Source organism: Lates calcarifer, linkage group LG6, assembly GCF_001640805.2.
Source record: "Lates calcarifer isolate ASB-BC8 linkage group LG6, TLL_Latcal_v3, whole genome shotgun sequence".
NCBI classification, from domain to species: domain Eukaryota; kingdom Metazoa; phylum Chordata; class Actinopteri; family Centropomidae; genus Lates; species Lates calcarifer.
In genome coordinates, this window is record NC_066838.1 from 16,237,083 (window position 1) to 16,298,030 (window position 60,948).

The following is a 60,948-nucleotide window of genomic DNA, read 5'->3' on the forward strand; positions in this document are numbered from 1 at the left end:
ACACAGTAGTTGCATCTGCATGTAGTGTTTCTGCTCATATGTTGGAGCTATTTTAAATTTTCTAAAGTGGTTGATGTGCACGCGCCCCCATTTGTTTATTTTTACACCACTAAGTTTGCATCAGCAAAGTTCCCTCTAATGATTTACGTAGTCCATACACTGCATATGTCGACAAATAGTTTTTAAGCCGCTGTGAGTGTGATGAGGCAAGAACAGGGCAAAATTTTCACTGATGTTATCCTAAGGTCTTTTAGAACTGGTTGAGTCCAGATTGCACCAAGCCATCCTCTTCCTGCTGTTTATTTATAATCTGGTCACTCTACTGACCCCTCATCCAGCTCTCTTTTCCTCTTCTTTCCTTCACTCATCGTGCTATTAATGCTTGGTCATTCTTTCCATTTGTTCACACGCTTTTTTTCCCCCCCTGTTCTGGTTCTGACAGCGTGACTGCTAACCCTGTCCTATCCTGCGAGAGTCGGCTGGAACAAAAGTGCTGAGTGAATTTCTCTAAATTTTTCCACTGAAACCATGATGTGAGGGCATGAAGTTTCGATGTTGTAATATTCGTTAACTGTCCCCAAAGTGAGTCAGGGTCAGAATGAGGAAGAGGTTAGCAGGAGAGATGAAAAGGAAGACGAATAGAGGCAGCAGACATGGTCCTCCCTCCTTTCAGTTCCGATAAATGGTAACTTGGTGTGTGTCATGCTCCCGGTTGCAGGTTAACCGTTCCTTTGATTCATAACAGAACGCATGATATAAAGCCACAACACAAGATGATGATAAGGAAATGGGAATTTAACATAACATGAAATATTACATTTGTTGTGCAAGCAAGTAGATAGGAAAAAGACAGAATTATCACTGTCACAGCAAACAACAGTACCTGTGTGTATTGTTAGAAACTCAAAATGTTTAAATTTGGGAATACACCCAAAAATTATTCACAAAAAACTTTATTTGAAATGCACCAACTTTGTAAAAAACGTTTGTATGCAGTTATTGTTTCAGTCTTAGTGGCCTTTAATGGTTTATATCTGACATGAATAGAATTCATTTCAAATCCTCAATAGTTAGCTCTCAGTAGTATGTGTGTGTCTGTATTTAAATTTATGCATTTGCGAGTGTGCAGGACCCAGTGCGCTCATGCCTGCATGACCACGTTTGGCAGAGTTTAATCTCATAAAATGAAGGATTAGACTCCTTTATGCTCTCTCACATGTAGCACAGTGCATACAACTACTTGTAAAAGACTTATCAGAGTGTTGGTGTGTGTACTGCGCTGATATCTGTGATGATATCACCTCTCAGCACCAGAGGGACAGGAAATCTGTGTGGTGTATTATTACCTCACTAGCTCCCTTATCATCTGTATGATTGCTACTGCCAAGATTACACTTTGAATATAAGAGTGCCTGACTGAGTAATTCACATTTCAGACATCATGGCTTTTGATCTATTTATTATTTGTTAAACATAAATGTGCATAAAGTAGAACCTTTCAGGAATTAAGCCTGTTTAGAGATTTGATGTTGTTTTTCATCACAAAATCCACACATTAAAGTTACATTCTTTAAGATTTTTATGAAATCAAACTCTTAACTACCATTGTACATAGTAGCTTTGACTGTTTGTGCAAAACACTGAGTCCAACAGTGTTATGGGAGTGCAATGCTAAATCAATGGAAAGCGCTTTTAAGTTACTACTAACTGAAACTGACCTTTTCCTGCTGCCATTAATTCATGTTAAAAACATTCTAATGGCAAAACATAGGGGGGGTTTCTATTGTGAAGCACTCACAGGAAACACAGAGGTTAATAAAACAAGACCTGCATTTTCAATGAATTCATTTTTAAAATATAGAGCAGTCAAGGTGAGATGACAAATGAAAAGCTACTGGTACAACTCTTGCCATTGTGTCTTCTTGTGGCAGAAACTACTTGCCCAGTGTGCAGGATGACTTAAGATCACAGTTAGTTATCGAATCTCTTCTTTATTAAAACAACTTGAGTTTGTTTGGCTGCACTGTAAACAGATGTACCAGTTGTTCTGACAAAGTAGCTGCTTAAGAGGTGTTTCCTTTGGTATAAAACAGCACTTGTTGTTAGAATGGTGTCTCAAAATCAACAAGGAGTGAAATCTTAAGGATTATAACCTTTAATACTGATAATACATGTTCTGTACATAGATCTGAGATGCTGTAATAGCCCTTGTGAAATTATATTTTCTGTCTGATATGTGGATGTCAGCAAACACCCTTCACTTCATGGTGAGCATCAGCACTATAGTATCCTAGACTTTTGCTTAGTCACAATCTAAGGGAGTGCACGTGTACAGTAGCTTTTCCACTGTGTAATGCTTTCAATGTGCTGAATCAATCCAATGTTAACAGTTGTGTTTCCAGCTTTCCCCTTTTTTAAGTTATTTAGCACTAAACTGAGCCAAGTCATAGTCACGTTGTTTTTGGAAAGTTCATCAACAGGATGCAGCCGATGCAGAAGTCAAGAAGGAGGGTGTTTCACAACCCCTCAGATTGTTGGAGCCACTGGGCAACTTCCCATTTGAGTGCAAGACAGCTGGAGAGAAGAGTTTGTAAAGAGGCTGCAGAAGAGTCAACTATAGTCAAAAATACAGATCTTTTTTCAATTATATTGAATTAAGATCTATTTTGTACTCTCTCCTCTCATTTTCAATAAGTCTGTCCTTCCTGTCTTTCTCTCTCTCTTTCTGTCCCTCTCTCTGTCTTCCTGAGAATAAAGTACAGCAGAGGGTGGGTAATTACTTTGCGCTCCAGCCCTAAAATAACACGACTGGCCCAATTACAGTCTAGGCCTCATTACACAGCCTCGCAGAACAGAGGGAGAAATACTAGACCAATCAAAACAAAGAGGGAAAGTGGAGATGTAAGGGAGGACAACATTTAGACGGCAGGTGTTGATTTAACATGTCTGTGAGGGGAGTGTCCAGGTGGCGCAGTGGAGCAGGGTACATGCCATGTCCTGTCCTGTCCTGGCAGTGTTATGGGTTCAGACTGGCATCTCTCCGTTCTCTGTTCTCTCTGTCTCTCCATTTTGCTACAGACTTTTATCCAGTATGAAACAGAAGCGCCACTGGCTGACACTCATCTTGTCACACATTCAAATATTATCCCAGAAACATCACTCTCACACACACATACATACACTTTTCCTTTCAACCCATGACCTCTGGTGTGGTCAGGGGTTGGGTAAGGTTGGATACGTGCCAGAGAAGCCTGTTTACGCAAGACTCTTCAAAGAGAGCCTGTGAAAGAGCACACTGTATAAGGGAAGGGAAGTGTAAATACCAAGCTGGTGTTGGCATAACACATGCTTGCACTGTACATCAATTACATATGGATTGCACAAAATCCAACAAATACACATATATATTTCAACATACAGACAAAGAAAACAAAGACGTTCGCGATTTTGAAATGTGGCTAAACTTACATGGGTAAAACCATGCTCACATTCAGTCTCCGTCTCAAACCCAGTCATGAACCCTACATTCCTAGAAACCCAGAGTGTTCTGGTGTAGATGTGATGTTGTTTGACTTGCTGTTATGGTTGGGCACTGTATCCCAAATTAGACTTACCCTCCTTTTTCTCCCTACTGACCACGGCTTGACAGGAAAAGCCTGCCAGTGCTTTCTGTGTATATGTATGTTTGCATATCTGCCCCTACGTGTACGTTGGTTGATATGTGAACATGCATGAGTGTATTTATATACAAACATGTAAGTGTAGACTTTATTGCTAGATACCAGATAAATGTTTTCTTTTTTTAATTTTTTCTTGCAACCATTTTATAGCCGCAAATGGAGTCATGTGGCAGTGAAAGAGGAGGTTTGACAGCACTGTTGATCAAACAAGACAGAACATGGTCCTCACACTTACTCACACACGCACCTGACTAACCGACTGGGATCTGGCAGCGAGCCAAAGGAAATTTCTTGGGGAACTTTTGAAAATGCGTCATAACATAATTTTATATGTGTGTTTTTGTGTCGACCCATTGACCCCACTCTCAGATGAAGTTGGGATAGAAGTAGGCCAAAAACTTGGAGAAGAAACAAGATCTGAGAAGTTGTGTTTGAAAGGAGAGGAAAACAGAGCAGAGGGGGTGTTGTTTGAAGGAGTAGGATAGCAGAGAAGGGGGCGGTGGTTGAAAGGAGAGGGGGCGCTGTGTGTCTGTTTCAGTGCCTGGCACAGCTTGGCCTGGTTAGGCTCCAGGCCTCTCTGGGGGAGCCAAGTCTTCTCCCCAGGCGCTGCCAACTCCCTGTGGTGGTGTAGCTACATGTTCAATTATGCTCTGGAGCCTGCCTGTCTTTACCTATGCCTCATAGGAAAACACTCCTAGCCTCTGTGTATGTGTGTCAGTGTTTGTGTGTGGGTTTTTTAAGCATAGGAGAAATCATGTGAGTTCAGCTCTCATCTCAATTCAAAACTATCCTTGATTGCAGTGGCCCCTGCTATTTTGTTTCAGTACAAACAATTTCTGTTCCTATGGACTGTATGAAATTTTAGAAAGTTTATGTTGATTTAGTCACTGGATACAGCATGGCATTATAAGAAAAAAGTTGTTCCTATGTTGTCATAGTTTCCAGCAAATTTTCATATAACATGGCAGTGCAGTATCCAGTATACTTGTGTGTGAGTCCTGCATCAATCTTGTTCTTCCATAATCTGAAAAATGATCTTTTTAAGAAAAACTTCATGTCCTTCTCTCATATATCTGTCGCAGTTTGTTATGGAAAGAATCACAAATCTCAAGGGATGCACATGTGGAAATTTTCATTAAACCGGGACGCCTGTGTCTGCGTTTGTATGTGTGCGAGCACATGCCTGCAGTAGTGTGGATGCATTCCTGTGGGTATGTAAGTGTGTGCATGTGTGTGCTGGCTTGCTCGCCTGCGTATCTGGAAGCATCCTTAAGAGGAGGGGGAGCAATTATCACTGCCAATAAAATAACAACAAACAAACAATCATTGTTCTGGGCCTCACCTTGTTGTACCACACCCCTCCATAAACCTTATTTCACCGGGATGACTGACACAGAGAATTTGCTGTGCTGTGCTGCCTAAGCACTCTCCCTAAATAGCATTTATGTAGTCGGCATGCTGCTCACACGTGTACCTGTGGGTGTGCTCATATCAATTACGTACATGCAGAGGCATCCATGTAAAAGCACATGCATGTACTGTATACACACACCCACACACATCCCCCCTTCAATAATCACCGCAGGGGTAACTTTGCCATTTATACATCTTGTCTTCTGGTCTCAGCACAAAAAGACACAGGGTGCATTAAGTATTGATTTTGGGAAAGTGTGTAACCCTGTGTGTGTATAAGTGATGCAACTAGCACATCCATTGTCACCTGACAGAGAACAGAAATGAATACATTTGTGTGTTCTGTGCTCTGTGACTGAAGTTTAGCTAAATTTCCATTAAATAAAATGTTAATCCATGTAACCAGGTGTTAAAGTATATGTTTAGTGTCTCATTGGCCTGGTATAGCTGTCTCTTAGCTATGATTTGCTAAGCCAATGATCCAATCCTCATTCATAACAAAATTGCATTGCTATGCTCTTCAAAATTTGTGTAAAAATAAGCCTACAATCTTCTGAATTCCAGCCTTGTTAACTCCTTGATATAACTTAAGGCTGGGATATTCTCGTAGTCTCGTAGTTTGTACAATATGTCATCCAACTGTGTCAGAGGGCAAAAATGTTTGTAGCTGCCACATTTGAAGGTGGAGCAAGACTTTTAGACCATCTCTCATGGAAGGCATTTGTAATGCTGCATTCATTTTTACACACGAAAGGGTAAAAATTGTTGTATAAAAATAGTTGTGAAAAGAATGAAAAAAGGAGAGCTTGAGAGAGAAGTTCTTTCTTGCGTCCCTACACCTCGCCAATCTGCGCGTGAAGTGGGTGTGAATGTCAGATTGTTGGTTTCGGAAAATTACAGAAACAGTCCAAAGCAGCCCTCCCAATTGTGATGCTAGAAAGGTGCGGGCAGGAAGTTTCAGACTTCTGATGATGCATACTGGTGACTTTACACCAAATCTGCCCGCTCAAACACTGATCGTCCTCCTCTTCAAATTTCCAGTGATAACATTACCAAAGCCGGTACTGGTAATTAATGAATCGGCTAAAATCCAGATTACTGCCGCCCTCTTGTTCCTTCATTTTAACTTCCATCTGTCTTTTAATTCCTCCTCTGACTTCCTTCATTTTCCAATTTAGCTAAACTTCAAGTGTGATCCCAGGAGACTACAAATGTGCACCCTGGCGTGGTTTTGTTTAAGCTGCATCATGGCAAAATGTCCCTTCGGAGTGGAGTGTGTAGTGTTTTGGGAATTTCTGGTTTAGTTTGACTGTGGTAGTGGAGAAAGCCAGGAAAGGTAGGGGAGAGAGAAGGGATGATGTGTAGCTAAGGGCCTAGGCTGGATTCAAATCCAGGCCTCTGCGGCTGTGTGTGTTTTTGAAACATGTGAATAATGTTATGTGTGCGGCATGCGTGCATTTCGGGCCTTAAATACATGCAAGCGTTTTAGCGTGTATGCATGGGTGTTAGATTTGTGAAATATCCCTGCAGACTGCTGTTTTGTTTATGTCTTAATACTTCAGTAAGCTCAGCCACTTGGGAGCTACATTTGTAAACATAATGCCTGGAGAGGCCTGCATCGTGTGTGTGTGTGTGTGTGTGTGTGTGTGTGTGAGTATGTCTGTGTCTGGAGGTGTACATGTGTGTGTTTGTGTGTACATGTTTAAATGAGAAATCTCAAGAGGTAATTTCACTGTGTGGTTTTTCCTCTTTAACAACATATACAAGTAACATATGTGCACGTGTTTTAGAGAAAGTGTATATTTTGACTACCTTCAGGCTAAATGTTTAGAGAATAAACAAATATATTGAAAATATTACATCAGATGTGATTTTTATGCAGCAGAAAAGATGAAACATCATTAAAGCCCTTCTGGGACCTGTGATACGAGTGTTCAGTGAAACATGCAAAATAGGTCCTAAAAGGTTTATTGATGCCTTCTAATAATTTAAATCAACACTTTAACTTCTAATATGATGTTAGAGATAAATGGGAACATTCTCAGGGTATAGTTACTGTAAATCACCCCAGATCAGTCATAAATTGGTGTAAATCAGTTGATTTACACCGATTTATGACATGCACCAGCTTGTGTCTGTGAGTTTTTCTGTCTTTGCGTGCTCAAAGTGTTGAACTGGGCTCCTGACGGTTTGTTTGGAGCTGTCCAATCAGGCGTGTGGGATATGGACACACACTGACATCAAAGACATGACACTGCCACCATTCAGAGTCATGGCCTACTTATCTCCCTCTCTGTTTCTCTCTGTCTCTCTTTTATTGTTCATACAAAATTGCAGTGAGGGTTAAATGCAGCTAAATTCACTTCACAAAGTGTTATAAGCATGATTTACAGTATATAAGGTGGAATACAATCATCCCACAGTCCAAATCTGATGGGAAAAATATCTTCACAGACTTAATATGAAGGTTTTTTTTTTTTTTCAATAAAAACTTTGTCTCTGAAGGAATTTTTCCTTCATTAAGTTTTAGGGCCTTATGTGTAAGTAACCTAATGAAACACTGTCTGATGTTAAAACCTAATGAAGGAAACTGGGCAGACTTTGGGAAAAAGAGCAAAAACATTTTCCACTGATAAATAGGTTCAGTTTGAGAGGTTAAATATTTTCTTCAAATTCAGTATTCTCAACTGCTTTCTTCCAACTCACCTGGCTTACAAAGCTATCAGTTCAGACACTTGTCAGATTTAAATGTTCAGAGCAAGTTGGAATATTATAGCCCTCCTCACTGGCCCAGTATAGCACACTCTAACTGGTGCCACACTGTAATCATACTGTATGCATTTCCACTGCACCCCCACAGCAGGGAACAACCCTGCTGACCTGAAATATTATGGTTCTGCTTGAGAGCAAGGCCAGACGGCGTCAGTCTCCACCCATTACTGTGCTGCGTCGTTGCACTGAACTGATGTGGTCAGGACACTAGAGAGAAATTATTATTATTATCACTGTGTTTAACTTTCCTACATAATATAAACTATTTGATTTTCAAGTGTTTATAATCAGTATTTAATTGTGATAACAGGAAAGAGGTTGCTGGTAGTGATGAATCTACAGACTACCCGAATTTATCTGGTTTATCTAGATCTTTGGCTTTACAGAGCGTTACAGCAAGTTTCGGCTCATTGTTTAGCTGCCTGGCTCACAACTTAATTATTTTGGTTCACTCTCACTGCTGTAGTGTTGTTTTCAGCTGCAGTTGGCAGCTGTTTTCAGATAAAAACCCTTCTTTGTAAGCTGACTGCAAAAGGGCAGACAGACAAAGTTAGCGACTAGCTAGTCACCATAGTTGAGCATTTAGCATCTAAATAACTCAATATTTCCTTCAGGGGTTGGTGGAGACTAAAAACTGAGCTTAAAGAGAGTGAATATTGAACTTACATTGACCAGGTGTCCCCAAACAAGGCTGCAAATGAATGATAATGTTGCCTCTTGGCTGCTCTCTCTTTGCTGACAAGTTTGTGTATAAACTTAAATCTTGTGTTCATAACTTGTTATAGCTGTTTCCAAGTGGCCAAATCAGTTATTGCAGGTTTAACTTCTTGCTTGTACTTTCATTTAAAAAATAACCTCACTGTTCCCTGATCTGTTTGATGGATATTTTTTACACTTATCTTGTGATCTGATATTATATTTCAGTGGTTAAAAAATAATTTTTAAAAAAAAGATAGCCACAGTCAGCTATTTGGATGAAGTGCTGCAGGTGACAGGTTCTTATTGCAGTTTGCATGTTTTTTCTGTGTTGACATATGTAAAACATCTTGTTCCATTCCAACATCACAGGTTGTGATAACAGTTGGTCACATTATGGCATGATCCGGGTGTTACATATTCACACGTTGTAAAAAGTAAAAAACATCACAGGAGATGAGAAAGGACAAAATGGTCATATCAAAACTGAAGGAGAAAGCAGAGATTAGAGTTTCTGTCATTTGCTTGGATCATCGTTCCTCTGTCATCTGTGGGACTGTGAAGAAGGGAAACTGGGCCAGAAATAGTTAATGACTTTCACAAGGGTGAGCAACTGATCTGTCTCACCCTCTCCTCTCCCTTACTGCCTGTCTCTCCCTGTCTGTCTGTGTCTATCAGCCCACAAAGGAGTCATGCAGTTTGCAGGCCGTGACACTCTGACCAGCATTAGTGCAGAGGTGTGCAGAGCAGCACACACACTCCCAGATCCCCCTGACTGTTCCCACAGCAGGGCAGACACCAGGCTGTTTATTTAACCATTAGCCTGGGGGAGGGGAGCCCAGAGCTGGGTGAGCAGAGGGGGAACGCATTACTTTTAGTAAAACAGCATTGTATACACATGGACTTACACGTACCACCCCTCCACCCCCAGTGTTTTAAAAGTATTAAAAAGTTTGTTGCCAATGTGTTGTGATATTTCCTTTTTCCCTCAGTGTAGTTTTACATTTTTGGGAATTTCATAAGCATCATTTCTTAAGGAATGTTAATAACTTCAGATTACTGCACTGGGAACAAGAAAATGATACCAGTGGGAATAATACAAGACTAATACTGATAAGTTGATTTGCTTTGGAGATGGTTAAAATAATTAAATTCTATTAGCAAATGTTTTATTTGTTTTTAAAAACTTTTGCAAGTACTTAAAGTACTCTAAGTACAAATACTTAAACCCGCAATAACTGGTGCCTTATGGGTTGCAGAAACAAGTTGGGAACACAGTATTAAACTCATTGACTTTGAGGGTGCTATGATTAACCTTTTAGCAAACAGTTGCCTAAGCCCTTTTCAGATATAGAATACATAACAGCACTGGTTTCACCTGTCTGTTGAAGTGACGGCTTTTGGTCATTCAGATGTAGGAGACTGCTACAATAATAGCTTCACTTAGACATGACAGTATATTAACAGAAAAACCCATGTTCTTGTGCGATATTGTGTGCGATAAGGAAGAAAACTGTTTTCTGTGACCACTTTTGCCCCGTTTGCACTGCAAGGGTAAGATTTTTATATCTGTGTGATCTGACAAGATCTATCTCCTCAACAGCTTAAAACTAGCTTCTTTATTTAACTGTTTATGTTGTGCACAAGAGATTATTCAGATGATAAATGTGTTACTGTGATCTTAGATGTGCATTTCTCTCTCTCTCAATGCTTAACCTTGTGCTGTTACACTTTTATGTTAATCTGACAGCATTCAATTTAGACTTGTGTTGAAAGTGATAAAGCGCTTAAATCTCACAGGTCTGACCCAGTAAGATTGCCACTGTGACTTTTACATAAAAGTGACCAGACTTATTCAGACATGAGGCCGACATGTTGTGTTGCCATCAGATTAACGTAAAGCAGATCATGTCATGAGAGGGAGTTTATTTACACATTCAACAGTTCCGGAGCAACATTATCATTCGTTTGTCTGTTTTCTGGCCTCCTGGTGAATAGATATCTTAAGAATGAGGTGAATCACAATGAGCTGATAATCCTCTGTAGGTTCATCATTATGAGTGACTGCTTTCACACTGTCACGTTGTTTTAAGTGGTCATTTGTTACAATAACAATTATAGCCACTTTAAGAAAATGTTTTATATCAGCACTTAATAATGTACTCAGTGGTGGAATAAATACTCAAGATTTCACATTTTAACGAGGCATAAACAGTTTCTCATACATGTACATAAACAATTAGGTTGCACAATTTGCATTTACGGTAGCTGGTGCCTCGCTCAAGAGTGACTCTCAATGAATTCTGCAGTGGAATAAACATGAATTTTATGCTATCAGCAACACAGCTACCCACACCACAGCTTCTCTGTGGAGATATGTGTGTACTTTAAACACACAACTTATTGACCCTTTGAATTTATTTGTTATCTAAGTGACATCACTGTACCAAACATTAATATGAATCTCCTAAAAGTACTATACAGTACTAGTGTTGTTCACAAGAAATTTAAATAAAGAGAGAAGTTCCTGTAGGAGTGGAAGAGAGCTTCGATGAGATTCAGGTGGGAGAGAGGGATGTTTTTTTTTATTTATTTATTTTTTAGTCTGTTTAGTTTAAGATAGTATGAGGTGAGAGTGGGGTGACTGATGGGGTGGGAACATCATTTTATTCCATCTTTCCAGCCCACCTCCCATCACACAAGCTCACATGCACACACGTGCACAAACACATGGAGAAACAATGAAAAAGTAAAGACTGTTTTATATGTGATGCATACACAAACACCTATGCACACATTTAGGTATGCATTCACTGTAATGCTTTCTGTCTTTCATTCTTTCTCTCTCTCTCACGCACACACGCATACAGAGGGAATGAGAGTGCCAGACACAAAGGGAAAACTGTACTTACCGGAGCTCCTCCACCCTGTAATCCTTTCAAACCAAACCAAGCCTGAACACCTGCAGTGAGAGCTATGACAAGTGCTCTGGCTGAGCAGTCCATCCAGCATGGTTCAGACGTCACAAACACTCGTAATGTGGCCCTGCTTATAAGTGTTCCCAGGTTAGGTCATGATCTCTTTTCAAGAGTCACAAATCTCACTTCTGGCCAGCGTATGTGCTATGGATCCCATCTGAGGCCAGAACTGAAAAAAACTGCTCCTCAGTGATGTATGTGTAGAGGTGTGTATAGGTGCATAATGTTTTTGTGTTTTTGCAAAAGCGAGAGAGTGGAACTAACATCTCTTGGTAAGACGACCCTTGGTTTCTGTGGGCTTTTGAGTAGGAGGATGAGGAGAACAGAAAATGGAAGGAGAGGAGCGTATGGTGTATAATCGCACTGGATGACACTGAAAAGCCTCAGGCCAACACTGACAAACACAGCTGCTTACTGACACAGTAAATCTACTGGATGACTCTCTGCCCTTCTCAGCCTGCCTTCAAACACACAATTGTACAAGCACACACACACACACTTGAAACTGAGCATGTTTGAGGGTTTGAGTGCCACTGGGCTGTCTCAGGTTGGATAATAACTCTTGGCCTGTCAGAGCAGAGTGCGAGCTGTCCAAAAAGCTGTCAACATCCCACTTACCCTAAAACCAGCGCGACTGTGGCCTGCGCTTACGGGATCTTTTCAGGCAGTCTTCCCGACACACTTTAGCTGACACACACTGTTAAAGCTCCTTGAGTCGCACGCAGCCTTTCTTTACTGTAACTGAAGGTACAAAACATAGTTTGCACAATTGTTTTTGTGAAAGTTCATTGAGATCAGTGGAACTGGTGCGGTTCAGTGTAAGCACAATTTTCTGATATAGATTTTTCCAAGTATTCATGGAGAGCGGATTGTTAGGAAAATGTTATCACTCAGACTGGAGATAACAGGGACATATGGATTGTAGTATCCCTTTTTGACCTAATAGTTCCAGGAACCATGGAACTGGGGAAGCGAAACTAGAAACTAAAAGCCCCTGTTGAGCATTTGCATTTCCATCAAATCTGAACTGTGAAGATTTGGCAAATTACTTCAAGTACGGATGAAAGAAACAATGGCGGTGTTTGAGATGTAATTTTCACACACAAGGAAACAACACACGGTCATCCTGATTTTCTTTGCATTTATTGCTGTATGACTGATCTGCTGAGTGTTTCCCTAGTATTTATTTCTGTTTTAGAATGTAACTGCGATGAATCAATTAGCAAATAATGTTTTATTTATGCATTTCTCTCATTCACTCAATTTGCTCTCATCGCCGCTCCCTGAGGCGTTTAGCTCTCTCTTTCTCCCTCCCTCTCTTGTTCGCTTTTGCTCTCAACTTGTTCGCTCACTCTCTTTATCTTGTTCTTTTTCAAGCTAGAAAAGCAAGAACAAGGCCTAACTTTGTTGTTAACATTAATAAATATCAAGAAGTGTCCACCCCTCATCTCTCCTCCTCTCTAATATTAATGCCAAATGTACAGCATCCAGCTGAGCTCCGTCATGGCTCAGTTGCAGTTTTAATGTCCACTGGAAATGTTTCAGAAAGGAGCGTCTGGTCTTCAGCAGCCACATTTATAATATATACATGCACAGTGGCTAGAATAGCAGTGGATTGTCTCCGGCAGTTGCAATGTAGCAGGAACGTGATGCAGCTTGATTCTATGTTTGCTCGCTATAATACCAGTTGTGCCTAGTGCTTCTTTGTTTTTTGAGAGGCTGTACACAAGTCATAGTTACGACATTCTGCCCTCTGAACTCAGCTGCAATGGCTCCTTAACCATCAGAAAGTAAAACCCCCAGAGCAGGGATGTTTTTTTATGCTTGGAACTATTGAAAAGGAACTAAATGTAGGTGTCGTTCAGAAGGCTCTTGGTCCCCTGTACCTCACTGTAAACAAAAGTTACATTTAAATTCAGTGTCACTCACCAAAACACATTGCATGTATCCTTGAGGTCAAGTGTTTTTCCGTCCTATTTTAAATATAGTGTTGTTTACATCCATGTTTACTAGGCTGCAGTCGTCTTCTTCCCTGTCTTTATTGGGGCATTGTAGCGTATCTTGGCACATTACCACCACACACTGATCAGTAGACCGGCTGTAGCACAACCATTGGTAGGGCTGTGTATCACGACACCCAGGTGTCCATGTGCAGCTGTGTCCTTGTGTGCGTGCACAAAACAAACAAAACAAGGACCCACTCATAGAAAAACAGACCCATAGCCCAACCAGTTGGCTAAACCTTCACAAGGAACCTTTAACTAAGACCAGTTTTTGCTCCAGAGTAGGTGTTATCAGTCCAGTGATGTGGCAATGAAAAGGTAAAAGAGAGGAGTAGAACTCCACACTCTTCTTCCCTCATCCATCTGTTCATCTTTTCACTACTTCATCACAGAGGACGGAGGTGTGCGCTTGGAACACGTAACTGTGTGAAAACATCTCTCACTTTTCATATAAAGTAACTTAGCTGCCTAATGATTGTAAGGACTCATGATTACTGTAGTTGCTATGTGTGTGTATTCACTTGTGCGCAGGTGAGTTGAAGTCATTAAATGATGGTAACAACATTAAGTCTTTTCCAAGCCTGCCCCCTCTCTCTCTATTTTTTTCTCCATTCACTGCCCTCCCTCCGGCCATAGTCGGGCCCAAATGAAAATATGAACTCGGTGAGAGAAGTTAATCTCCCACACAAATGCAGAGTGGAGGCTGTAACGCAAAAACAGCCTGCTTTGTGGGAGGCCAACTTGTCCTCATCTTGGAGAATTAATACAAGTTGTCCACTTATGAGGAATGAGATTAAAATGTAGTTGGCTCTTATTAAACCCCAGAATGAACAAAGAGGCATAAAGGATCTCTGTGTGCAAGGGTTAGAAGGTGTAAGTGTGTGTGTGTGCGTGTGTGTGTGTGGTGTACATTAGGCACAGTGTGTGTGCAGGGCGGGGGCTTGAGATTCCCAAGAAGGCCTTATTGGAGATGATTACTCTCATAAAACCTCTGCTCTCTAAATTGCCCCCCACCCTCCTCCTCCTCCCTCCATCTGCAGCCTAAACACACTTAATCAAGTGCAGGTGTGTCCTGATGCATTTACAGACGCCTCGCTGACCGACTATCTTCTGCAGCAAAACGAGAAGAGAGGAGGAAGGAGACGTCTGGCCATCTTTTCATCTTTACTTTGTGGGTGAAGGAAGTGGCTGGCAGATATGAATGAAAATATGAATGAGAACAAATGTATCACATATTGATTCTCTTCTCTTCTCTTCTCTTCTCTTCACCCTTCTCTTCACTCTTCCCTTCTCTTTCTCTCCCTCAGTCCTGTGTCTTAATTCACCGCTGGATCAGCCACTGTTGGGGATCTGTGGGTTAATATGGTTACCGGGATAACAATCTCCCCCTGCATCGCTCCATGATAGATGGCCACCGTGTGTGTATGTGTTGAGTGATTGAGCAAGTGGGTGAGTGAGTGAGAGATAAAGTAAGCGGTGGCTGTGTGAAAATGTGTGTGTGCGGTCCGCAAGCGAGAGTGTGGAAGCGGAGGGGGCCGCGGTATCCGTCAGAGGAGAACAATGGCTTTTAAATGAATCTGGGAGCTCGTAAATCACACAAAGAGAGAGCCCAAATGCAGCACTGATTGCCTGGATGTCAGAGTCAGCGGACGACAGGAAGGAACGAATGAACGAGAGAATGAACGAGAGCCCCAGCGAGACACCTTGTTAACGCCTGAACAAAACGCCTCCATTAGGAACCAATGGCCTACTTATGCAAATGAGTCCACATACGCACACTTTCTCTCCTCAAAGTTCTGTCCTTGGGAGGCACATGCAGTCAGTCAGTCAGGACAAATGTAAATAAATCAAAGGACAAACCCTTTTCCAGTACATATTTGTCGGCCTGAGGTAAAGCTCACAGAGAACTTATAGCGGGCCTTTGCAGTTCTACCTGGGCCGGCATACCACTGTTGCCTAATGCTGCTGATCTCTTCAAATATTTAAAACTGTCGAACTCTGTAAACATTTAAGACAAAGATCTTGCCTAACTTACCAGTCGTTGAATATATGTTTTTCTCATTCTCATGTAATTCGAATTGGCTTGATAAAGATATAATTTCACTGTCACCGGTAATGTCTGTAGCTGTTAGTGTATGTGTTAATGCTAAGCAGTTGTAAATCATTAGAGCCAGGCTTCATTATGGTTAGCACAAGCGTTGCCTCAGAGAGAGAGATGAGTGGTAGGCAGAGTGTAATTACAGGTATGTGGGGAGAAAACATGCAATTAGAGATGTAGAGGAGGCATTTTGCACACTTTTTAGCTCGTGTGTTGTGGAGGCTTGTTTACCTCTCCTCTCCCCAGTGATGGAAAGTATCCAAGTACATTTACTTAAGTGCTGTACTGATATGTAATTTTGAGGTACCTGGCCTTTATTTGAGAATTACTCTTTTACAGTTCAAGGGGAAATGTACTTTTTACAACACTGCAGTTATTTGACTTTTTAGATTAATAATTTACATTTAAAAACAATTTATTGTTCAAGATTAAACTAGTGGTTCCCAGCAATTTTGTCTTATCATGATGTGTAATTGGAGGCCTTTTTCAAGTTTTTGAGTTGTTATCAGTTCTATCAAAGTGTTTGAGGCAGAGAGGTAAAATTATTAAATATTTCACAAAAAAATCAGAGATCAGAGAAAGGTGTGAACACTAAATATAAATTTGTGTAGCAGAGATTTATTTTTTCTTCTTTACTGCTACATTAATCATCTCACATACAGCTGGATTTATCTTGCGACACTTTCATTCCTAAAACAGCCCGGTGTTAAAACAGCATATGGGGCTGTATTGGTGGGGTTGTGCTGTTTAAGGCACCAGTGAAACAGTGATGTGCAGCGTTTTCCTTAATGATGTCACGTTGCGGTGCAACAAAAGTAGAGTCAGGCTCAACATTTTTTTGACAGGGTCTCCTGCGTTGGCACCTCTGCTGCACGGACAGATGAGTTTCATTCAAATGAATGAGAGGGACTTTTTTCACATTTATTTCAAGTCAGTGTGAACATGGTGTTTCAGGAAGCCTTACCTGCAGATTTGGAACCATGGAACCACATGTTTTATTGTACTGTATATAAAGTAGTTACAGCTGCAGTAGTAAAATGTTGCATTCTCGTTGATGCACCAGTAGTAACACTGTAATAATATCACACATAATTAATGTGAGGGTCCAAATTATCTGCATCCTGAGGTACTTATACTTTTGATATTTCAAGTAGTTTTTTAATTTAGTTTAATTTTAGTTTTTTAAGTACAGTATGATTTTTAACACATTTTCATTTTAATTTTTAATGACTTTTAATTTTACATGAATGGTACTTTACTTAAGTAAGGGATCTATATATTTCTTTCACCACTCCTCACCTCTCTTTTTCTCAGGCTCAGTGTGTACTGTTGCAGGCAAATAACAACTGTCAGTGACCTGGGGTCACTGTTAGGGTTGAGGTCAGGCCAACTCACTTGGCCACCCAGAGCAACCCAGCTGATGATCCAAGGTTAGCAATGAGAGGTCAAGGGTCAGGGCTTCCTGCTTGGCTCTTCTGCTCTCACCTGTCTGTTCACAGGGAAAGGGAACAACAGAAATAGAGGAGCGAAAAGGAGTGTGAGAAAGTGAAGACACAAAAGTAAACAGGTGTCTGAAATAATGGTCTATTTCCTTTCTGTCTAGTTGTAATAAGACAAGTGAAAAAAATCTAACAAAACTAACAACTGTGCAACAATTACAGCAACTTAATTCTCTTTCTTTCTGTCTGTCTTGATCTTTCTCTTGCTCTCGCTCTCCTGCTCTCCCTCCCTTGCTGTAACCACAATAGTGTGTAATGTGCTGGCTGATTAGGACTTTGACGGCGAGGTTCAGACCAGCCACCCAGACACTGAGGTTAGTTAGTCTGGGTTTTGTGGCCAGACTGTTTGGCTGGGAATACCCTTCTGTTAGTTAAACCTAGCTTTGCCGCAAGTCACATTCCCACACATGTACGCTGTATGGACACACACCTGCTTCAAATAAACAACGACTCAACAAGGTTACAGAAGAAACAGTAACATGCACTTCTAAATTGTTACTTCTTTTGAGAATAATCAAGTATTTTAATTGTGTATTTTTAAATTTTTTTAGGTCTTGCTTAACGGTGGGAGGTCCTACGAGAGTGGGACACAGAAGACGAACTAGAAAACAAAAGGACTGGCTCATCAATGGCAAGTGTGACCTCTGAAACAGAGGTAGGTGACAGCTGCTCTTTTCCTGCCGGGACTGAAGAGAAAGAAAAGTACAAGGTTATAAAAGAGACAGTGCTCCAGGTCAATATGAGCGTAAAAAAAAAGACAGGTGGGCACCTGCAATTAGGTTTGTCATTGTACAGTGGGGAATGAAAACGGTTGGGAGAACATTCGGAGCAGTTGGTTCCCGCACAGTTGACATTCTCTGTATTTTTCTCTGACGCACGCGGCGCACATAAACATACAGACTCGACAGAGAGACACGCAAACACACAAACACACAGACGCACAGACAATATTTACAATACTTAGAGTATTTGGTGACGGGTTAGAGGAGGCGTGACTGACCCCCTCAGTCATAATTAAGAGCCTTGGAGAGCAGAGCCTTTAGGCCTTTAGGCCAACCGGGGGCCCTGCCCAGACACACTCCCTCAGACTGCACTGTTTATGTTTCATTAGAGCGCAATTATATGTTGCATCCCTCTCTCTCACTGCCTCACACTCTCTCTGACTTTCTCTGATTCTTTCATGTGTGTCTTGTGTGAGCATGCATGCATTTGCACTTTTTGCACTCCGCAGGATCAGAACAGAATAGTGTGTGCCTTGGTCCACTGAGCAACAATATTTGTCTCTCCCCCCCCCAATCCTTATCATAGGTCAAACAAGCTGCTGAGAGGCCCTACACTTTGCTATACATACAGAGACTAGCTGGGGAGGGGGGGTTGACTAGAGGGAAAGGGTGTAGAATATGGGGGAAAAAAAATATTATGGAAAAGTTATAGATGAAAGAATGTGGCAGAGGCTGTTAGAGGAGGTTGTACTGTTTGACAGGGTGAAAGGAGGAGGAGGGGGAGGAGGAGTGCCTTCCAGTAAGAGGTGGATAGCTCAAAGGAAATGACTACACATAACAAGGAATAGAGGTAAAGAGACAGTGCCTGAGAGAGGAAAAGGGGAGGGGTGGAACAGGTGGAAAGGTAGAAGAGTCTTGCTCAGGTCCAGTTTTACAACCTTACACCTATCCCGAGGTACTTACCTGTTTAAAGTGTTGTATTTTAAATTAAACACTCTTAATCACACTTTTAGAAAACATGTTTGATTTGCTCATAAAGATTAAGCTTGGCCTTAAACTTTTTCATTTCACTCAGATTCCACTTGCATCTAATTTATATTTATATAGACACATAGACTAAAATGTTTACAAACAGTTGAATGCATTCTGACCCACAGCAGGACTCTGTGACATGGAGAAGAGTGAAGAGAGTGTGCTGTTGCTACTTCATCAGTCAACTGGGTGGTCAAGTGACCAAAGAACTGCAAATGCAAAAAATATCTTGGTGTAAAATAACACTAAAGCTGCTGATATGCTTCTTCAGAAATGCTTGTCGGGTGGTCAAGTAGCTTCGGAAACTCCCCTCGCCTTTTAAACGTTGGATTGGGTGGGCTGTGTCTGACCACGTCTGTGACTTACCAGAAATTGACACATTTACATTTACACCCACTTAATGGCATGATTAGTCAGCTATAGAGGTGAGAGAGCAAACAGGATTGAATTATTTACACAACTATTTTTGTTGCTTTTCATGAGAACATGACTTCCAGGAAAGTCTGAAAACTCCAACCCCTTTATGATGGGTGGCTTTTCGCTCTGCCTGCCAGTGGGGCCGTTTTGAACAGGTATAACCACTTTTGATTGCCAGCATGGTTGGACAACATTTAGGTCAAACTAACACAACACTAACTGTCTTATTGGAGGAGTCAGCTCTTCATTCACCCAACAATAATTGGCCAGGTTCTAATGGATGCTACTCCTTGGGAAAGGTGGGGAAACTGATGGCAAAATCAAAGAATGAGGGGAAACAAGAGGGCATGAGGAGGTCAGAAAAGCTAGTTTTTCACTCTTGCAGTCTTAACCTGAGGATACTGAGGAGTAATTAGCAGGTTTGAATCAATATTAAGTGATTCATGGCTGTTTACTTCCTTCCACTACCACCACCACCATCAAACACGTACATGGACACACACATTTTGAGTCATCTGGTCTAGACAGCCTGCCATGGCAGACACACTGTTAACCCCCGTCCATGACCAGAAGGCACAAACTACACACCACAGACCCACCCGACATGACCACACTGGCACTGCAACAAGAAAACACACACATCATAGGTAAATCATTTACATCCACTCAAAGCTGTGTGTTGGTTTGATTTAAAAAAATAATAGTGTGAAAAGTTGAGACATCTGCTACGAAGAGGCCACAGTCCACACTGAGCTTTAGCCTGTGAGTCAACAACCACAGGTGGCAAAGCTGAAATGCAAAACACAACATTGCTGTTATAATACCCTGCAGGTTTGCATAACAGTCTAATCTGTGATCTAACCTGCCACAGGAAGTGTGTGTGAAAGAGGCAGCGGAGGTGAGGAGACCGTGATTCCCAGTCTTTCGTTCGCTGTCTTGTGGCTTATCTGTACAACGGGGCAGATGTTTACATGAGCCCCTATGACCTTTTCTTTGCTGCTGTCTGTCTGTCTCCTTCTCCTCCTTCTCCTGGTCTCTTTCTCATATGATTTGGCTTGTTGTCTCATTTATTTTCATCTTGCTTACGCCTCTCCTGCTCCTGGTTTCCCCCTCTTTTACCATTTCCTGTGAGAACAGGAAAGCCCCTTCAGACAAACAGCCTTGGTCTGTCCATCCAATACAGTCTCTCTCCCTTGCTCTCTCTCTCTCTCCCTCTCCCTCTCTTTCTGTCTTGGTTCAGCAGACTATGTAAACACATTGGGTGGACTACAGCTGCCGTAGAAGGGGAGCAGTGGGACATAGTGTGTGTCTGTGTGTGCGTAGGTGTGTACATATTTATGTTGAAGCATGCAGGCGTATGTGTGGTAGAATTAGGAGTGACGAGACATTGGCCAAATGAAGGAATTATGTGTGTGTGAGTGTATCTGGAGTGGGGGTGTTAAAGGAATGAGATACCGAGGGACTTGGACACTGGAGTCTGGAGCTTGTGGGGGTATTGAATGGCTCATTAAATTGGTTAGTGTGCGTGTGCATGTGCGTGTGTTCATATGGCTGTGGACGGCAGACTCATTGCTGCACAGGAAAAGAGGAGTTGGCCTGCAGACCTACCCAATCAAAGAATGCGTTAAATCAAAGTTGTACTGTTGACCACTGCTGTGTATTTTTAGCATAATATGCTGGGTTTTATGTATATGTGTGAGTGTCTGCACGCCTCTGCTGTACAGTCCCACAAATTTTGTGTTTGCAGAAGGAAATACCTTGACAGGTTTTTGGAACCCCCTCCTCATCTCCCGCTTTCCTCCCCCTCTTTTTTTCTCCATCTCCTCTCTTCCTTTGGTGTAGTTTTTGGTGTTATTTTACACTCACACACCCTTCCCCTGGCTTAGAGCAACACACCCTCACTCTCCATCACTAGTGTTGTGTAACTGCCATTTGGTGATCAGAAAACACAACATTTGGAAGATGAAGTGAGAAATGATTGTAAATCTCATTGTGTGATACTACTGATGCTCTTATGTCATTGGTTATGTCACTATCACATCCTGAAATAAATAAATTTCTGATGTTTCCTAGAGATATACCTGTAGCAATTTTTGGCATCATTAGTGGTATTAATTTTGACTTTGGCTCTTAATGTGGTTATTTATAAAATGTGACCTTATCACTTTGTATACTCATTGCTCTACCCACACCCTTTTTTCTCACTTTTCTCACTTTTACTCCTACCTCTATTCTTCCTTTTTTCACACAATAAGCATTGACAGTTTAACAGTGCAGAGAAATGCTCTCACATTTTTTGACAACAGATGTGTCAATGTCCCATAATGATGAGAGGTGGCATTCCACAGAACTCTCAGAGACAGGAAGGCCAGAGGAAACAGGAAGCAACCAAGGATGAGCTGTACAAGTCACTTACGGTTACTGATGAGGAGACTTTAGGAAGTTGTCAGAAGATGAGGTGTGAGGGGATAAGCAAATGCAGAAGTGAAAGGGAAAGAGAAAATACAGATTATAATTGTGGGCAAGATGAAGGCAGGGAGTATGTGTTGACAAGCAGCACAACGGGCGAGAAGAAGGAAGAGCTGAGAGTGAGTCTGTAACTAGTTTTGTGCGGAAAGGTCAAAGTCAGGCCTCGGATTTGAAATTGAAATGAAGTGTTGGTTTGGCATCGTTCCCACCTCAGGACTCTATGGGAAGAGAGTGTTTTGCGTGTGTATGTATGTGTGTGTCCACCACCTGTGTACACATCTATCCCTGATCCCCACTGTTTTATATTGTGTGTATTTTGATTTGTTATGCAAGTATTTGGCATAAAAACAGTGGATTTATATATTTTAAGAGTAGTATATAGGTTAGGATGGTGTTTCTTTTGCTATCATAGGATTGCAGCGCTGTGGCCTCTTCATCACGAATGTGTTAAGACAACTGGATACTGTGTTCTTATGTGTCTTGTCATCCATTCCTGTGAACACTGCTCATGGGGCGCATTCTCAAAAAACAGTCCTCAGGCTTCTGCATTTTTGAGCATTCATGTTACACAAGTCTCTCTCCGGGAAAGTGGATTGACCCCTTCACATATGAATGACCTGAAAATGATATACTGATATGGCTCTTCAGGTCTTTTTCATTTTTATTGAACCTAATGTTTAATTTTTGGAATTTTTGTGATGCTCAGACTTTATCTTTTTATAGCTGTTTCTTTTAGATAATAAATTTGGTACATGGTATGCAAGTGTGTGGGTGCTTTGATCTTTTTTAATTGTAGTTTATTTTGCATTCAGCAGCACATTCTTCTTGTTTTGTGGTAGTGTGTGGTAGTTGCAGTAGTAATGGGGGAAGAGTCAGAAATGTGTCATGCATTTCTGTTCATTAGCAAAGCAAGAATTGTTTGAAACATACTGAACATACAGATCAACAGCGGATAAGTGGAATATGCTTCAGGAGGCAGTTTAAGAAGTTTTTGTTCGTAATTTTTGTTTTGACACTTATTTATTCACTCATCTTTTGTCATGACTGCACTTGGAATTCATTGTACCAGCAGCTGACTACACCTGCTCTCCTCTACAAAGGAGCAAAACTTTTCAAAGTCACCTTTTAAGCTTAGATGTGGTGAGGATTTGATATTTAAATCAATCAAAATCAATACTTAACAAACAGAGAGTAAATGTGGAGTGATTTTAATTGAATACAATTTTAAATCTATAGTCGGTAAGTTATTCATGATATATGCTCAATTTTATCATCTTGTTATTATAGAAATGCAATGTAAACTGTTTTTTCCAAAAGCTACTTTTTCTGAAAAGCTAATGCTGACATCGTAATGACACTGAGTATAAGACATTAGGTAGCCATTTGTCACTGAAAAAGCCTTTTTAATGCACTACATTTGATGAATGACAAGCTGGAAATGGTTACACAACATTTTTTAGGACAGCATTTGTAAATGAAGGATCAGTGGATGTATAAAGTCTGACAGACTTGGGAAGGGGATATTCACATAAGAACTGCTAAGTCATGTGAATGTGATATGTCAAATAACTGATGATGAAGCTAATGTAAATATCATTCACCATTAACAAGCATTTCCCCAGGGAATTAGTTACTTAGGATCATAAGCAGAGGTAATACAGTTCAGCTCAGAGGTAATAGGTGAGATGGCCCATGTTAATTGAAAGGCAGCTGCAGTCTTCTTCCAGAAGTCATGATTGGTATGTGTTATTTGTGAGTAGTTGACAATTTCTGTTATGGAAATCCATAAAATGTTCTTGTGTAAATGATCGCTTTTTGTTGACATTATCCTCAGTTTGATGCAATGATATGTTGTTTCTCTGCTTGCATGAATCACACAGCATTACCAAGGAGAACTCCACCCTGTGAAGGATGAGGCAGCTGACAACTCTGGGACTGACAGAGAGGGACAGCTGAGGGAAGCTAAGGTGCTGTTGAGCAGTGGATGGATATCACAGGGTGAAACAGGGAAGCAAGGGAATGGCTGCTTGCCAGAGAACCAGAGCCAGGTGCAGAATGTAGGGTAGAGAAGTGTCCTTCCTCTGCTCCCCCGTGGAGGGCACCAGCCCATACTGAACATCCACTGTCCCAGTACCCTTTACTGCTGCGAGGCCACTTCTCCTCTTCTCTCACCTCTCAGCTGTTTTCTCGAAATCGCGCCCTCAATTGCTCCTTGTTTCCCTCCCAGTAGAAAACAACTCTGCGCCAAACAGAAGAAGGAGATTGTGTCAATTAAATGGTATGTGCTGCACGCCACAAATCACACACACATGTTCCATGCTTGCAAGCTAACCCCTCTCTCTTTTTCGCTCTCTTTCCCCTCTATATGTTGGACAGGGCCGCAGAGTTTTATGGCTCATGCGTGTTGTGACAGTGTGAAAGGCACAGGAAGGAAAGGCCGTGCTTCCTCTGATGCTCCTGCTGCTGTGGACCAGAGGAGATAAGAACGCCAACACACACATGGATGCACACATGACTCCATGAACAAACAATCACAACACAGATCCATGCTGCCTATGCTAACACCCCCTCCCCTCTGCACCTCCCCTGCGGATCAGCTTCCACGTGGTTTGGCCTTAATCAACCCCCCCCACTCACCCCACCCTACTTCCAATCCCACCTCACACATTTTGGTTTGTTCTCATCTCCAACTCAAAGTGTTTGAATTGGCAGTGCTAGACGAACACTGGAGGCTGTTAGTTTCAAATAGGCAAATAATCACTGCTCAAATTAACACTGAACTATTCGGGTTAGTGATACAAAGCAATCATCCTGGCTGCGCTGCCATAACATACCAGCTGTAATAGCTGAGTGTGTTTTTCTCTGTCTTTTCATTGATTTAAGTAATGTGCATGTATGGAAGAAAGGCACTTCCCTCAGAAATAAGAAAAGAACTTCCTAGAAAGTGTGTACTGTACGCTGTGCTATCCAGGGTGAGACTGCTGCTGAGAGTGTGTGTCTGTGTTATTTTCTGTGTGTGAGTGTGTATGTGTGTGTGCCCGCTGACGTAAGCCCCTCTATCTGATGATGCCCTTCTAATCCCCACAGTGATGTGTCATGAATATGGAGTTTAAGACTCAAATCCCCAGGGATACACAGGCTATAGATAGCTTGCTCCTTCCACGTACACACACACACACGCGCGCAAGACACACACCCTCAGCAGCAGTCCCACTCAGGCACACACACAATGAACACACCACTGCTGACCCTTGTGACGTTGAAGGGGCAGAGCAGGGAGAAACCAGAAAAAGGTGATTAAGATGAAAGTAACAGAGTCAGAAAAATGTCAGTGGATGTAGGAAATAACTGAGGAATGCAGAAAATAAAGAATGTGCTTATGGAACTGCTGCTGATTAGCCGTTAAATTTAAAGGATAACTCCAGGTTATTACAACTTGAGTCTTAACTTTGTCCATTGGGAATAATAGCATTGTAGTCACCAAGTTAATAGCTGAGATCTGGGAATACTAACCCTGTCTCCCAGGAATTATATTTATATATTACTAAATTGTTTTCCCAATTATGTTGTGATAAAAAAAAAAAAAACAGTAATCACTGCCTGGCCTATGTTCAGAGGCAGCATTGCATTTTGAGGGAATGAAGCACCACATTAATGTACCACACCAGAGTTGCGGAGAGGTGATCGGAGTGGATTGCGAGCATACAAAGCGCAGGAATTTGACCCCAGAGACCCTGGTTCACATCCAGACTTCTGAATGTGGTTAGTGTGAGGGAACAAAAGCACACTTTCCCTACGGTTAGGGAAAGTTCGTGGTTTTGGTGCTGACTTTTTTTTTTTTTTTATTAAAGCAGACCACAGTCTTTTCCTAACCATAACCAAGTGCTGCTGTGCCTGAAGATAACCATAAAACGATTAATGTTACACAGTTACTGTGTTGCAAGATCTGATATTTTAGGGGAATTAACATTTTAATGATACGTTCAGTTTTTTGCTACTTGCCAGATACATTAATAAACATCATTTCCTCATTATATTCACAGAAAATGTCATCCTTTGTGCATTAAGTTTCCTTCAAAACGTATTTACTGTTCCAAATTAGTTGTATATGTCGTTGTAATGTTATTTCTGACAGACAGGGTTAGGAGGCATGGCAACATTGATAAAAAGAAATCCAACAGGGACGACAAGTACAGGCAGTAAAATGAACATACAGTTTTTTGAACAAATCCCCAACTTGGATGAGGAAACAAAGGTGGACAGTAAAATTCTAATTGAAACTGTCCATTGTAAGTATCTTACCAGATTCAGATTCAACTTTTATTGGCCAATTGTTTTAACATATAGAGGGCATTTGGCTCTGGTTCTCAGTAACTCTCACTCTACTAACATATTTAGAGGCCAAACTTAAACTTAAAGCAGCAGGATAACTATCTATATACAGGTGAGATTGTTACTACATATTATACTATACTTGTACATCCTTACAGAAAAATTATTATTGACTTTTTAGGTGCACTTGCTTTGGGTTTTACTCCCACATAAAGTGGTTTAGTTAATCTGGCTAAACTATGTGCTTGTGTCCCATCTGATCATCTGACCAAATGTGTGTTTTTGCCTTGTTGGATTTTGTTGTAGCATTGTTTCTGTGTTCCCACAGCTCAGCAATTACTTTTGTGAGTACAAAGTTATCACGGACAACATCAACTATGCAAATCCAAGATCCAAGTTGCAATAAACCTGAATTGTCCCTTAATATCAAATGGAGTCGTATAAAACACACTGCATGGACCCATACCAGCATGTGATTACAATTAAGTTGCAATTAAACCATTTATATCACAAATAGCTGAAATTACCAGCTTGTGTAAATTTGCTTGTGTGTGCATGTGAGTAAATGTGTGGTATGTATTGGTATGTAGGAGGTACTGGAAGCTCTTTATGTTTTATTGAAAGCAGTAATCTGAAAGTGTGGTTCCTCAGGTTATTGTGGCCTGGAACACACACAGATGTACTGTAGGTGATAAAAAACATAATGTAAGTTTAATCACACTTTCTGCCTTACCCTGATAGACACACACACACAGATGCACACACACGCACACACACACACACTCAAATGTATTCCACCACGCCCCAAAAGCTTGCCAACCCATATGGCTTGGGGATAATAAACTGAACAGCCAGCAACACGTCTCTTGCGCTCCCGAGCCAGGCAAGCCAAAGGAATGCACATCCCTCCAGTTCACTCCCTCTCTTTATCTGCTTCTTTTCTCTTTTTTTCCTCCCTCTGTCTGTTTGTCATTCTCTGTCTTTTCCTGCTCTACTCTAAGGCATTGAGTGAAGGACCCTCTGTTTAAGTGAGGAGGTATGTGCCTGAGTGTATGTTGGCACCCGAGTGTGTGTTTGTGTGTTCGAGGTGTGCCAAAGAAACCAGTCTGACGAGTCCGCGAAGAGCTTGCCCTTGGGATGGAGGGAAGAGGGGAAGGGAAGAGAGGGGAAGTGGGATGGAAAAAGGGAGGGAGTGTGAGGATGAAATGAAAGGGAAAATAAACAGTTTTGTGAAGGAGAGAGAGAAAAGGGGAAAGATTATTGGGAAGGAGAGGGAGCTGGATTTAGTAAAAAAAACTTTTGCCCAGTGGAGTCTGCAGCATCTCCCTCCTAATCTCACTGTCTGAAACACTAAACGTGAATGTGACCAAATACACCTCCCATGTTTCTTCCTATGTCATCCCCCCTTTGCTCTTCTCTTCCCAGGCCTCCCACCTCCTTGTCTCTCTGTGGTGCAGTGGGACAGCCAGCGAGGCCTGCGGCAGGAGTGCTAAGCCCAGGCCTGGATTTGGAGCACGCCTGCTCTTGGTTGAGTGGGATCCAGGCCCCCTGAGGGCTGAGAGGTGGGAGCGGAGGGTGGAGGGTAGAGGGGTGATGGAGGAAGGGAGGTAGGCAGGAGAGCAGTGGCGGCAGCAGAGGCAGCGAGCAGTACAGTTCTGGATCACCTTCAAAGAGCTCCAATCCCAACGGAGAGACTGGATTCCTCTGCGGAGAGAGGGAGAGAAAAGGGGGAGGGTATGGAGGGAGAGAGAGAGGGAAAGACATGGGAGACAAGAGACAAGGGGAAAGTGTGAAAAGAGAAAGGAAAGAAGTGGTTTGGGTTGTAACTTCTTTCCCACTCTTTTTCTCCCTCCCCTTTTTTTTCTCTCGCAGCGGCATGCATGCACTTGCCCTTCATACAGCAGGCTATACCGAGATGATCTATCTGTGTGCTGGAGCAGGGAGACATGGGAAATCTGGCCCGCACAAAGGCGTCGTTGTGCCTCCCTGGAGCTTCCTTTAGGGGCCGGCATGTGTGTATGTATGCCTGTGTTTGTGTGTGACAAGGATGAGTAGGAGTTTACCTTCTCAGGCCCCACACCCTCCAGAAGGTCCTCCTGTCGCAGACATACACACACATTCCCAAATGTACCTCCAAAATTCCAAGGACATTGCAGAGTGCCACCCAGGCGTCCCATTCCTGTGTGTGTGGTGGATGACTTTGAAGCTCTGCACCTATAAGCCTCTTATACAACTTAAAAAACCTGTATGGCCATTTAGGAAACCTCAGATGTGTTCAGCTGGAGTTGTGTGTATTCACTTTTTGTGAATTGGGGGGGGGGGGGGGGCAATTGTACATTTTACGGTTTGTGTACAAGTGTGTGTTTCTGAGTGTGCATCATTGACAGACCTTCATCCTGAGTCTGGGTCAGCAGTTTGTTTAGCATCAATTAGAGTCTCTGTGTTCCTCAACGCAAGCGTGAAGGGAGAATTAACGTGCAGTGGCACATTCCCACCAGCGTATTATTACACACAGCACCTCAGCTGGAACAGTCCGAGCACGTTTGTGCATGTGGATATCTTTGTGTGCCTGTGCGCGTGCATACGTGTTCATAGGTAAATGATTCAAATTCAAAAAGTGCTTTACTTTTCTTCCCCCCCGTCTTCTTCTCCTTGCTTTGCGCTCCTCTCCTCTTTCAAGGACTATGGTCTGACCACAGCCATTTCCCTTAGCCCCCGGCTTTGCCTAGCAACACACAGCACACAGTTTCCATAGAACATGCATTTAATGGGAGGGAAGATATATAGATACTGGAGAAAGTCTCTTGTAAAGACAACAGCGTCTAAAGATTTCCCGTTCTGCTCACACACAAAGTCTGAAAAACACATGTTCACTGGTTTTAGTGCAGGCTTTTCTCTTAAAGGCATCAAGTAAAGGACTACACATGGAATGCAGACTAAAATGGGGCTAATATCATTTTGACAACAGCATTAAATACAGGGCATGGCCATTATAAACTAAACACCAATATAACTGCTTTGCTTTGTGGTGGTGAATTGTACTTTTATTATCATAGTTTTGGTCCAGCTTTTACAAAAAGAATGATCAGTGTTAAACAGAATGATTCAAAGTGATCATAATATGAACCCTCCATCTTTCTGAAGCTAGTAAAACAGTTTATGCCAAACACTGCATTGGCATTAATTCAGGCCAGAGCCTGGCCTGACAGCTGAAAAAAAAACCTTTGTTCAGCCTGAAGCCAATATTTTAAAGTCAACCAAAAAGTCAATTCACTGTGATGCGAGAAAAACACAACAAAAAGACTGATTTTATACTCTCTATAACTCTCTGCCCAAAACAGTCAAACTTACCAAGTGAGCAAGTTGCAACCTGTTTACTTGCCGTCACTTTTGGTGTGTGTGTGTGTGTGATGAGATGAAGACAAAATTGTCAGTATGCACCTTATTCAGCTTATCATTGTAGTTTTACTGCTGTAGTGGTATTATTTAGATTTTAGATCTGAACCTGAAAATAAGTCTGAACTCGGCTCACATATCCTCAGGTTCTGTTGGCCTTGGGCCAAGCTGCAGACTTTAAATACCTTCATGTACTTTATGTTTAAATAAGATCATATGGTGGTATTATATCATTATGTTAATAATAACTCTGTCTAAGAACAGTCAGTGTCATGCCCCCCAAATCATTCTGAAGCACCAGCACATCCAGACATGTTAACAGAGCCATTATTTTCTTTAAAAACCTGCTTCCAAGAAAGATATGCATCATTCATGATCATTCAACATTATTATGCTAGAAGTGATTAGAACATGCCTAACCCTTTTAAGGATTATTGGATTGAGATCATGCCAGGAAATGTACCACACACAGGCACAACATTGCCAGAATCCCTCAGTTTGGCAGTATTTATGTTGCTTTTCTCCTTACTTTGATTACATGCTCTGCATAAATATGGAATATAGTTTCATCTCTTTTGTGTCCTTATTGTGTTCTTTGATGGGGGTTGGGATGTCAGTGGGCCTTTGCCAGGAGAAAGGCTTCCTGGCTTTGCCAAGGTATGCCCTCCTCCCTCTGTCTCATGTGGAGCGAGGCTCTACTCGCTTGTAAATAGTGAGATAAGTGTGGTTTACCCGTAGCTGGGGTGTAAGGTGCACTCAGCACCGCCCTGACATGTCTGTGCCAAAGCCCAACAGGGGTGTAATTACCTGAGACTGGGTCAGCACTTTATCCTGGGTAAAAATACCTGCCTACTTATAGAAGGGGAATAGAGAGGGCAGCTCCATGCAAAGGGAAGCCTGTCTTCACACATCCAGCCAACTGCTCCTCTATGTTGGGTAATGCTCTGGTAGTTTCTCCACTACTCCTTCAGAGGAGTCATATAGCATTACTTAACAATCTGTCAAGAGGACTTCCAGACAAAACCTTTTCCATCTTCTTCTTCTGCTTTACATGGCTGCGACAGTCTGACCTACAAAACACTTTTACACTCGTCCAATATTCCACTCTCTACCTCTTAAGGTGCTGGGCTGAACGCCACAGCAGACTTTCAGCCCAGTACCTTTCCACACTCGCTGTGTTCCCCTACTCCGCCCCTTTCACACCACATCTGTCTCTCTGACCTCCGAGTCAAGGACAGCGAGGGCCAAGAAGACATGCAGAGGACGGCTCTGCACCAATCAGGAGACAGAGGGAGCTTGTGTCAATTAAATGGTATGTGCTTATGCCGCAAATCACAGACACATGTTCCCTTCTCCCCTCCTACCCTGTGGCTGTTGCCTCTCTTCTCCACCACCTAATGCAGCATAATCATCCTCATTACCTAATGAGACCCTACTGTACACACAAACTCTCTCCTCTCTCTCAAACCCCCCCAAACCCCCCCCCCCACACACACACACACATGTATAAAGACAAGCAACATGCTCACACAAATTTGGTACACTGAATGCAGTACACAATTGTCTGAACCCCTACCACTCTATCAACTGCGTGGCTGTCACTGCCACAACACTGTAAAGCCTCTAATGCCACAGTAATACTATTGTAGTGTGTATTATCAACAGGACAGTGAGCACTGAATTAGGCTGGCAGCTGGGTAGGGGAGAAACCCCTCATTAGCTCCCTTCAATGTATCTACTTCCCCTAATCGCTTACAATAACATAATCTCTTTAAAAGTGCTGCAGCTTAAGTCCAATCTGCCTAAAACCTGACACGTGATGGAGGTCAATCCCCAGTAAAGCCCAAACTGTGGGGTCTCAAGAACTCCACACTCCTCCTCTACCGCTCAAAGCTAGAGTACAGTATGTGCAGGTATTACATTCATGTTTTGCACCGAGCAGAATGTGACACAGCCACAAGGCATATACTGAGAGATATGCATGTCTTTCCCTGACTCAGACACTTAACAGTATCTCTTTCCACTGCCAGACTTACATTTTCAGTCAGTCAGAGCCTGGCCCATCCTTTTCACAGCCTCTGTTCTATCTAACCCTGGTAGTGGAGTGCCGTTCTGCTCTTTTTATTTTTTGATGTTTTTCCATAGTGTCTCTTGCCTCCAAACCACTTACAGATGTTGGCAGCGGGGAGCGTTGTGGCAACTCCAAACGAGGAAATCTAAATAGAGATCAGGCTGTAAAATAAAAAAGAAGGCCGGGAGAAAGAGAAAACAAGGGGAAAGCAAGAGAGCAAATGCGAGAAATGGGGTGAATGAGTGAGAGAGAAAGTAGAAAGCAGTGAGTGAGCATTAGTATAGAATTAGTAGAGATAAAAAAAACACTTACTGGGCATGTAAGAGTAGTGATGTGATTTGAGGGCTGTTTTTTTGATTTGTCGGTGGAACTTGGATTCAAACTCTTTATTCTGTGTTTCGTCCCAGAATCACATTTTCTGATTTGTTTCCCAAACAGCAGACAAACACAGGCAGAAATTAATACAAAAGTCTGGTTCAGTGTCAGTATTCTTCACCCAAAAAGGTATCTAATGGGAAACATATTTTCAGAAAAATACAGCAGTTTTTCAATAGCCGATAATGAATCGTCTTAAAATTGTATATGGTTCAAAACCACAACTTCATATTCGCCTTTCCACTTACAGCTCCCTTGGCTGGTTTTTATATTAAACACCAGCTGTAGCATATAGGAATAACACTCACCAGTTGTAATCTACCTACTGGAAAACTGTTGGCTGGGTTGAAGGTAGACTTGGCCTGGCACAGTGGTGGTAGCTCCATGTTACCTCCCTCCACCTGTTTTACAGGAAGTAGCCTTGTCCCAGTGGATCAGAGAGGAAATGTGTTGAAATGCCACATCCTGCTCCGAGCTCAGAGTTGGAGTTCACTAGAGCTAATGCTTATTATGTCCAGACACCTCCTAGAGAAAAAAAGGAGCGCAGAGAGAGGGAGAAGTGGCATTGTGTTTGCAGTCATGCCACTCCCTGAGCAGTGATTGTAAAGATGAGTGACTTGTCTAACCCATCTCTCCTTCTCCTTCTCTTCCCCTGCACTTTATTTATTAATGGATCCATTCAATTATTTACCTCACATCTTAGGGCGACAACAGGCCAGAGTACAGTACACAGGGTGGAGATGATATAGTACACATGCACAAAGCATACAAACCGCGCTCATTCAAGGCAGTCCAAGTACTCAATGTAGTTCACTGAGTGGTAGGTTATCCATGTACATCGTACCAGATCATACAAAACAATCGTTATAGACATTTTAATCAAGATAATTGGCTTTGAAATTTGATGTACATTGAATTTGAATTCACTTTTTTATTAACGGTTATTGTTAGAAACTGGGTTGTCCAGGTTAGTGAAAAGGTGCGTCACTGTTCCTGAGAGTCCACAATGACGTCCTCAGATAGTTTGTTTTATCTGAACATCAGTATCAAAGCTATTTAATTAACTATGATATAAAAAAGACTAATGCATATTCTATTTTTTTGTATTTTTATATTACAATATTGTTGTTTTTTTTGGTTCAGTAAAGGATCTGAATTCTTCCTTCACCATGTTTCCAGTGAAAGTCAGCATTGCTTTAACAGCAGCAAGCGCCTTTCATGTGTCCTGATGAAATATGGTCTGTATACCTTTAAAAGTCACCATAGCGTCCTGTTTGCAGTAGAGGTTGATGGTTCAAACGTATCATTGACCGCTCTGTGTCTGCTCTTATCTTGTCCCTCTGGCCTTATCCCCGCAGTGGCCAGACATGGATCAATCCCACCCGGAATTGGGTTTCATATCCCGGAAGCAGAGACGTACACATGGGTCACTTTCATCGACTCACTGCGGCCATGGCCATAGGTATCCATCATACAGACCATTGACTGGTTGTGACCATGAAGGTACAAATTCATCACAAAGAGAGGCTGTGGTGGATGAGGTCAGCGGAAAGGAGCGACTACTTCTCGTCTCCAGCCATGTGGAAATGGAGCTTTTTGAGATATTATCACTTATGTTGATGTAATTATAGTATAACATGAACATACAGTCATAAAAAGTTATAGAGTTACTGTCGAGCCTTGAGCACGCATATGTGTAAAATGATATTTTCTGCCAGTTGCAATTTCCCACATCAAAATTTGGCATGCAAAATAAGAAGTAACCACAAGTTTTAGTGTGCCTGCTGCGCATGTTTTTGTTTATATGCATGTGTGTTTCTTTATATAGCAACATGTAATGGGCACACACTGTAAGAAAGTATATTTATATCCACCTGTTTGTTCCAGTCTGTGCCTCGTTAGTCAAAAGAGTGATGAGATTATTTGTGTGTAATTATTTAAGAGTGTCTGTTTTCACATTTGTGTAACAGGCTAAAGATGAATACGAGACGCTGCAACGCTGTCATGATCTGAACTCCAGACAGGACCAGGCTCAGCTGAGGATTGAAGGAGAGAAGATGAAGGGAAGGATGGAGAGTGAGGGATGAGGGATAGATGAGGAGAAGAAGATGGTGAAGATTGATTGCTGCTGACTCCAGTCCAGCGCACTGAAAACTGTGAGATTCCAACAGCTAGTCTGAAACACACGCACACTTGCACACATGCCTATGTGATACGATGAGCACTTGGAAAACACAAGGAAACATTTTCAAGGCCAAGTAGAGCCTGACAACGCTCAATAGCACAAATAAAAACACAAACAGACAAAAGCTAATTAGAACAACATATTTCTTACATCCCCTATTCTCTTTGTATTGGTAGGTGAACACACATCCACATGCACACGCTGAAAAACCCTCCCTATGACTGGTTAATGCTCTCTAGTGTGTGTCTCCTGGGAAAAGCCTGCTTTAATTCCCCAGGAAATCATTGTGATTTAGAGTAGCAGGGAAGTCACTTCCAATGAAAGTCAATGGACTGCTGGTGTGGCAGTGGGCTGGACCGCTAGTGTGTGTTTGTGCATGTATGTGTGTATCTGTGTGTATGTGTAACACAGCTAAATGGAATTTTATCTAAAAGTAACTAATTCAATCAAGACGATAGCACAGAAGGAGTTCAAACCATACAGACGCCGCTGGTAATTAAAATAACCATAACCAGTGAAGCAAATATGGTAAAATTAGCAAAAAGATAAACTCACTTTCTTTTTACGAATTATGCAATATGCAAATGCGTTCATGGCATTTCAGGTCTGAATGTACAGAGCAGGCAGAAATGTGCGCACACAGGCTTTGAAATACCTACAGCAGGGCCGAGTCTAATGCTTGGAGAGTTTCTAAAAACCACTGGCCTGCTGTAGCGGACTTGAGCTTAAAAGGGTTTTGAGGTCCAGGGCAATGAACAGAAGCAGGCCAGGTTTGGGGCTATCGTCCCTGGGCCCTTCAGTGCTGCTGCTGCTGCTGCTGATACAAGGAGCTGGAGGTGGAGGCTGGCAGAACAGGCTGAATGCAGATAGGATCTCTGTGGGGGGGCGTGAATGTGTGATCGGAGACTAAAATCATTACAGGTACGCCTGGTCACTGTGTCCTTGGCTCTTCCGCTGAGCTGAGGCTGATGCTTTCCTCTACTTTCCCCATCTGCCTCTTCCTCCCCTACTTTCGCTTTCCTTTTCCTTTCACAATTTTCCGCCATACATTTCTCCATGAAGCACTACACGTCATTGGCTCTCAACAAAAACACACTCTTCTTTTTACAAACTTTTAAACACTTCCTTTAGGTAAGAATCTGACCTCTCTGCACCATAATAATTGTGGACAAATGATTCACAAGTCAGCAATGACACAATTGGTAATAATGCAGCAAAATCTAACAGATACACTTTAGTCGATCCACTTGTGTGTGTTCATTTATAGATCACAGTCACAACATTATTAGGATTGACTTTTTTCAAATGGTCAATCATAAATTTGTTGCTTTCAGAAATTCATCATAAAGGAGGTGCACAGAGAATTTAAGCCTCCCTAATGAAATTGTTGGCAGCTAAAGACATTTAATGGAACTAATTGTTTAGTGATTTGTTTCATTTCTCTGTGAGGCTCTTTCCCTTTCATTTCTCTGCATCCAGCTAAGCGTCAGCATGTGTTGAGTTCTGAAATCATGATAGACCATATGATACTGTACATAATGCACAAAGGCAGTTTTCCTCCTCTGTGTGTCTGACTCAGTCACCCACACAGCAGCTTCTATATAAAATCTGCAGAAGAGGAAGGTGAAAGGGACCTTCTATAGACAACTAACCACTTGTTTTTGTTATTTTTGGGTTATTATCATAACTGTAAATACATGGGCCTCTTTCTCCTGGTTCACCCCAGCTGCACTCATGCCCCCAGGCTGCAGTGGCTGTCCAGAGAGAGAGAGAGAGAGAGAGAGAGAGAGAGAGAGAGAGAATGTAAACTAGAGTCGCCTTCCTTTGGTCTCATTGGTTGATTCTCTGCCTAGCGGTTTTGTCCTTGAGAATGTGCAGACACGGGGCAGATAATGTTCTGACACCAGAAACTCTAGACCGGGACCAGATCAACGCTTACTCCTTTCTTCTTCTCCCACCTCTCTGCTTCTACTGTCATACTATCCGGACATACAGATTAAAGAACGACAGTGTTTGTTGATATATTTGTGCGTAGAAATCACGGAGGTTTTTTTATTCTTAACGCTGCGCGGTTATTTGTTGAGCAAAGCAGCAAAAAAAAAAAAAAAAAAAAAAAAAAAAAAAAAAAAAAGAACTTGATTTTTTATGCGCATATCTGCATGCAGCAGTGATTAGAGGGAATGCAGACTTGCAGATGAAGATATCGCCACTGTGTTGACACATGGCGATCATAAATTCCATTAATGTTAACGATAAAAATATCACACCCGCAGGCGCGCGCAGAGGATTATTTTGAAGCTGAGGTCTGGCTCAGCGCATTAGGCGACATGGGTCAGACTTTTTTTAAAGACTCAAATTGTGTAACAACCCGGATTGAGCCTTTAAGTGTATTCAAAGACATGCACGCCGAAAACCAAAAAAATATTTTACCACATAATGTAAATCTGAGGTTTTCATCTCTTCCCCGGTATGTTGCAAGGTCAAAGATCTCCTTTTACCGTGCGCTCCTGTGACGGCGGGGTTTCTGCAGAAGTCAGCATGCCAGCAGAGGCCAGCAGCATGTACAGGAATCTCCCTGCAGCGCCTCATAAACGGCCAGACCCTGTGATCTAATCACAGTGGGCCAGTAGGCTTTGATCCAAAGTTTCCACGTCATTCTTATGCCTGAAAATAAAATAAACGCCAAGGATGAATGAAATACAACCAATTCAAAGGTCGACGCAAATGAGTTCTTAAATCAGAGAAAATAATTTTTCCAAAGCTCTGCAGAGCAACAGTCATTTCTTTTTTTTTTTTTAAATTTTCTGGCATCAAGTGAGTGTGCCCTGGCGCTACTGTCAGTACAGTGTGTGGGGTTATTAATTACTAGTTATATGTTGTTAATATGACTCAGTCTACGCCTGATGTTGTCATCATATCGCAGATCTTTTCCTAAGACGGCAGTGAAAAAAAGGTCTGAGAGGTAATAATTGCCATTTGAATGACTTTAATAAGCAAAATAGGAAACCATTTCTTCCAAAAACAACCAAAAAATAAGACACAACAGAAACCAGCCTGAATGAAACAGTTCAAATTTAAGTGTTTAACTATTATTTATATAAACAGGATTGAAAATTGATCCCCATCATCGCAAAGTTACATGGAATCAGTGAAAACATGACAACAACCCGCTGCTGCAGTTTCAGTTCGATTTCAACACAGTTGAATCAGTAACAAACCAAAAGATTGTTAAATGCGTGACTTTTCAACAATAGTTTTCAAATGCAAGCACCATGCTTATTCGATATGATCTGACAGTTTGTTAATTTAAATCATTAAAATAAAAACTTTTAACTATGCATCTGGCCAGCAGAACCAGAATCATCAAATAATAATAAAACAGACAAAAACATATTACATAACGTACATATTGTTTTCATTTTGAGAATTTGCACAACCTGAATCCCCTTTTTTACTGACCGGCAGAAAAAAAATCAGGAAAACATAGAGTATTAATAGTCAAACTTTGTATGAAAACGCTTGCGTTATCTAAATATTGACTTTACATAAAACCCCTGACAAGTAAGTTGTTGCACCTTTTTTTCCAAGTACTGTTAAAAATATAAATCCTTGATATTAGGCCCAGTGAAAATATGCTACAGGTGGCCGCCAATTGGAATGAGAGGAAAAGGTTAAGTTTGGGTTTGATGTGGTTTGTTTAAGAGTTAATGGAAAGGCAGACAATACTTTTCTGAATTAGTGGCACAAAAGCCACGTTGAATTAAAATGACAGAGAGCACTAACCCTCACTGTGTGTGTGTGTGTGTTAAACGCTATGTAGAAAACTTGTAACCTCGCCTTGGTGCGCAATAGCCTTCCTCTGTGCAGTCTGGGTCTAATAATATCGTGGCCACATGTTTGTCTCCTCAGCTTCACACATGTGTCCAGATATTGCTCCAAAACGTTGCACACAGGCCTGTCTTGAATAATATTACGATATAATATCATAGTATGTCTTCCTGGAGGGAGGTCTGCACAAAATTCAAAATGAAAACTTGCAAATCGTTATCCAAAAAGTGCACTCGACACACAAAGTTTGTTGTATGTAAATGCAACTGAAAAATGCACTCTTCTCTCAATCAAAACCCCCAAATGATAAAAAAAAAAAAAAATCATAAAAAATAAATGAAATAAAAACACAACACAAAGAAAGAAAGAAGTTCAAACCAGCCTCCTCAATCTTGTTGTGCAGTTTTGCGGTTGCATAATATTTACAAGCTCAAAAAGAAAACCCACACCATATGATACTGCACCGGCAGTCCTGCTGTTCTGTCCCCGCTGCATTTCTCTAACCCCCCAAAAAACTATGGAGAAGCGCAGATCAACAACATGCTCTTAATATACACGAGAAGATGAAAGTACAAAATAGAAATTATTACCGTACATGTCCAGCATGCAGGATTAATATTTAATGCAGATTTTTTGTTTTCAATATATATTCGAATATAACCAAGCAGGCAATAAATCAATGAGATGTTGCATAAAATGTCCCCCCCCCCTCCCGTGACGGGTTAGTAGACAGAAGTTAAATTTGCATAAAAGTGGAGTCTTGCTTTTGGAGATTTTCTCAGATTACGGGCCCACTTGTCGGATGTGAGTCTCATGAGTTGCAGGCTGCGGGGCCAGGCCTACTTGTTGTTGTTGTTTCATAACAATGTCATCATTTTAGAGAACAAAATTACAAGACAACTGCCTCGATGCCATCCCACACTACTTACAGATTATTTAAAAGCTGTAGCCTCAAAGGAGAGAGAGAGCGAGAAAAAAAAGTTCATCATCAGCCGATCCTCTTCTTTGAAGAAGAAAAAAAGTCTCTTCACTACAAGCAACTAATCTACAAAGATGCTGCGACTGATCAGACACTCTACATTGCTCTTTGTATCTCAGTTGACACGTGGATGGAGAGATGATTATATATGAGAATACTATTTGATGGATTATTCTTCTAATATGAATATAATTGTTACCGTTATTCGTATAATCATAAACAGTATGGGAGGTGTGGATTATTATCGTTTGCTCATCAGCCAGTCAGTCATTTGTGGAGAAAGGAAAGGTGGGGGTGGAAGGGAAAAGTTTGTTGTGAAGGGGGTTCACAAGAAAAGGCTATGACAACTCACATGAAAAACTCTGGTGATGAAGGGTTGTCACTGGTTGAGCCAGCCTCGCGGAACCCATTATTGGCCCCTGACCCCGTCAGTTTCTCACACTTGAGTTTGTAGGCGTCCCTCTCCCTCGCCAGGCGGCTGATCTCCGCCTTCAGCTGCTCCACCTGGTTCATCAGCTGCGTCTTCTCGTTCTCCAGCACGTGCTTCTGCTGCACCCGCTTGAACCGACAGGACTGCGCGTAGCCCCGGTTCTTCAGGGTCCTCCTCTTCTGCTTGAGGCGGATGACCTCGTCCTTGGTGAAGCCCCGTAGGTGTCTGTTGAGCTCCCTCACCGACATGGACACCAGCTGCTCGTCGGAGAAGCGGTCCTCCACGCTGAGTCCACCCCCGGAGCTGTGGTGCGCCGCTGATTGGCTCAGATGGCCGTGCGGATGGTGGTGATGGTGGTGGCGGTGGTGATGGAGCGGCTGGTGGGAGTCTGGGGAGACCGGGGACGGGCTGTCAGGGTCCTGGCTGTGGTGATGGTGATGCTGGCTGTGTGGGTGGTTGTGTCCGCCCGGGTGCCCGGACAGTTCCTCGGCGTGGTGCGGGATGCCCCCCGCATATGGATGATGGTGCTGCTGGCCGTGGCCGTGGTGGCTGTGGTGGTGATGCGGACCCCTGTAGCCCTCGAAAGCGCCTTGCTGCTGCAGCTGCTGTTGGACGTGCGGAGGCGGAGGGTGGCCGTGAGCTGTGGCTCCAATCAGGGCCTCCACCGCGTCCTCTGGGGTCAGGCTTAGCGTCTGCGGGTCTATCTGCTGATGGTACCCGCCGTTCGGCATCCAGTACAGCTCCTCTAGGTGGTTTTTCTGCTCTGTGGGGCTGAAGCTGGGTGAAGAGGGCACCGAGCTGCAGGGTGTACTGATGGGGGTGGAGGACACAGAGCCTTGGGGTTGGAGGCGGTTACACTGGCGCACCCCGTTGCGCTCCAGCCCGGCCAGGCCTTCCTTCTTCACGTCAAACTTCATCAGGTCAAAATCATTGACATATTCCAGAGCCAGAGGGCTGCTGGGTAGCTCCGGACCCATGCTCAGCTCTGCACTCATGTTGCTGTCGCGACTCTTTTGCAGATATGCAAAGGTATTTGCAAGCGTCGCAAAAACTGACTTATTAATCAGCGTCTCTTCTCTCCTTTCTTGTTTCATACAATAGTTCTTTTGGCTCCTCCACCGCTGTGCGCTGACTTGCTGTAGCATGAAACACCGTGTGATTGGTGGAGAAAAAAAAGGAAAAAGAAAAAAGTAGTGGAGGAAAAACTTTCAGACTAATGCTCTGCACACGGTTTGCGTCATGTAGCCTACTTCTGCTGGGATAATCTGGCAGAGAGACCAGGCAGGAGGTAGAAAGCAATGCGTCTCAGTGCAAAAGTAAAAACCTCAGTCCCTTCAGTAGAAGTATGTTCACAAAAAATCAGCATAAATAATAATAATAAAAGAAATACCACGTTTGCTCGCTGAGACGGGCACCAGTCCTCGTTGCAACTTCTTGGTTGTAAGTCCCTTTTTTTTCTCCAGGAAAATAACAGGAGCAAATAAGCAGAGTAAATAGGGCGTCTGATTTTCGCTGAGAAGCAGCTTTTCCAGCTCTGCACCGCAGAGATTCAAAGGCTCGCCTCTCTTACTCCCTCCCACTCTCTGGTATCCAGCAGACTGCGCTTGGAGCCAGCCAGCGCTTTATCCTTATAGCGCACCGTGACGTCGAGCCGATAGGCAGGATCCTCGGCGCTCGGCTCTCCAATGGGAGCGGGGCTCTGCTGCTGAAATAGAGGAAGAGGGAGGAGGAGGAGAACGGGGGAGAGGAGGGCTCGCAGTACGGTCTTGACAGCTTCAGACAGTCAGCTGACCGACTTCCCTAAAAGCAGAAGGTGGGGAGGAAAGTAGAGGGAGAGGGAGAAAGACAAATGCCTTCACTTCATGGACGTTATACCCGCGGTTCTTTCGCGACACATTCAGATCTCAGTGAGAGAAATGTGAGTGTTGAAGGCTCCATTCCCGAGAGCTCAATGAAAATTGTCTAATAGCACAACAAGCCCTTAGAAAACATACTCAGTTTATAAAAAAGACAGCGTGGAAATTTTTGATGATAAAAACTGTTCCACTTGTTCCCAAATGCACTTTGTATCATTTTCCAGAAAACATGTGTCACTATAGAAACAAAAGCAAAGGATACCATACCCTTAGTTTTGCCACAACGTAGTTGGTGATCAAAGTGCATGAAACAGCTTGATTTGTCCTGGACATAAACTGATCTCCCCTAATTATTTTTACGATTTAAATATAATAGAATATACTTATTTGTCAAATTAAATTACTTTTACACCTGGTGGTCCTGTAAATTTACATTAAAATATCACAAGATCTCCAGTCACCAGTAAGACTGGATTTGCCAAGAACAAAAAAGGTCGACAACAAAGTGATACTGTTTGTCAAATTTTAACAGTGTTGAAAAGTTGAGTCTTGACCTTTCTTACCAACAAGGACATATAACTTTGTGATATCCCGCTGTTCGTGTTGCAGACACAAACGCACTTGGCTCACAGTCAGATTTTTTAGTCATCAATCCTAATAAAACCTATATAATTCTTATGTTTGTGACCCTCAGTGGTGACAATATGGTGACGTTGCTGCTGCTGAATTTCATGTATTTTTCTTCTTTCTTTCTTTAATAACTTTTTAGTATATTATGACCACAGCACTCCTGAGTGTATTTGTGTGAGCTTGTGTTAGAATCATAATGGCTAAAGTGTAGTTCTGTCTGGTGAAAGGAAAGTTGACTTTGTTCAGAGCCTGTTATTACTCCCAGGTTCCCACATCAGGCTCCTCTTGGCTCGGACAGTTTGTTTTACACCGTGCAGCATCTCACAACAGGGGATTCACCAGAAAACAGGCTCAAGGCTGCCCCTGCGTGGGCAACACATGAACCGGTGTGAAGCTGCTGAGATACACATACACATTTCCTCTCCATTTCATTTGGTACTTTTTTTAATCTCCGACGCCTATTGCTCGTTTTAAAGGTCACATCCTGCAATTATGACTGACAGCAATTAATCTGTGTCATTTGAGTCTCACAAACACACAGCGTCACATGTTTAATCACCTCACTGACACTGTCTAACAGGTAGTTTGGCCAAAATATCAAAACATCCTCCAGTATGTGTGTGTGTGCGTGTTCTCATTGATTTGATCTGTATTTTAATTGTCTGACGAGACAAAAAAAAAAGGGAGAAGTGGTGTTAGCAAATGTCTCGCTTCCCTGCAAAAAGAAACTGCTTGTAAATGAGTCAATTTGAGAGATCGATCGGATTATCATTTCGTTTCCACCTCATATCCACGGTTGAGTACAGCCGCGACCAGAGCCTATTGATCAGGCTGGATGTAAGAGGAGGCTGCCAAAGATGAGATCCGATAATGAAGGACTCATTTGTTTAGTTTAAATTCTTCATCAGTCTGAGCTGTGCAGCAGTGTATCAATAGATGAACTCTGAATCTAACTCATGTCATAAATCATAACCCATGCTCACCAAGCCCAGTGTCGTAACATCCTGGTTTATACTTTTAATTCCAAGCCATAGTTTGGATAATTTAAGCACACGTGTGTGTGTGTCCACTGTAATATTTACCTGAATCGTTACACACACCCATGGAAGTTTTTAAAAATCTAAAATCATAAAATTAAACACTGTCAATGAAGATTTTACGAACAATATTAATAGCTTTATGAGAAACACGTTCAATCAAACTGCAGACAACTTTACAGAGACAGCAGAATGATTTAAGACTATAACTTACCTATTTGTCACTGCGTGTTATTTTTATTATTAATAGTATTAGTATTATTTATTAGTCTATTTTTTTACACGATTTTAAGCCCCAATGTTATTTTGAACCAAACCTACATTATAATAATTGGCTGTTTTGATGCGAGGTTAATTAAAGTCCATTTTATGTCCAGTCTGGACTGTATTTGTTCCTCATATCATTTTTAGTTTTTAAGAGAGATCCTGAATCTTTCTAATATCTTAATCCTATTTAGACACTAGACATTTTTTCTTCTTCAGCCTCAGAACGCCTGCGAATCACCCTAATACACCCAAATTCATTTTTTTTCTTTCTTTTTCTCTGTTTTTTTTCCCCCACATTCAGAAAAGTGCAGGTAGCGTTCAATTTAGAGTCGTCCTCTGATTTTTTTTTTTTTTTTTTTTAATTCCCTGAACCTGCAGGCGAGCTTCTCAGTTCTCGGCTCCAACTTCCAAAGCGCCCTGAGCGAGTCGTGCCGTGTCGAGCCGTGCCGCTCTAAAACATCTTCCCAGCGAGGCCGACCCGGCGGCAGCCCCATTAGGTCGTAATGCTCTCTAATATAGCCCGAGTCCACCGTCTAATAGATCCAGGCAGGCCTGCCGGCGGCTCTCCCCCTTCGGTAATAACGGGCTGTAATGGAGAGACGAGATGTAAAAAAGCGTCCATGTCAGCAGCATATCGGTGGTTAATGATCTATTAAGTGATCCGTGTGCTTATGGACAGCGAAAAAAAGTGTTGATGCTTGCTTATTCGCCCCCTAATGAGAGTCCCATCCTACGGATTTTAGGAATGAATAACAGAAATAAAATCACCTTTAAAATGTTACATTTAACAGTTGACGCACGGAGGCTGCAGTGGCTGCAGAGCTTCCCCACAGCTCACATCTCACACCTGCAACAGGCCCGCTGGTTTCACACAGGAGGCCCATGGTGTGTCTGCAGGAAGAGACACGATGCCCCTCACAAAATATGGATTTCTATTCTGCTCCAGGACCTACCCATGCATGCGCACCTGCTGTCCGGAGGCCCGGCTGCGTTGCCAAGACCCCTCGGATCTGCGTGAGCTCAAACTCCGTCTGTATGGGAGGATGCAGTGACTATAAGGAATACTTTTTTTCTTTTAGAGTCAGAATCAGACTTTCAGTCTCATTCTGAGGTAAACCAGTGGCTTCATTTGCTGGTCTTTTGGCCGTTTTGGCCGTGCGTAATGATTAACTAATGATCCCCTCGACCATGTTCTGGAAACGCTGCAGAACAAAACGGGAGGTAGCCGAGTTGGAAGGCCCGTGAGAGGGAAGAGTGAGGGATGGAGATGAGAGATGGTGCTTTCGGAAGTGTTGCTTTGATGGGCTTTGACTCAGGAGGGAGAGAAGAGACGCGCAGAGCTTGTGCAGCCCCGACTTCAGCCTCCAAAAAGTTTTACACGTAACAGCTTTCATTACACAGTATCTACTGATTTTAAAACGCATTATGAGTAACTTTTTACCTGGAGAACTATTAAACGTAAATGTGAAATCTCTCACTACAATATCAAGCCGCCATATGGTTTATGATTTAGCTGGATTTACGTGCTGTGATGGAACATAACTGCCAGAATATGTAGAAAAGGCTGCGATCTCAATAGATTTGCTATTATTCAGATTTGTTCTGGTGTTATTGATGAACCGATTATTGCTCAGTTGCATTCCGAAATTTTACATCTACATCACATTTGAAATGCATTTTATCAGCAAAGCTGTATAATCCATTTCCCAACCCTGAATCACAGTGTGTAAACAGGTGTTTCCAGTAATTAACTTGCTCTGTTTTCTGGCATGAAATAATAATAACAGCACCAAGAAAGTGACTGAGCAGGCATGTTTAAGACAGCCTACATCTGTCTCTAAAATTTCAGCTTGATTATTCATACCGTGGCCCCCTTTTTGCATCACTAATTTAACATCTTCCGTTACGTGCAGTTACTCAGGCATTCTTGTTTACCCCCCAGACTGATCGATTATCTCTGTGAAAACATGTATTATTAAGACGTGTCGTCTGGGTAAACAGGCAGAGGCCGGTCTCCGAACAAAGCTCACATCCTCATCAGGGGTAATTGACTGAGGCGTCTTTCGGGTAAACAACAAGAGGTGAGATAAGTGCAAATTCTGGCAATCTCATTAATATGAAAAAGTATCGATTTCACAATGAAAATTCAGTGTTTATCTTCAGAAATCCTCCCCGCACGTTCTCTTCCTCATGCCTACGCCTACTTCTGACAGTCATAATTCTTCCGTGTTATCACAGCAGTGACACTCTCACCATTTACCCGGCGATAAGGTAGTTGTGTTTGCAGGGAAAATTAGGGCTTATTTCTTGTGACAGGGCGCCTCTGGTGGCGCATTTACTCATTGCTAATAGTTTGATGTGTATCATCAGTGACATGCAGTCTTTTTTTGGCACTAACACCATGCAGACAGGTCCAACTTCAGAAGTGAAGTTATTTAGTCTTTTTTGAGATGACAGAGAGGCAGAAAGGATATAAAAATATGATGGCGAGGCCAAGGCATAATTGTAGGCCTTTTCTGAGATTAGATGTCTCTGATTGACGTGTTGTAAATATAACAACAAATAAATGTCACTATGCACTGTACTGGCTTAATCCCAGAAGAAAAAGAACAATAAATCTGCCTTTTGCTGTGGTCATTTCATTAATGTAAATTGCAATGCTATGTACAATAGTTTGGCTTCCTTCCAGTTGGCTCTTTGCTGAGGCTTGTGCATAACATTGGTTTTTATCACAAACTGGGGCTGTGTGACCACAGAATGTAGGCGACGCCACAACAACCAAATATCAGAGTGCAGACATCACATAATTAAAGCCTGGTACTCTCTGGTCATAACCACAATTTACATCTGTATTTTGTAAGCCAATAACCAGCTACTGTAATTCTAAAGAAACATAGAAGTAGCTAAATTCTTATGGTGTATTGAATGCATGATTATATTTTCTACTCACAAGTAGCACCTCCTTATTTCAAAATAACTCTACACTTAATGTTTGTCCATAAAGCTGATATACAGTAGTTGGCTCTTTTTTGCTTCTGCCCAGAATCTCTCTGGTGTATGAAATACTTTCCTGCATTAACTTGTCAGTGTTGAGGAGCATCACTTGTTGTTCATGGTTCTCTCTAATTGTCTGCATATGGAGCTGTCAGACCATATCTCTGGCTTATATTAAATTTCCACTTCATATAATATTCTGGAAAATATGCGTCATCTACTGTAGTGTATATACAGCACCAGTGTGTTATTATGTTTAGAGTAAAGAAAGGGTTTTAATAGGCCTCAAATTGCTCTGTGTAATGTCTGAGAAGACTTTTTACTTTCCTGTCAAGTGTGTAAAGTATAAATGTTTATGATCATAGTTAGTTCGTTCTCATTGTCCACTTACAAACACAAGAAAAGCTGTCCATACAAGCTAGCAGAACCCAGGTCAGTTTATTGCAGCATGTGAGTGTGTGGGCATGATTGATCTGGAGGTGGGTGGATGCTGCACTGGGTCTTTTTAGGGATAAGAGCCGAACTGGCATTTTTTTTTCCTTCAGATATTGTCTCTCCTCTCCTCTCCTCTTGTTCATTCCTTACCCCTCCTTTCACCTTGTTTTTTTTCTACTCAGGATGATCGGGATGCTCCTATCTGCCACTTTGCCTGCAGTTCATAATCTCTCTCCAGACTTGTCATTCACCATGAACCCGAGGATGATGCTTTTATCAAACATCTCTAGTCTCCACCATATTCCCTTTTTTCTTCCCCTCTCCTCCTCTGTCCACCCTCCCTCGCTGAGTGACCTCCTTGCCTCTCGGCTCTCTCACCCCTCTCCTCTGGTCCTGGCCCTGGCCCTGCCCACCCTGGGTCATTTATCATGGGCCAGGAGGGGAGCCCCCGGGCCTGCAGGCCCCTGTCAGCCCCTGCAATCGCCTCTTTGTGGCTCCCAGCAAACAAGTGTCGGATCAGCAAAAGTCTATTAAAGCCTGGTGGGCCTTTCTCAGCCAATTGGGTTCGGGTCACTGAGCTGCTCTCCTTGCTGCTCCGAGAGCTCTTTGTGTCGCCGCCGTTCGCTGACACAGATCCCCACAAGATTAATGATTTTTAGCAACCATTTGGGTCTCATTCGCAGGGTCCTTCTCTCTTTCTCTCTCTTTGCCCCTTTCCTTCTTTTCTCCACTCGTTCTGTCCTCTTTTTTTTCTTTAACCTATTTCTTCTACAACTCTCCCTCTACCTTCTGATTTCTCACTTTTCTCTCTGGTTTGGTCCTCTTCTCCTCCCTTTCACTGCTACCCCAATCAATGTTGACCATTTGTGTCTACACATTGTTAGGTCATTATCCATACACGTTTGATTGCCACTAATGGCACTCCCATATTTATCTAACAATTGTCTCTGTATTACAGATTTTATGATACAAAGCACATAAATTGCATTTGGAAAACATGTCGTCATTTGTTTGTTTTTGAGCATTGGACTCAATGGACTAAATCTAAGGGATGTTCAGAGACCAACTCAAGCATCCACATTACAATCCTGGCTTTCCCGCAGTGTGCCTCAAGAGGCTCAGACTAATTTGAAATCTTCTTCCACGACTTCCATGTTGCCATGTTCTCAGTGTTGTTTCCAGTAATTACTGCAGGTTAAGTGCACGTCCCGGAGCCCAGTGGAGGCAGCTCTATCCCTCACCTGGGACATGACTCAGCACAGCTCAGGTCATCCGGCCATTTCCCTGACCACTGGACCACACCCCGACCTACTCTAAACCCACAGGACAAGCACTATTTACGAAGGACTCGTGTTCACTTACATCACCTAATGTAATGGTTGTTTTATTTACTAGTTGAATTCTTTGCAGAAATACACCCTTGTACTGAACCATTTGTTCATTTGAACTCGAAAAATTATTGTATTTTTCCTCTTTATTCTAAAATGTATCAGTTTTTCTTAACTTGTATAGTTATATGGCGATTTAAGGTAGAGCCAAAAAGTTTATCCATGCTTAAAGTTAAATTTTATTTAGTAGTCAAAAAGTCAGTTTACCATTGAAAGATATTCATATTTGAATACACATCCTCTGTCTCTTCTCACATAGCCCTTTCCACTCATATTGTGCCTGGCATTACATGCAGGTTCATATTTTGTCAAGTCTGTCTTAAAACAATACAATGAAATGCTTAGATGCACATTGAAAGAGTAATTGGTTGTTGTAATTGTTTCTCCTGTCCACACTGTCTGTGAGGAGATCCCCTCCTAATATGATTTCAGTGTAAGAGATGAGGGAAAAAATCTGCAGTCCTCATTCTATGCAGAAATGCTCACTGCACTCAATTTTTTAATATAAAATAAGTCACATTGGACAATATCCACTTGATCTGAGTAATTAACACCTCAATTTAGCTTCAGATGAACTGGAGGCATGTTAGTAGGGAATCTCCTCATAGCCAGTATGGACAGGGGGAACAATTACAGCAACCAATAATTCTTTAATTGTATATATGGGCATTTGAGTAATGTTACTTAAAAAAAGAGAACAAATGATGTTTTCTGATGCTGTTTAAGATCTTACCATGATTAAAATCTAGACTTATAGAAGTTGCCTGGACCTCAGGTCTGCAATAGCTGATTTCTTTGGCATTTGGGCAGTGGAAACAAGATGTGAACACTACATTGACATCTCATCATCTTTGGTATTTGTTAACAAACACACACAAACATACACATCCAACAGTTACTCAGCATCATCACCATCATTCATTTGGTGCCATGTGTCTGGCTGGTGAATATAAGTCCAATATTCACTTTCTTTCAGCTTTGTTTTTAATCTGTAGCAGCTCCAGAGGGAAACATGGAAACATCTTCCTTTTCAGCTGCTTTTTACTCTGCTATGTTCACCAGCTACTCACTTACTGTGCCTGTCTACTGTTTGGTACTGAGCAGGTAAAGCACAGTGGGTTTTTAGCTTTTTCTCTGCAAAAAGCTGCAGCCAAAAACAACACATTGAGAGCGGTGAGAGTGAACCAAAACAGTAAAGTTGTAGCCTGACAGCTAAACAATGACCTGAAACTCACTTTAAAGCTTCACAAAGCTCCATAAAGGGGAGCATCAGATTCAGGTGATAATTCACTGTAAGTCAAATTGTTTTCACGTTATCATTTGAAAAATATCAATTATAGCTTTGAAATACATCAACCTTTGGTCTGTATTTAAGGTCATAAATATACAGTAGATGTTTTATAGTTAACTCTGTTATTGATATTACTGTTACATGCTTACATGATCTGTTTCATCTCTGTAATATTCCTCTCCCGTGAGACGTGTGGGGCATCAGTGAAAGGCACTGTACGTGTGTATATGTGAAAATGTAATATTCCTCCTATGTGTTAGTGAAGCTGTCACTGAGGCTGCTGGTCGGCCAGCATCTGCTTTCACCTAAAACTCTCCCTGTGTGTTTACAGCATGTCTGTTTTAGGACTGAATGGATGAACCCAGCCTGCTGCCGTGTCCATCCACCTGCCCTGTTTCCTATCTGATTAATCCTCGCTCTGTGTGTGTGTGTGTGTGTGCGCGCGCGCGTGCACGCACGTGTACGCACGCACGCATGTGTGTGTTTGTTTGTATGTGTGGCTGTGTGTGTAAATGGTTATAGATGGGATGACACCGCCACACTGGCAGTCTGAATCATTACTCACACAGATAGGGAGAGACCCAGGGCCGAGGAACCCCTAACATCCTCCTCCTTCCTGCACATGCACACACACATACATACACATACATATCCCCGGGTTATTCATTTCTAAGCAGAGTGCCTGGCATTTCACCACATCCACCCCCCTTTATTAAGAGTCTGAAGCTCCAGGTTCCCTCTTGGAGGGGGGGGAGTGAGGGATGGGATTCGATTGGGCCTTATACTCTTTGTTTGCACCCTTCCTCTTTGCCTGTTCTCTCGTCATTTCTCTTAATCTTTCACTTCCATCTCCCCCCCGTCTTGTTCTCTCCCTCTCTCTTTTTCTTTCTAGGGAAACTGTCCACCCCCGACAGCTACTTGTTTCACAAGACCAAAGGTGAGGGTGGAAAGAATGCCTGTGCTTACTTACAGTACGTTTTTGTACACTCCCTTAACATGGATTATTAGCAGCTTCAAGCCTCTAGAGTTGTCATAAAGGTTCATAACACTGATGTAAGTGACAGAATTCACACTAATAATGGACAGTTTGGGAGCTCCTGAAAAAGCCCATAAACCCTGAGTTGACTCTGGGTCTACTGATGGAGGTGCCATTTAATAAGCATAATTACTAACAATAAGAAGAAGAATTGCAGATAGGTACACCATACTCCCACACCAAAATTCAGAGAAACTCCTGTGAAGTAGCTGAGTTTATGAATGTACAGTTTAGCAATAGAATTTAAGTTTGTGACACAGTTTCCTTGGCACATTTATAATAATAATTTGGTATTTATAGCAAATCTTACCTAGTTGCACCCTTTTTCAGTTCCTTATTTCGTCTCTTTCCAGGCTGAGGAGGAGTCCCGTGTTTTGTGGAATATATGAGAGCAATTACAGCCCCATCATGAAGAGACTGTGGACCTAAACAGAATGGTAAAATGGCAATATTGTTGAATGTCCTCACTGTAAAGAGTGCACTGCAGCACAGAGATGAAAAAAAAAATGGTTGTGTGTGTATTTGCACGTGAGTGTGTTGTGTTCATACATTTGATTTCAGATAAGGTGTGTTTGTGGTCTTCAGCACTTGAATTCTTCTGCTGTTTATAGCATATATGCATGAGTATATGTGTCTGTAGCAGTATGTATGCATGTCTTGGAAGGGGGTGTATATGAACAGGAAGAGAGCCTGTAAATAAATCTGTTTGGGGATTGGGGGTGTGGGGATGAAATATGGTCCCAGGGATGTGGAGCAATGTGAAAAACTCGGCAACGCCAGGGAATAACAAATCTCCTGATGTCGCCTCGCCGCAAAATAAATACACTCCCCTGTACAAGTCATCCATCTGGACTATGAGTCGCAACAAAGACGCCCCCAATACATCCCCAATGCACACCCTAACACACATACACGTCCACACAAACACCCAACACCCATCCCACACAGCAGCACATATTTATTTACACATTTATTTATTTGTTTGTTTGTTTGTTGAATTAAATGGAAACTGCTAGTGGGGAATTGGAAAGAGAATTTATTGTTTTTTGTGGGGGTTTTTTGTGAATGAAACATTATTTTCCCACCTTCCTTTTGCTGTCTGTGTCTTAATGGGTGGTGTTGAGCGGGTGGCGATGAAGGGTGGGTGGGGGTGCAGGGTTTGTGGATTGGGCATTTTAACTAATGATCGATCACGGGGGATTAAATAATTAAATTTCAGCCTTGACAATTTAAAAGTCTCCCCGCGCAAAGTCGACTGAATGAGGAGAGAGGGAAAGATGAAAGATTCTGCCTGCAGCAATGTATCAGACGGATTCAACATTTAATACATTACAGGGAGAAAGTGCGTGTGTGTGAGAGAGAGAGAAAGAGCACGGGGATATACTTTTTTTTAGTTTCTGTGCATTCACATACGCACGCATGCACACACACACACACACACACACACACCCACACCCCCTTCTCTCTTCTCCTGACATATAGGTATATAAGTACATTCAGCTAACCATGTAGGTCCACCAGATTCTTCTTCAGTCGCCTTATCGGGGCCTCTACTCCTAGGCACTCCATTATTACAACCACTGCAGCACTAAAAGCTTACATGTGGGGCATTATGTATCTGTATTAAAAAGAAATAACCACACAGCAACAGCATAAAGGCGTTCACTTTTACAATAAAGGGATGAGATGTTTGCCATTTTGTTGTTTTCTTTAGAATTCAGTTTTCTTTTTTCCAATTAAGGTCTATTCTCTTGGCTTAATTAGGTCATGGTGAGTTGTGAGTGTGTGTTTGTGTGTGTGTGTTTGTGTGTGTGTGAGGGTCATTCTGTCCCTCCCAGGGATAAATATTAGCCCTTGTTGTTTGCAAATAGGTGATGTATGGTGGCCATATCTCTCGGTGATGAATGTTTTTTAGAAATTTCCTCTCCTTTATCAATTGACTAACAAACCCATGTATCACTGCCACTCTCTCCCACTCCCCACATAAATTAAATAACCAGCCTTCTCTCTCTCTCTCTCTCTCTCTCTCTCTTTCTCTCTCTCTCTCTCTCGCTCTCTCTCTCTCTCTCTCTCTTTCTCTCTCTCTCCCTCCTTCTCTCTTCCTTCCTCTCTTCTTCTTTTCACTTTTTCTCTCATCTGTGCCTTCATGCTCCCCAATTCCCTTTTCATTACTCCTTTTAGCTTTATTCATTTTCTTACATTTTGTTCATTTTACATCGGTTACCTCGTTTCACACACGCCCACACATCAAACCTACAGCAGTCAGCATTGATGCTGTGGGAGTAATAATGCAGTTGTTACATACATCTCAATCGCAAATTTCCCCTGTAATGTGATGGAGACAACAGAGGTGCTTTTCGCTGATTACCACTTTGCCTGCAGCATGTTATTTGATGTACCCATCAAGAGGCGGCATTTCACGAACTTAAGGACAAATCATCATAACAAAAAAATATGTTTACTCCTTCCTGTTTATCACCATGATGCTCTCTAAATCTGCTGTCTCTCAGATGGACGGCGGGTAAAGAGCTACAGGCTCGAGCTGGGCGGGTTCCTCTCTGTCACAAGATGATGACAGGAGGCCGATTATACCAGAGTGCCATATTGTAAACTACTCATCATTAGCGGGCCCATCCTGGCTAACGACCGCACTGGAGATAAACAGGGGCGATGTGGAGAGCCATCTTAATCAGGAGGGCCGTTTAAGAGTGGGGCTCTGTCATTAAGCACAGCTGTATCACACTAGGATATGGGAGATGTTGAGCTGTAAAGCTGTAGTGTGAAGCCGGCACAGGTCCCAGCCTCGAGCTCCGCAGGGGCTCAGCGTTGTTCTCATCACCCCTTTAAATCCAAAATGATCAAGAATAGAAAGATAAGCACCTAAAACATCCAGCCAAATTAAATTATTACCCGACCATTGAAGGTCTCGAGTTACAGCCTCCCAGGGAAACTCTCAAACTTCAGTCAGCAGCATGGGGGGGTGGAGGTGGGGTGGGGGGGAGTTGAGTTTGTAGTTTATGTGAATCCCACTCCCTCACTCCTTCTGTCTCCTCTGCTCTGTTTATACACAACACTCCCTTTTCTCCTCGTCTCCCTTTCCAAAATCATCAGTGGCTTCAGAGAGAAAGCAAATAGATGTCTCATCATGACAGTGATACTCCTCTGTAACACACACTAACACAAAAAATAACAACTTAAAGGAGGATTTGCTTGTCTTTCCTGGTTAATAAACTCTCCATTTAGACCAGTGTATATTGACAGTAAGTCTTCATAGACTGTTCATCGTTGTCTCCATTCCCGAATACCCACTCATCAATAAACATATTTATAATCTAAACAGAACCTTTACAATTTTATAACCAATACTAAATACATAAAGACACATTTAAAGCATCTTTACATATCCCAAATAGGCTTTTTATGGAAAACATTAATTATTTTTTCATTGATTAACTAATCAATATTTGACCTATCATTGCTGTGATTACTTTCTTCTTCACTTGGAGTTTAAATTGAACATTTTCAGATTAGATCAGGGTTAGGGTTAGGGTTGTCTCTTTGTCTCTTTACTTCATGTTCCTTCATGTTTCCTCATCACAGTACTTTTATTCCCCAAGTTATTGTCATCCAGTACAGATGTCCACTGAAATTGTGAACAGAGAATGTTGCGCACTTTACATGATAAATGACAAATAATAATGAAAATTGTTACTTGATTTTCTTTCAATCAGCTAATCATTTGATTTTGTTCAACTATCATTACCCCCGCTCTCATTTTCACTTTAAACTTAACATTTTAGATTACTTACAGATTCAGATCTTTCCCTGCTTCCTGTTTCTTCTTTATTTCAGTTCTTCTTTTCCTGTGTTATTGTCATTCAGTGCATCCGGCATCTCTCTCATCATGTCTCCCAATAACCCACTCTCATGTCTCTCAGATGGACAGGCCTGAGTTGTCTGGACAGGCCGTAGCTCTCCCCACAAATGCTTGAACAATTGGAGGTAAATACGTTGGAGACAGCCCATTTGTTTTGGGCCGGCGGTGATGCATGCTTTTGCAGCGAGCAGCACATTTTTACCACGCAGCCCAAAGCAGCGGTGAGTAATGGACTGCTCCGGCCTGTCCACTCTTACTGCTATTTTTATTATTGTATCCCTTATAGTTTTCATTTTTCATATCACGGAGAGAGGGAGAGAAAAAGAGAGAGATAAAGGGAGAGAGAGAGCGTGCAGCATTCCCTTCAAGTATGTTCTTTCCCTAAAAGAGGTGGGAAGGGAGGGCCCCACATCCCCTCCTTCCACTCACTTCATCATCTTCCATCAACCGTCCCTCGCTGTTTTTAGTCAGACTGAGAGATTTTGTTGGATGCCAGGAAGAGACAAATAAGGGATTATCAACAGACAGAACAATAATTCAGGCTGGACAGCTTAATAATAATTTTTCATCGATCCATCACTGGGATTCTGTGGTGTGTTGTCTGGTTCAGCCTCTGGGGATCTTGCGGTATTCTGAAATGGGAGACCTGGGAGTCTGTGACGAAAGAAGTGAAGAAGAGAGAGCTAACTTCAACTCAAAAAGCACAAATAAAGCCAGCAAAGAGAACATACTGTAAAAATGTGTCCTTACTGTAGAGACTGTAATCACAGAGCGGAAAAGGCTCAGCTCCAGCTTTGAAGATGATTCACTAAGTAGCTAAAATTATCTGCCGCTGCTGGCCCCAGGGAGAAGACTGGTATTTTGCATTGAGGCACTCGTATGGGCACCTATAATGGGTGCTTCTTAATTCTACTGACAGCTTTACAGGACCTGAGTTATGAAGCCACAGCCATGCTGCTCGTTAGGCCCTAGCCAGGCTTCACACTGGGTTACACTAATACACCTCCGCCCCCCCTCCTAGTGTCCTTTCCCCCTGCACACACACACAGACATAACATCAGCCATACACACACATTTATGAGGGGCTAGCACATGCTCACACACCCAGAAAGCTACTGGCCCACACAATTCCTTCACATACCTTTCTTGTATAATGGGGGTTATTTGTTCAAGTTGTTCAGCTGATGCTAGTATCAGATTTATTTCCTTGCTTCTGCCCTTCATCTTGTGCTCCTCTCTTCCACTTACATTTTCTTCTCCCCCATACTCCCCCATATCCTCTCTCTCATCGTGCCTTCGAGGCCAACAACACCTTCTCCCTCTCCTCCCCTCTCCCCCATGACAGTAGCGGGGTCCTGCCGGGTGATCCATCTTTGTCAGCCTGCTAAAATGATAATGCCAATTAAAGCAGAGGAGTAATTGCCCTCCGCTGCCTCTGAACCCCTGCAGACCCTCAACAGGAGCTGTGGCCCCAAATATGAATGAGACCCGGGCCCCTGGAGGCCCTCGCCTGGGCGAGCGTGAGGACATGTGGGGATGGGAGGGGGAGTAGAAAAAGGAGGAGGTGGGTTGGAGGGCAGAGTGTGGGGGGGGTGATTTGTAACTTTTAACCTCTACTGATCACCGATGGCCTTGACAAGGAAGGAGTGGAGGGGAGAGGAAGAGGTATCACACACACATAGACAAGCACACACAGGAGGAGATGCTGGTAGTTGTTGCACATGGATAAACACACACACACACACACACACACACACACACACATACACACATACATGTTCAAGGTCGCTGTCAAAGGACTTATGGCCCTTGCCACTGCACACAGACTCTCAGTGTGAAGAGCCTAATAGGAAGTGAAAGGACTACCCGGCAGTGGACTGTAACACCACTGATCAGAGGTGACATAGCTGCACTCTCAGGTCAGCCAGGCAGCCATTATTACCACAGTCCCTATCACAAATTCACTTTTAGGGTTATTGTCTTTCTTCTGATAACGTGCACAACACATGGTTTGCTAACATCTAACGAATGATCTCTGTACCTTGGTGTGTCCTCTGTCTTTTCTAGAAGAAGAGAAGGTGACTGAACACAGCTCCACTGGATGTTTTGTAATACCAGTGTTTCAGCCAGACTTGGCTTCCCTCATGGTATGTTTGTTAATCATTTTTTGTCTCTGTGTTTCTTTTGTACTAGTCTCCACTGATTTTTTTCTGATAATGATTAGGTACCAAACTACTATTTGAACATTGTTAAGTCTATAAAATCATAACTGCCCAAACCTCAAGGATTGGTTGACAGTTTTTCATTTCTATCTGAGAACAATAGTCAAAACAGGTTTTGCTTGCTAATCATTCCTCCTGTTCAAACTGCCCATTAAGAGATCACTTCCTAATGTGCTTTCAGTGTAAGTGATCGGGGACAAAATACACAGTCATTGGTGTGTGCAAAAATATGTCCTTAACTCTATTTGAAGATAAGCTTGTCAAATCATGTGGCTATTTTCCAAAGTCTTTTTAGCATAAATTCCTTCTTGGCTGCAGGGGACAGTAAAAAAAAAAAGAAGGAAATTTTGTACTTCAAAGACGGCAACTTTAGAAGAAACCCACTTGATTCATCCAATTATTAAAGCCTCTTATTAGCTTTAAATGAACATTTTTGATGGAGAAATAGTTACTGCCAAAAATCCTGTTTCAACATTCGGCACCTGATTATTGTTTTAAGACAGACTCGAGAAATAATGACCATATCCTTTTAGGTGATTCCTTCAGATTGCTTGTTTTGTCGTATCAATAGTCCAAAAGCCCAAATTCACAAAGATATAAAAACGAAGAAAAAACAAACAAATATTTACATTGGAGAAGCTGTAACCAGTGAATGTTTTGCAATTTTCTAGGTTGTGATTAATTAATTATGAAAATTGTAGTTTTCTGTCAGTCGACTAAACAATAAATTGACCAATCATTTCAGCAGTAGGCTCTATAATGATCAAAAGTAAAAACCAGTCAAAGGTGACGCCCTGTCACCATGACTTAACAAGCACAGGCCTTCTGCCTTAACTTTACCACCAACCAACTAGCCATGACAGCTCATGCATCACAGCATACTTATGGCAGCTCTTGTGTTGAGCATGTGTGTTTGAGTATATCATTACTGCTCAGTTCCAGGAGTGTGTGGGTGCGAGGCTGGACGCCGGACGAAGTGTGTAGGTGGCTGTTAACACAGGCTCCGTCACCCATCATGACTGGGTGGTGACCTGTGGCACAGACCAGCAGCAGGAGAATGCAACAGCGCGGGGGGACTCGACAGAAGGCCCAGCTATGAAAATCACTCTGTTGATCTTTTTCAGGCTTCGCATGGTTAAAAAAGGTGAACGCAATGATATAAACAAATGGAGCCACCGCTGTGTTTGAGCTCTGTTTAATCTGTACAATCTGTGGTGCTTCTCTGTGGTTTATAGGCACATTTAGGACACATGAGAGACACTTGTGTGTTGCATGATGTGTTGAGGTGTTGACAGAAGGGAATCGCTGCTGCCTGAACATCAGGAGAGCAGCTGACAGGCTCCACTACAGAGACCCAATGATTTCCATCACAAGAGTGATGATCACCAGAGCCTCAATGTGACAATAATCTCCTTTAACTTCATCAACACAATTTATGCCAGCAGGCAACCAAATGCTTTCAGTATGTTCTGCATTATGATTGTCCTCTCAGCTAAAATCATACTTACTGTAACAATAATAAAACATGGAGGCTTACATCGATTCTACAGGGCTACTCGGCACTGTGTGTCGTAACGCCTTAGCACCACGTCGTGGGCTCGATGCTAACATTGACTTATTACAAGGGAGCTTGCCGCCAAATCCATAATTAGACTCCTTTTGTTGCCCCTGTTGTTGTTGAAAATGTAATTATGAAAGATGAAACACAGCCTTCAATGAGATGGCTGTAAAATAGCATAATTAATATGGGCTTTTGCGAGAACAATCCCCGCTTTACGGGAGCCCCGTGTTGGCCGTGAAATTAATTAAGTGTGCCAGGATTTATGGCCTGTGCTCGGAAATGAAGAGAATTAATCGCAGGCCGAAGATGGATGGTTGCTGGAAAATGATGATGCCCGGGACCATGTGGGGGGAGGCGTCTAACTGCTTTAGGGGGGCGCTCTTGGAGGGGAATAGAAGGTTTTGACACAATTACACACCCCTCAACAACAGCTGGGCCAGCGGTGGGATGGAGTACTTTTTGGGCCAGCTTGGAGTCATGAGATTTTTTCACATCTCCAACCCACCTGCACCTTTTCCCTTCACACTATATACGGCCCTGCGGTGGAGTTAGTTTTGGCAAAGTGAAGATTTCTTGGAGAGCAGAGCAGAGTTGTGTTTGTGTTGTTTTTGGCTGTTTTATCACAGATGACTAATGTTTCATTCTTGACATCCTCCTCTATCTGCTCTCCATTCAGACAGACGAACAATAACCATGTAATTGCACACAATTATGACAATTATAGCACAAACACAATTATTGCCGCAGCCAACCCAGAGCTAACAGTATGTGACATGCAGAAAATTATTGAGTATGTGCACTGCTGATTTAATGACATAATGAGTTATTCATTTTGCAGTGGCTTTTCTGCTGAATGTGATACAATTTCAGGAGGGAGAATTTCTGACCTTTAGTCCATCAGAGTGTGAGATATTTCAAATCTGACCTGAGAGACCATGACTCCCACCTTCAATGCAGTGGTCATGATGGACCATATAGAGGGGGCCCAGTAATGGAAATTAAATTGATATGTAAACAAGCACACTGGTAAATATACATCAAATACCTTAAAGTGGCTAGTATCATTGTTTTTGAGAGAGTGTAAGTAAAAAAAAAAATCCTAATCATTTCATTCTGCCTCAGAAAAGTACTCTATCCCATACTCTGGCCCAGCTGTTGTCTGCTGAATGAAGGTGAAGAAAAATGACCAAATCACATGCTGTGGTAAATAGCAACCAATATTAAACACAGATTGTTAAGTTTGACCTCCTACAGAGTCCTTAGACCCAAAACAAGTCCAGAAACACAACCTCCTGGCCCTCCTACTGCCCCTCCACTGACTGTGGTGTGTATGTGTGTGTTATGTGGTGTGTGTGTGTGTGTGTTGTAATAATGGAAGGCTAATTACCCACCTCCCATGTCCCTGGACAGCGCCGCAATGTCTGGGTTAGGTCTGTGTGTGGGATGGTTCATGGTGGTAATTAGCTTGATACACACACACACTCATACACTCACAGACAAGATAAATGAAGGCTGGGTGGGTGTCTGTTGTTGGACAGTTGATTGGGCAGGTACTAGGGGAGTGTCTGGGGTCTCCAGAGCATGTCCGCTCTGATAATTATGTGTGTCCGCATGTGTGTATATGTGTGTTCTCCTCCGCTGAGAAGAAGCTCTCAGCCTAAATTGCTGTCTCTTGTCTCATTGTCAGAGTGATTATGAAATATTGTTTAATTTACTGGGTGGTAGAGTCTTGTGTGATTTTGATGAATCGGACCTTTTATTTCTTCATTCCCTTTATTGTCTAGTGGTTAGGTGTCGTATGTTTGTGCGCTTGAGTGTGTTGAGCGCTCTGTTGGTGCCCATGTGAGTAGAAGTACAACATACAGCACAGTGTAGCAAACTACACTGACAGAAACGTGTGTGTAATGTAGAGGCAGTGTAAAAGATGCCTTGCTCAAAGGAGCAGGGCTTATGACAAACATACACTGTAAAACATCAGACAGGAATTTAGTGAAATCAACAAATCCTTGGTCATTAACTTCATGTAAATATACAAGTTTTGTTAAAGTTGTATTAGACAACTTTTCAACTTTTTTCCCCATAGTGTTTCCAAGTCACTAGAAACATTACTGTTGGCACCACTGTCGCAAAGATTGGACTGTCCAAAGCAAGAAACAACTATAAGAATCCCTGACCTCAGTACTGTGATAAAGCCAGAGTATTTATGAGTAGATAGGTTTTGTTACCTACTGATCTAGTAGAAATAATGCCCACTGAGTGTTGTTTTTTAAACCCTCTCAAGTCCCAGAGCTCTCTCCGTCAAGTCAGAGTCCATCTGAGGTTCACTCTTATTTTTCCTCAGTTTCTATCACTCCCCCTCTTTGCTTTCTTTGCCTCCTCCAACAATGGGACTCCTTTTCTTTTGCCATTTAGAGTTTCCACAGTTACTCTGGTTGTTCCACCGTCCACTGTTTCTGCTACCTGGGGAAATCTACCGATAGCTACCTGGGAAAACAAAAGCACTATCCTCTCCCTGTTTTGCTCAATACCATATTTGGACGGTCAACTTCTTTCAACTTCCTTCACGTTTGTGTTGTGGCTGCCACTGGACACTTGTTCGCAATGGCAGACAAGCTTCCTTTGTGGTAAATCAAGCCTTTGTTTTCATAAGGAGATTTTGTAACCAATCTAAATGTCAATGGTGTCATTATTCTATAATCATTACAATGTGCAATCAACATTTACTTCATAGTGACAAGCTAAAGCAACCCAGCCATCTATTGCCACTTAAATCTGAAGTTAATTCAACTCTCACGACTTCACCTGACATCTTGAGATGACGAGTTGAATTAGTGTACCACCAAGGCTTGCTGCACGTTTGTGTGTGTATGGAGTGGGTAGGAAGTCGTTGGACAGAACAGAAATAGACAACGTACAGTATTTTTTTAAACAGAGAGAGAGAGAGAGAGAGAGAGAGAGGAAGGTCTAGTAGGCCCACTC

At 42.2% G+C, this 60,948-nt stretch overlaps 1 protein-coding gene and 1 long non-coding RNA gene across 2 annotated transcripts; one reads left to right on the forward strand and one right to left on the reverse strand.

Annotated features, from left to right (window-relative positions):
- Positions 1-28,366: 28,366 nt before the first annotated feature.
- Positions 28,367-51,697, forward strand: LOC108877903 (uncharacterized). Its single transcript, XR_001960168.2, has 4 exons — positions 28,367-33,415; positions 33,924-34,109; positions 50,166-50,210; positions 50,663-51,697. It is a non-coding gene; the product is annotated as an uncharacterized LOC108877903 (long non-coding RNA).
- mafba (v-maf avian musculoaponeurotic fibrosarcoma oncogene homolog Ba) lies at positions 37,108-40,991 on the reverse strand. The gene has a single exon (XM_018668128.2). The coding sequence runs from the start codon at positions 40,518-40,520 to the stop codon at positions 39,294-39,296; it is 1,227 nt and encodes a 408-aa protein (XP_018523644.1). The 5' UTR covers positions 40,521-40,991; the 3' UTR covers positions 37,108-39,293.
- Positions 51,698-60,948: the final 9,251 nt, after the last annotated feature.

Excerpts from the sequence above, each read along its gene's own strand:
- mafba (XM_018668128.2), bottom strand. The coding sequence starts at position 40,520 with ATGCTACAGCAAGTCAGCGCACAGCGGTGGAGGAGCCAAAAGAACTAT.